The following is a 72089-nucleotide window of genomic DNA, read 5'->3' on the forward strand; positions in this document are numbered from 1 at the left end:
AATAGAAAGAAATGAAAGATGAAGACAAAGTGTAGAGGTACCTCCAAGGGTGAAAAGTACTTGTGAGATGCCTATAATAGTCACTTGCTAAGTAAAAGCTTGAAAGAATGCAACTGTTTGATGCACTAGATGAGCAACAAGTGTTGGTGGGTGCCTGACATGTGTCATTTTGTTCTCATTTTGGTTTGTTTATCACTTATAGTCACTCTAGCAAAGAGGAAACATGCCCAAGCAGAAAATAAATGGTAGCTTAGGGGGTTTTATGATTTCTTGGGCAAGTCAAACTGTATGATTTTTTCTGTTTTTATTAGAAGGTGAAGATATTATGAAGGGATGGACATTTTTTCTAATATGTTTCCACAATTTTTGTAGACATTGAGATAAAATGGAAAGGAAATGGAAGACGATCATGGGCCTTGAGGTGCAAGACCCTAAAGACAAAATCATTTTTTCTAGTTAATATTTGCTATGGTACGAAGTATATAAGACCAACATGAATATTGATCGGATGGCAAAAATTGCTTTCCATATAGTTCCCGAATTTACAAGAGGAGAGGAAATCAATCCATAAGCTCCATGTACCTTCATCCATCGACAAAACAAACCTCGAAGCTCAAGGGCTATTGTTGCTTTGTAATATGAACTGTAAGGATTTTAGAAGTGCATTATTTAGATGTTGGTGTTAATAATGATTTATCACTTGTCATGTGTATTGATATTTCGAAATTTATTACACAATTATGCTTTCTCATATGGCCTAGAGGACAAGGGAGGAGAATGTACAACCAAACGAAAGCCCTCATTTGTGGAAAAGGGGTTGTAAGTGACATTTTTGTAAAAGCCCTGGTGAAAATTCCATGTAATAAAAGTTAATAAAGGAAAAATAATAACCACAGTTGAAGGGACACTTATTCCAAGCCGAATATTGGGCCAAAACATAATGATGGGGATCATTTGTGGTTAATTAATGGCTAAGGAAATTGGCAAAGGCAATGACAAAGGCTTTGGAAAGGCAAAGTGACATTTATTGGCATTTATTTATGAAAATAATGGAAATTAGGAGAAAAGGGAGGTGAAAGGTCATAGGTTACATGTGAGGAGGAAATTGAAGGAAAATAATGGAAAATGAAGAAAATAGAGGCCTCATTAATAAAAAGGATTATGAGGACCAGTTCATAGAATTTTGTCAGTTCAATCTTGGAGCTCTCTCTATATTCTCTCTCTCTCACACTCTTGGACATGTAGAGTTTTCTTGGAGCACTCTTGGAGGAGTGTGGCACACTTGGAGTTTTGGAGCAAGAAGGCAAAGGAAGAGAAGGAAAGCGCAAGAGGACATCGACATCAACAACTACAATGGGTTTTCCTTGTAGGTACCGAGTTGCATGTATGTTTTCCTCACTAGTTTTGGCATGCATGGCATTTGCGTGTTAGAAAATTATATATTACAAAGAAATGGAACACATAAAATATTGCAGAAACACAAACATAGAAAACACATAAAACAAGAGAGACATAGATATACATAATTCACCCAATTTGGGCTACATCCACAGAGAAACAACCAGTCCTTCCTCTTATATTATCTAGCAAAATGAAGAGATAAAACCTACAAAATATCCGCTATAATTTCCTCTTCACTCTCACACAATCTCGTCTCTCTTTCTTGCTTAGAATACACATATCCGCAACCACAACACAATCCCCTCATATATAGCAAGGGGTTTCCTTCTAGGGAAAAAAAACCTAAATTAAACATAACTTCTACCTTCAGATTGTCCGCCTAAAGAATGGCCTAGATTGACTATGAAATTACAATATTTTACAAGGCATTTTTACATCTATTTTTAGCTTCGGGGACTTTTCCCTCAAACCTCTGCCAGGGAAGGGGGGGTGTTGCTCATAAAAAGTTGTCACCCCCCCTTGGACCTCCATGACGATGATTAAACGATGGGTGGCGTGTCCATCCCATTATGAACTGGGGTCCAACACGACGATACCTATGAATAAAGAAGATAACCAGGCTCCACACCCAACAATCTTCCACTTGGAAACTGATGATAGAAAATCCACTGCTGCTTCATTTGCTAGACAATAACTCCACTTTGTACTTGGCTATTTCTCATCTTCATCATCATACTTGAAGACTAATTGAAACTGAGCAGAATCTCAGTTTCTGCGGGATTCTGGCTAATGTGTATCTTTTCCAACTTCAACTGTCCATCTTCCAACACCGACCGTATGAAATGGTACTTGAGTTGTATATGTTTATTCTTGGAATGAAATGTTGAGTTCTTTGCAATATGAATTGCACTTTGGCTGTTACTGTATAACCTATCCAACTCCTACTTCTTACCCAATTCATCCAAAAACATTTGAAACCAAATCATTTCTTTACTAGCCTTTGTAGTACCAACATACCCTGTTTCTGTCATTGAGAGTGCAACAACACTCTACAATTTTGAAACCCAACTGGGAGTTGTTCCACATACAGTAAACACATACCCTATGGTGCTCCTCCTGTTATCTCTATCACCTGCCATATCTGCATCAATATATCCCCGTAGACCAATGTTTGAACCAACAAAGCATAATGCTTGATTTGTGTTACCTCTAAAAAACCTGAGAATCCACTTCATTGCCATCCAATGTTATTTTCCTAGATTGTTCATGTACCTATTTACAACTCCCACTTCATGTTCAATATCGGGCCTTGCGCAAACCATTGCATACATTAAGTTTCCAATTACTGATGCATATGGAACTTTAGACATATAATCCATCTCTTCCTGAGTCTTTAGACACATATCCTTCCTTAGTTTGAAATGGCTATCCAAAGGTGTAGTAACTGGTTTTGCATTCTGCATATTAAATCTTTCCAACACCTTTTGTATGTACTCACTCTGAGACAATGTTAATTTGTGATTTTTCCCATCTCTAGTTATTCTCATACCAAGGATTTGTTTTGCAACACCCAAATCCTTCATTGCAAATGAATTTGCCAATTTTATTTTGAGCACATTTATTTCCTGCATATTAGACCCTACAACAAGCATGTCATCTACATACAATAACAATATAATATAACTACCATAATTTTGTCTTTTGAGATAAACACAATGATCAAAGTGACGTCTACTATAACCTTGTTCAGACATAAACCTGTCAAATTTTAGATACCACTGCCTTGGAGCCTGTTTTAAGCCATACAAGCTCTTCTTCAACCTACACACTAGTTTCTCCTTCCCTTTGACCTCATATCCTTGTGGTTGTTGCATATAGATCTCTTCCTCCAAATCCCCATGGAGAAAGGAAATCTTTACATTTAACTGCTCAAGATGAAAATCTTCTGCTGCTACTAGACTTAAAATAGTTTGATTGAAGTCATTTTAACAACAGACAAAATATCTCATTGAAGTCTATACCTTTTTTCTGTGGAAACCCCTTCACCACAAGTCTAGCTTTATACCTTTTCCTACCTCCATCTTCTTCCTTCAACTTGTAAACCCATTTATTCTGCAATGTTGTTTTACCTGCAGGCAACTTGGCTAAGTCCCAAGTCTAGTTATGTACCAAGGAGTCCGTCTCTTCTTTCATGGCCAGCTCCCACTTCTTCCTGGTTTACCTGCATTGCTTCTTCATAACATTCTGGTTCACCAGAATCAATAAACAATACATAATATAATGAAGGAGAGTATCATTCAGGGGGTCTACTTATGTCGGTATATCTTCTAACACCACTTTTAGGTGTTTGAGGTGCCTGTTGCTGTTGTGATTGTTGTTGTTGTTGATCATTATGATTTTCAGGCACCTTTAATTTTTCTATGATCTCATCAAGCATCGTGTATTATCTATTTTCCTTTTTCTGTTTCTTTTCCTACATCTAATCCTTATACAATAACCTTTCACTAAATATGGCATCTCTACTCCTAATGATTTTGTGATTTTCATAATCATAAAAGTGATAACCAAAATCATTAACACCATATCCAATAAAGGTAAATTTCTTTGATTTTGCCTCAAGATTTGTTCTATTTTCTTTATTAATGTGGACAAAGGCTTCACAACCAAAAGTCTTTAAAAATGAGTAGTTTACCTTTTTACCTGTCCATGCCTCCTTTGGAATAACACCATCCAAGTAACTTGAAGACCATTTGTTTATTAGATAAACAACAATATCTACAACATCTGCCCAAAATTGTAAAGGCAATCCTGCATGCAATCTCATGCACCTTACATGCTCCATGATTGTCCTGTTCATCCTTTCTGACACACTATTTTCTTGTGGTGTTCCTGGAACTGTCTTCTCTTTGCGAATTCCATATTTTGAATAGTACTTATCAAACTCTTTGTTGCAATATTCACCTCCATTGTCTGATCTGAGACTCTTCAACCTTTTTCCTGTCTCATTCTCAACCAAAGCTTTCCATTTCTTGAAAGTATCAATACATCAAATTTATTTCGAAAGCAATAAATCCAGGTTTTCCTGGTTGCATCATAAATAAAAGTAACATAATAGTGAGAGCCATCGAGAGATGATACCTGAGTAGGTCCCCATATATCTGTATGCACAAGCTCTAATTTTTCATTCTTCTTTTCTTTCCCAACTTTGAGAAATTTGACTCTCTTATGTTTTCCATAAACACAATTCTCACAAAATTCCAAATCAACATGCTTCAAACCTGGCAAAAAATTTCTTGAGTGAAGAATATACATCCCCTTCTCACTCATGTGCCCAAGCCTATAATGCCACGATGTTGTATATGCTCCTGTAGAGGTTAAAGCATTAACAAAATTAGAAATTACATTGCATAAATACAATGTACCGACCTTTTCTCCTTTTTCTATTACCAGGGCTCCTTTAGTGACCTTCCAGGTTTTATATGTAAAAGTAGTTACACAGACTTCACCTCCAAACCACCCTGTTGAAATTAGATTTTTCTTCAGATCTAGAACATGCCTTACCTCCTTCAATAGTTAGTGGTTTCCATTCTGCTATTTTATGAAAACTTTACCCATTCCAATGATTTTATAGGGTTTATCATCACCCAAACAAACCTGTCCAAAATCTCCATGAACGTAATCATGAAAATGTTTCCTAACAGGTGTGGCATGGAATGAGGCCCCTGAATCTACCACCCAGGCATCAATAATATTTTCTAATGAAATAATCAAAGCGTCTTGCAACACATCACTTGTCACATTCGCTTCATGATTGTTTTCTTGTTGTGCGTCTCCTTCTTTTCCCTTCCGAGACTTACAGTCTTTCTTCAGGTGTCCTTTCTTCTCACATTTCTAGCACACTATCCCCAATCTAGACTTGGATCTACCTTTCTTTGACTTACTGCGGTATCCTGGGCTCTTTCCTCTTTCCATTTTATTCCCCTAGCCTTTGTAGTCAAAGCATTACCTGATGTCTCACCGGAGCTTTTCCATCGCATTTCCTCGCTAAGGATTGCACCGACAACATCATCAAAATTTAAAGTACTAGATCCAAAGACAAAGTTACTAATGGCCATAACTAAACCATTCCAACTTTCTAGAAATGAGCACAAAAATAAAAGAGCCCTAACTTCATCATCAAAATTTACCCCTACAAAACATAACTGACTGGTAACAATATTAAATTCATTTAAATGATTAGCAATAGATACACCTTCTGACATCTTAATATTAAATAAACACTTCAGAAGAAATACGTTATTTGAGGCCGAGGGTTTTTCATATAATTTGGCCAATGTCGACATTAAACCCTGTGTTGTCATTTCCTTTGAAGTATTAAAGGCTATCGACGTTGATAGGCACAATTGTATTGTTCCAAGTGCCTTTATGTCGAAAAATTTCCCATTTCGTGTCTGACATACTCCTGGGCGTCTTTTTTTTTCCTCTCAATGGTAGGTATAGATCTTTCTGATACAGATAATCTCCCATCTGCATCTTCCACAACTTGTAGTTTTGGCCGTTAAATTTTCCGACCCTAAACCTACCATCTTCCGCCATTTATCCCACTCGAACGAGGAACCCTTCTCTCATATGAGTTTATCAACCAAATAGACATTAGACTTTGATACCAGTTGTTAGAAAATTATATATTACAAAGCAATGGAACACACAAAATATTGTAGAAACACAAACATAGATAACACATAAAACAAGAGAGACAGATATACATGGTTCACCCAATTCGAGCTAGGTCCACGGAGAAACAACTAGTCCTTCCTTTTATATTATCCAAGAAAATCTGTAGACAAGTTCAATTCACAATCATAAGAAACATCCATATCAACAGGTGAATTAGAGTCATCTACATCACCTTCATTTTGTCGGTTTGAATTTCTAGTTCCTGTTTTTCCAATTTCATCAGGATGAACACTTTCAAGTGTCTTCATCAGCCACTTTGGGGGACCTTTCTGAGATGGTCCAGGCTGCTCTGTTGATTGAGTTGGGACTGAATCAAGATTGAGTCTCCTAATTCTAACAATTACATCACTTAAAGCATCATCCGTTGTTCGAGTTTCATGAGGGGGAGAGTGTTCTTCAGAAGAAGATTCCACATGTTGATCTAGTATAGGAATCCCCCCTTCAAGATGTGGAATTTGATTATCAAATTCTTGAAATGATTTTGTTTTTGCGAATCTATCCAAGCAATCAAGTTGCCGCTCAACAACATTGTCAGTTTTGGATGATAAGAAAAATTACATCTCTAGATACAACAAAATTTTTATTTACTTCATCATAGAGGCGGTATGCTTTGGAGGTGTTTGAATACCCCAGGAAGATACACTTACAACTTCTAGCACCAAGTTTGTTTCTATGTACCTTTGGTATCAAAGCATAACAGGTGGAACCAAAGACCCTGAGATGTTTTATCGAAGGAACATGTCCATACCACAATTCATAAGGAGTCTTGTTTCTTATAGCATTAGATGGACATATATTCTTTATATATGCAGCACGTAGAACAACATCAGCCCAAAACATTATCTTTACATTTTTGAAGAAGAGCATGGATCGTACCATATTTAAGATTGTCCTATTCATTCTTTTAGCTACACCATTCTGTTGGGGATTATAAGGCACAGTTGTTTGATGTTTGATCCCATGTTGGCGAAGATAGTTTTCAAATTCATTTGATGTGTATTCTTTTCCATTATCAGTGCGAATAGACCCAATATGAGATTGTGCATCATTTTCAATCCATTTATGAAAATTCTGGTGTAGTCATCAATAAATGTCATGATATATTTATTTCCATTTGCAGAAGTAACAGGCATTGGACCACATAAATCTGAATGAATGAGTTCAAGCTTCCTATGTGCTATTGAATGTGAATCATGAAAAGACTATTTGCTATGCTTTCCTAGAATGCAAGCATCACATTGCTTAAGTTTCCTAGGAATTGTAGGCAAACCAGCAACACCATTTTTCTTCAATAAGTGGGGACTGTCATAGTTTAAATGTCCAAATCTAGCATGCCATAATAAACTTGATGGAAGTGTACTTTCTTCATGATGAGAAATATATGAGAAATGTTGTGCATGAGCAGATGTTCCTTGCAGTTTGAGAAGCCTTTCTTCTTCTATTCCCCTCATGACAAGTGAGTGGTTAGATGCTTTTCTTACCTCAAGCTTGCCATCAAACATATGAATGGAGTGACCTTGCTGGCAGATGTGGACCAAGGACAACAAGTTTCTCTTGAGTTGTGGGAGATATAGAACATGATCCAGAAGAAAGTCTGGAAGACTAGGCAGTTTAAGCCTGATTGTGCCAAGCCCTGATGGCTTGATTTTTGATTGATCTGCAAAGTATACTGCTCCATCAACATTGTCAGTAAAATCTTCAAAAAAATCTTTTCTATGAGTCATGTGACAGGTTGCTCCTGAATCAAGCAACCAATCATTTTTCCAAGAAGCAAGTGAAGCATTAAACAAATCTTCATTTACTCCAATGTTACATTGTGCCTCAACATAGTGAGCGGATTCAGGTGCTTTACCTTTTTCTGTATCATCAGTTTTACCTTTCTGTTGATTTCTTTTCTGCTCAATTTTGTCCCATGGTAGCTTGCATGTAGAGGCATCATGTGATCCATTTCTTTTGCAGCGAATGCAGTGAAAATCTGCCTTTTCTCCTTGAGAATGTCTGCCCCCCCGCCTCTGAAATATCTTCCTCTTCCTCTTCGTCCACCTCTTCCTCTTGTAGAATCTTGAGCAGGATGCTTTTCTTTATGAGCAAGGCACACAGTCTCTTCAGAAGATTTAGGGGCTGTCTTCTTTCCAAAAGCTTTCTCTCTTTCAGCAAACTTTTTCACAAGAGAGTCAAAGGTTATATCTTTGAGATTTCCATTTGCTTGCAAAGACTCAAGATAATTGGAGTAAGTAGGATAAAGTGCCTTGAGAAAAGCAATAAGAGGGATATCTAGCTCAACCTTAGTGGAATTGATATCATGCATTATAGACTTTACTTCAGATGCAAGAGCAAGAGGATCATTATTTTGCAGTTCAAGAGTGAAGAGTTTAATCATGAGTTGAACAACTTCAAGTGCAGAATGTGAGTCATAGAGTTCTTTCAGCTTTTGTAAGGCTTCAAAGGCAGTTGAATATGACGAAATATGGCGACTCATCTCTTCATTTACAGATGCTACGATTAATGCATAGGCTTTGCTGTTCTTGTTTTTCCAAATGACGAGCTCTTTGTCTGAGGTTGGTTGTACTAGGTCATTGTCTCCTTCTCCGACACACACTCCTTTCCACAACTCATTGAAGATGAGGGTGTGTTTTATCATCCGAGACCATTCAGGATAGTTCTCCTTGCCAGTGAGAACTATTCCTACCATGGATATGATTGAATGCATTCTGTAAAAAAAACTTTTGCTGATAGAAAAGAATACTTCTGCCAATATACAGTAAAAATGTACTCAAAAATTTCTGTGGGAAACGATTTTGGTTGTTTAATTCATATCACAGTCAATAATCAATCATTCACCGCGAGCTCTACAAAGTTGGAGTAGCAACGACATCAACCGTGAGCTCTACAAAGTTGGAGCAGCAACGACATCACAATTTCAAGCTCTGATGGCAGACATCTCATGTAATCTGAGAATGTTTTAAACAAAACATTAAACATCTATATTCTAGAGTTGTTGCTTACAATTTGCGGCAACATAATAGTAGAACTAATGAAATCCGCAAAGCTCACTGAAAAGACAAAAAAATCACCATAAATCCCTTTGATTCTCTAGACCTTGAAGCCACGACTGTTTCTCTTACCACGAGCCATCTCAAATTTCCTACCCTATGATCGAACATATGGTTTAGTGTGCCTGTGTGGAACACCTGGTGCTCTTCCAAAGTGCCTGACAGCCTCACGATGGCTCTTGGGGCCACGCAACAAGACTTCCTTCCAAAGTGCTTGACAGCGTTAAAACATATGGCAGCGTTAAAAAATATGGGACAACGTTAAAACATATGGGACAACGTTAAAAAATATGGGACAACGTTAAAACATATGGGACAGTGTTAAAACCAGGAGACACATGCTTGAAGCACCGACATTGGCAGGTAGATGGAGCTTACGGTTTCTGCTGAGGGTCAGAGGCAAAATTCCGCTCAGATTAGTATACAACAGGACAACGATCAATATATGCTGCGTTCTGGTGGCTATGATTCCATGAGAGGGCAGCGATAAAATATATGCTGCATTCTGGTGGCTATGATTTCATGAGAGGGCAGCTATAAAATATATGCTGTGCAATATTTACGAGGATATTGACGTGAGTCAAGAAACGGAGAGACAGTGAGCTGAAGAAAAAAACTTAAGAGCAAGAATACTAAAGGTGTCGCATATTTGATAGCCACTAGTATTTCGACTGCTTGAAACAGAGGGCATTCACTTAAAAATGCATATGACAGAGGGCGCAGATAATGTCAGACTGTGGAGAGGGCAGTGGACAGACTCCACACAGGGCAGTGGACAGATTGTAAGACAAGATGAAGAAAGGAGTTACAAGACTATGCCAAAAATGGAGCTGGCTCTGATACCATGTCAGGCCAGGCAGTAACTCCACAAAACAAAAAACTGATTCGTATATTATTCCATAGGTAGGTCTTTCTTATATACAATAGGGAGTGACTGCTCAGTTCATCTCCCGATGACTGTTCACATTCCTAATTTAATTATTTACATAAAATTCACCCAATCACAAGGATTAAGTGTCAACAACTTCCATGAGAAATCATCTAAGAACATAACATAATACCTGTGCTTAGAAGTGGAGGCTATCGAGAAAGGTCCACATACATCAGAATGGATCCTTTCAAGGACTACATGTGTCTTGCTGTCCCGATCATTGAAGGTGGATTTTGTGTACTTCCCCAATGTACACCATTTGGATGTATCCGGTTACTCTAGTGATCCTTTGGGGAGGCCTGTAGAAATCTTCGGAAATGATCTTCAAAGCGCCATGATGCAAATGGCCAAGTCATCTATTCCATAATTCACTGACATCTCAACTTTGCACCTTCTCTGCTTTTCTTCTCAATGCTACACAATCTTCCACATCTAATTTGTAGAGGTTCTTCACTCAAACCTTGATATTCTTCACTTGTCCCATGGCGATGTATCTTAGGAAATCCTTCCCTTTGCTGAATATCACATAATAGCCATAGTATTCCAACACAACTACAAAAATTAGATTCTTCTTCAGACCCTGTACAAACATCACATCCTTGAGTCTGAGAGGGGAGCTAGACTCCCTTTGAAAAGTAATTGTATGAATACCAGTGGAAATATTTTTTTCATCATCTCCCATCTTTATGTGCATTTGGATATCCTTCTCCTCCAAGCCACTGAAAAATTCTTTGTTCCCCATGATGTGGAATGACACACCACTATATAGATACCATGCACTACCCATCACTATGCTTTCCATGCATGAAATGATGGTAAAATCAAGTTCGATCTGTGAATCCAAGGCTTCACCCACTACTCCTCCTATAGTCTTCTTGTTTTCCTTATTGTGAGGACACTTCATTGCATAATGCTCGAATTCATGATAGTGAAAGCACTTGATTCAGGGCAAGTATTTCTTCTTGCCCCCTTGACTTGAATCTACTTTGGATTGGGATTTATTCCCTTTCCCTTTATTTTCCTTTCTATCCAAGGTACAATTCTCCTCATCCTCACCCTTGGATGAGGTCTCGTATTTGGTGTTCCTCCTTATCTCCTCCTGTACAAAATTAGACCAAAGGCTTTCCCAATTTCGTAGCTTCTCCCTCTCATTTACTGAATCTTGGTAGTTGCACCAACTCTTGGGAAGGCCTAGAAAGGCTAGGCTCACCAAATCATCCTCTGCTACAACAACACTAACTTGATCAAGTTAATCACGAGATTGTGTGAATCTAATGAGGTACTATGGAATGGTCTCATTCCTTTGCATCTTGATATTTCAAAGCTTATCCTTGAGTGCCAATTTCCTGTAGTCACTACTATTCTAGAACAAATCTATTAGTGCTTGCCACATTGCATACAATGCCTCTTTCCCATTGATATTAGATACAATATGGTCTCTTACTCCCTCCAATATGATCCTCCTTGCCTTAGCAACACACTTCTTCCATTCTGCTAGATTCTGAGCATCAATTGTTACTAGTTTCATAATATCATTATCAATAAATTCCTTCAACCAATTATCCTCCAGTACATCCTCCATGCGGTCCTTCCATGCAACATAATTTGAGATTCCCCCAAGGGCATACTTGAGCCTTAGTCTATTGAAAGCCATCTTCTCAGTCCTGAATAAAACCTACAACTTGATCTACAACCTCTAGCCTCCTGCAATGGAAACTTCAAAATATATGCTATATAGTGATTCCAACTCTGATACCATGTAGAAATTAATGTGTAGATTTAATACTGCTCATGAAATTTTCTAAATCACAAGAATTTAAGCTACTCTACTGATCTGCGGAAGAAAATTCATCATCTAGAACAAGAATCATAGACATGCAAAAGGACACATCACACATGCACGAAGATTTTTCTAGGGGAAAGAAACTACTCAACACCCCTTACTATCTATATTTCATTAATTAAAGAATAGAGAAGAAATACAATGCTTTCTCAAGCCTGAGCACACCATGCAAGTGTATAGTCTATACCTTTTCTTGATTGACTGAACTTGGCCCAACACTTAGCTAATTTCAAGCTCTCCCAAGCTCCTATTTCCTTGTGCGTTCCCTTGGGAAATTGCCCCTATTTTTTAGGATTTTCACACCAAGGAATTGCGCAATAGCCTTATGTCAATCTCTGACTGCATGCACCACTTGTACACGTGGGAATATGCTACAACTAATAGTACATTGCCTTCGAATCTCCATCTCAACTGGGTAACTCGAATTATTTGCATGCAACAATTTTTTTGGGTTTACTAATGAGTTAACTGGTTTATCACTGAGTGTGGTCGAAGTTCCACTTCCTTAACTCGACCTCCACTAGTTCTTCTGACAGTTATAACTAGTTAAACTGATAATAACTCAAATTAACTTAAATATATTGATACAAATTAGCAATCAATCATGTAGAACTAAACTCAAGCTTCTCTAACTCGAATTTACTGAGTTAACTGAGTGACAAGAGCCATGTCACCTAAATTAACTACCTCCAAGTATTATGCCAAAATAGAAATTCAAATTTTAATCTATTTTGACCAAGGCAAAGTCAAAACTAGATTTTCATGTTTCATTTTAAACAAGTCTAATAGCCCGCGAATGTAGCCTCAAGGGTTCTTCTTGTTGAAAATTTCTCTCACTATAGCTTTTCTATAGAGATTCCTTTTAGGCCATTAGTCCCACATAACATCTCAGACTAGAGAGATTTTGATGACGATGACCAAATTTAAAAATTTCTATGGAAGATACATTCAAAGACTCAATAATTGATGAATATCAACATGATATATAAATGAACCTGAATTGTCTAGACATATAAACTATATCAAAAAAATATAAAATGGAAGTCAATAGTTTGTTTAGATATAATTTTTTATCTTAAACAAAGTTTGAAAGGGAGTACAAATTTCAAAACAAATAGTTCCTACATGTAATATGATGTAATTAATTTAAGAACTCATACAAAATACCAAAATATCAATTTAGGGGTTAATTTAACTTCCTATGAAGGCACGAGATTCATTAAAATTTTTAAAGAGTATAAACACGTTTTTTTGGTTATAATTACAATGATTTGAAAGTTTATGACATTTTCAATGAGTTAATCCAATAAAAACAGGCACTAAACATGTAGAATAGAAGTTGAGGGAAACTCATCCTTATCTTGAAACTCAAATCAAAGAAGAATTAGACAAAATTTTGAAAGCTAATATTATTTTTCAAGTTAGACCTTCCCAATGGGTATCAAACTTCGTCCCAGTTTGGAAAAATAATCGGGATATCAAAATTTGTATAGATTTTCAAAATTTAAACAAAGCTTTCCAAAAAGATAATTACCGTGTTCTTCCTATGGAACAAATCTTAGAATCGGTTGCTGAGTCAAATATGTTTTCTCTACCAAATATTTCTCTGGTTGTAATCAGTGTTTGGTTTCACCCACATACCAGATCAAAATTACATCTCAAACTAAATGCATTTTGGTTTGATAAATGCAGAGAAAATTTTGAAGGAGCAATGGATATTTCTTTAAAAGGTATAATAAAAAATTTCATGGCTATATATCTTCATGGTATTATAGAATATTCAAAAAAGAGAGAATATCAGGTTGAACATTTAAGAAAAAAATTTAACAAATGCATAAAATATGCCATATCTTTGAATCTTAAGAGAACAATTTTTATTCTAACTGAAGGAAAACTATAGGGATTTGTAGTATCAAAATATAGGCCCACTTATGATTAATACAAAGTTAAATCAATATTAAAAATATACCTTCCCCACAATAAAATCTGGTCCTGATGATGAACCACACTTGTGGTTCGAAACGCTTAGGCCAAAACAAATTATCTTATGTGATTTCTACTGAAAGACTTTGCTTAATTCATTATGGATCATAGAAGCTTGAATACAGAAATAAAAAATCAATGCAATCATTTTTAGGAAAAAAATGTTTTGTAAGAAGATTTGTACCTGAGTTTGCTAAGATTGTGAGACCAATGCACGATATGATAAAGAAAGATCATATATTTAAATGGGATAGTAAAAAGAAAGAATATTTACTAAATATAAAGGAGGCAATTGCTATTGCACATGCTTTAATTAGTCCAAAATTTGAAAGATAGTTTATTTTATATACTTTTTTCATCTGACTTTATTTTAAATGGGATAGTAAAAAGAAAGAATATTTACTAAATATAAAGGAGGCAATTGCTATTGCACCTGCTTTAATTAGTCCAAAATATGAAAGATAGTTTATTTTATATACTTTTTTCATCTGACTTGTCTTATGTAACTGTTCTAACTCAGAAAAATCCAGATGATATAGGGATATTGAAATATTTCATGAGTTCTAGTTTTCAAGGAGTAGAACTAAATTATCTTGACATTGATAAAAAATATTGTGTAGTCTTTAAATATGTTAAACATTTTCTTCCTTTTGCTTTTAAATTCTCATCCCAAAGTAATTGTACCTAAGCCTACTATCTGCAATATTCTGTGCAAAAAGGTTTAGGATAAAAGAAAGCAAATTGGATGACTACACTCCACGAGTATGACCTTGAAATTAAACCATTGAAAATCATAATAGCACAAGGTCTTTGCAAACTATCAGTAGAGTATGAAGGATCACAAGATGATAATGAGGAAGGTATAACAAGTTTGAGGTAAGTCAAAAGGAAATTTTCTATATTCCTGTACCAACTAACACATAGTGTTACAAGATTATATATTTTCTTCTGAATGGTGTTATACCTGAATATTTAGCACCTAATAAAATAATACGTCTTAAATTAAAATTATATATATATTAATTAATTGATGGAATGTTTTCTAGAAGAAATTATGACAATGTTTTATTCATATGCTTGGAGAAGGTTGATATGGAGAAGGTCTTGACTCAACTACATGTTGGACCAACTAGAGGAAATTTTGGTGGGGGTCCAACTGCGCAAAATATCCTTCATGCTTGTTACAACTAGCCTACTTTATTCAAGCACTCATACTCTTATGCAAGAAAGTGAAAACTTTGTCAAACAACTTCATGAAGAGAGAAAAGCCCTGCTCTGCCTTTTTAAGTTGTGGAAGTAAAAGGCCCATTTTAACAATGAGATCTGGATGTAATTGGTGAGACCAATCCTAATTATTCACAATTTTATAAATAAATTATGACTAAATGTCCTAAGGATGAGCCACACTTGCAAGCTCGAAATGTCAACTAAAAAGCCTTAAAGTGATGGATCCAGAAACATCAGATCAAAAGTACTACAAACTACTTTACTAGGTGGATAGAGGCAATTCCACTTAAGAAAATCAATGATGATCAGGTGATCTCTTTCCTTGAACATAATATAATTGCTAGGTTGAGTGTTCCTTCATCTTTCGTATTTGATAATGGGTCATACTTTTTTATCTTTGAAAATAACTAAATATTGTAGGGATAAGGGAATCATAGTTTAATATTCTTCCAATTATTATCCTTAGGGAAATGGATTGATGGAATCAACTAACAAAAGCCGTATTCAAATTCTTAACAAAATTGTGCAAGATCATTAGAGGAATTGGCATAAGTAGCTCCCTAATGCATTATGGGTTGATAGAGTCACACCTAAAAATAAATTAAGGAACTCTCCATATTTGATTGTTTATGGAAAGGAAATTATTCTTCCTCCAAACAATTATTTACCTTTCATGCAATTAGCTCAAGATGGTAATAAAATTCAATCAAAGACATGGATGTTACAATTTACAAAACATTAGAATTGGAGGTAGAAAGACATAAAACTAAAGCTAAATTCAATGAAAATCAACAAATAATCAAGCACTAGTTTGATAAACATTCAGTTACTGACAATGATTTTTAAGTCAGAGACTTAGTATTGAAATGAGACAAAATCCATGAATAAAAAGAGAGACATTCCAAATTTCAACATCTTTGGCTAGGAGTACTTCAAATTTCTGCAAAACTTGGCCCTTCAACTTATATTATACAATCATTAGAAGGGGAGATTCAAAACCTTCCTGCTAATGGAATTTTTTTGAAGAAATAGTTTTCCTAAAATTTCTTGAAACCACTTGTAAATATTTCCACCATTTACTAAACAAAGTTGGTTTCCTTAATTTTTCTTTTCTTTTATAAAAAGTAGTTTTTCTTTTTGTTTAAAATAAAATAAATACGCATAGTATCTGGTCAAAAATCATTTGTTCAAAATTGTTTTAGCCTTGGATACCCAAATTCCCGAATTTCGATATTTTCATAATAAAAAAATTAAAAGGAAATAATAATAAAATATATCCTATATAAAATATAGGATATAGGATATATCCTATATCTGGCTGCAAACGATTGATCATATTTACAAATCATTCCTCACACTCCATATACTTGGATCATCTTGATTTCTATCTTGCAAAGACCATTAATTCATATGTGATGACCATTAATGATTTTACTCAAGCACCAAAACTATCTTTTTTAGTGATTTTTTTGGGATTTTCTACGTGACATTGAAGAAACTCGTGGAAAATCTGGCACACCCTGGAAAATTCGATATTTACAGAATTTGGTATTTATATAATTTACTATGCTTCTTATGTTTAAAATAGTTGAGTTTCATTCAAATAAAAATAAATTATGTTCAGCGAAGGATATCATCTTTTTTGGTAAGTATCGGTAATAGTTGAAGTTTTATTTTACTCTTAAATTAATATATGCGTTTTTTTAAAGAATTGTGTTGTCTTTTACATGGAAAAAATTGTTTGCAAAGGAATATCTATAGCCACTAAGCATACACTTCAAAATATCAAAACGAAGCTAAAAATAATGGAGCCAAAAGATAAATCATATAAAGAGAAGAATCCTAATTCATCTTTCTTCTTTGGTTTCAACATTTCAGGATTCAATTTATAGGAACCATGTTATAGTAGGAGAAACATGTTTTTTTGGAAATGGATTAGAAGAGGACTCATTCTCTAATTAAGATAATTTCAAAGTGATTTAGAATACCGAGATATATAATATTACCATCATACCAACCATGATTCCTTATTATGATGTGGTAAGTTGGATAATATCTCATGCTCATGTTCAAACATGTTCAGTAGTGAATTATGTAAATAAATTTATAGCTTCGTGGAAGCTTGAAGTGTTATAGTCCATGTACAAGTTAAGTCCTCATGAAGTTGATCTCAATAAGGAATACATAATCAGTTTTGAAAAGAATGTGTTAAAGGAACACAAAATTGATATAGTTGGGTGCATAAAGGAATGGGTAGGTGACTGTAACTTTTAATATTATGTCAATTAAACTCTACCCAATTGGACAATTCAAGAGCCCCTACACATTTCTAGTAAAAATGCTATCCAAACTATATATATAATTAGATTTAGAGCATTTTAAGCTAGAATATGTTCCCCTAGTCTATGACGTTATGAATTGTTCTAAAACTTCCAATTGGGAATATATTATGTCACTGAAGCTATCAAATGCCATAAAGTTATGACAATCATCCCACTAGGGTTTGGTCCAGGCTTTTACATGTCGAACCTTTATAATGGAAATTGCGTTAGCTTCATTTCCCTTTCTATTAGTGGATTGGAACTAGTGTTTTAGTGAACAAACCCATTCATCAATTTTGTTTTATACTGTGGTAAAGTCAATGCAAAAATCATTTCTATGATATTTTTGACAATGTCATGATGTATTTTTATCAATATCCTCTTGGGAAATCTCCACCTAGAATCGACAAAGAATTTCAATCAGAGTTACAAGATATTAGATACTGGTTTGCGAAGGAAAACATTTCTTATTTAGGAATTTATGGATGTGAAGTTGGCCCTCATGTTCTTCCAAAATTTATTTGTAAGAGTCTTGCATGAAGGGAAATAGCTAATCCAATAGTCATCCATTGAATCACTAAGTTATTAAATAGGAATTCAAAGAAGTGTTTTGACCCAATTTTCCTGTCAAACTTGGTCAATTGACTCTTAAAGATAGAGGACATGCAGTGGTTGAAGCAAATGATCTTCACGAAGTTTGGTAAATTCCCTCCCTTTTAAAAAACATGATCCACATGATATTGTTAATTTTCATATGAATTATGTTATGTATTCAAATACATATATTCATTACGAACCAATGTTTGATTTTTTTTGGAGATGAGTTCTCTTTTGATCAGGTTGTTTGTAGAGTGTCTTTTCAAATGAATCTAGAGAAAATAATTTTTTCAAGATTTTAGAAAAATAACTCATCTCTGTTATCTACAATAAAGGAGTAAAATATATGGTATTCCTTTAGACAAGTTCCAAATTACAAAAAGTATAAGCATATCTTTTACAAATAACACTAATGAACCTACATGAATTTGGGATTTTCAGATTCAACAATCTAATCAAGAGGAGGGCATTCAATAGCTAGATCAAATAGAATTTGTTTAGTGAGAACATCATAAAGAGAAACAATAGGAACTAGAAGAAGACAGACAATAATCAAAGCTTATAGAATAGGAAAAAAACATGTTGAATGTTCTTTTTAAAAAGAATAACTATAGGCATAAGGCATCATTCTAAAAAATAAATAACAACGGACGTTGAAGATTGTTGATAAAAAAACTACTGATGCCATAAAAAGAGGATCAACCAAATATTCATCAAAAGGAACCAACCTAGGAAATTTCCCAAATCCTAGTCTCCTCTACATAGATAACTGAGGCAATTTCTCCAAGAGTTTTCATGACTCCTTTCACAAAAAATACTCCATATTTTTCCTCTCTTTTCAAGCACATTAATTAAATAGAACCAATAAAAGCGATAATAGTGTCTCTTCGAGATTTATTTTATAGTTCACAATCTAAATTAATTGTCAAAAGATCAAGGAAAAGAAAACTTGATTCATCTATGATTGGAACTTCATCAACAATGGTGTGAAAAGTAACAAGTGACCCTAAAGGAAGAGCCATGGAAATAGCCTTAGAGTTTAGGGTTTTTTCTTTAGCTAACTAGGGTTTAGCACAAAAAGTATTTGATGAATTAGATAAGAGTCAGAGCAAGATCAAATAATTGCAAACTGAATTAGCAAACAACAAAATTTCCCATGAGAAAGGTTGGAAATCCCATGCCACTTTATTATGAGAAGGTTTTTCTATGGCCATGACACAGATTGGCGAGATGCATTGAAATGAAAAATATGAAGTAGAAGAACAATATAAGAAAAAAATTGTTGAAATTGAAATTAGACATGCTTGAAAGATGGAATATTTGAGATAAGTTTAAGATAGAGAAATCAAGATATAAAAATAGGAGTTTGATATCAATGCTCAAACAATTTCTATAGGTTTTGAAGCTCATATTGACTCTTTAAAGGAATAGATAAACCAATTAAAGAAATAACCTATATAAGTGAAGGTATTCAAAAGTCAATTTGTTATTATTAATAATCAGTCAAGTAAGGTGAGTTAAAATTCTTCATTAGGTTGAATTAAATTTATAATCTTCATCATGATTTAATAACCTTCATAGATCAAGTTGATGTTCAGATGGTGGATGAAAATGTGTCACTAGATCAATTTGATAAAATAGTCATGTGGGAGAATAAGGAAAAAAATTGAAGTTTTGGGTAAATTCTGTATGGAAAAAAATAAATTAATGCAAAAATTGTTAGATCAAAGGACATCCAACTACCTCATCATTAAGGAATGGATCAAGGAATCTTTTGACTAGCGGGATTACGTTGGGAACAACACACTAGATATTATTAAATAATTCAATATGCCTCATCCATGAGGAATTAGTAAAGTATTACCTTTGACCATATGCGTTAAGATGATTATCGATAATAAAGAGTTTAATAATAGTGAAATCCAAAAAATTACTAACTAGATTTTTTTTTGCAATTTCCCTATGATTTTATGAAGTTGATTTCCAAACTCTCTTCTAACTACAAGCACAAGAAAAGGTTCATATTCAAACATATTGGTTAATGCAAGATCAATTTGAAGAATGTTGATCATGTGTATTTACCTCAAATATTTGAGAAATACAACTAGTGGTCCATATACATCAAAGCGAACGAAAGGGAAATAGATCACCCTCAATTAAAAAAAGATATAGGTTAGTTATCACATATTATGGAGGAAGACTAGAAATAGTCACAACAAGAAGATCATGCAAATATAGATCAATGAGATAGATTTGTTTCCTTCTTTTGTGCAATAAAATCCTCTCAAAAGATACAATTATTTTTCTATATTTAGGAAAAAAATATTATATCTTATTTTATTTTGATATTTATATAGATCTCTTTTTAGGAGAAAGGGTTGGAAATAATTTGAGCTACAATCAAAGTGGTATTTTTAATTATAAATGGAATTAAATTTTTGAAGATCTGGTAATTGATTGGTGAATATCTCTGTGCATGGAGCACTGTATATTTTTATAATTTTCTTATATGCATTTATGCTTTCCATTTTCTCAGTCTTTTACTCATTAAATCACTTCTTGAAACAAAGCATTAGAATTATTTTCTTTTGAAACAAAATACACGATTATTTTTTGAGGTATTTGGAGAATCTATATTGATTTTGCATCTTTAAATGTATCAATTTTTCACTTTGTGATATTCAAATGATTGATTCAATACTTGCTATAATTTTTGAGATAACTTAATTTTTTCTCTAAAAGTAAAATAGACATTGCATGCAAATAAAATTCTAAAAAATAAATAAATATATAATCTATGAAAATCTCTCTTAACAAGAGCATAAATTTCTCAAGTGGCTAACTAAGCCCACAAATTAGTTAGAAAGGATACTACCCAAAACTACTGTAGAACTCTTAAAATAATTCACTTAAGTAATCTTTCCATTACCCTTGTTGATTGGATTACTGCCTATCTAAAATTACAATAGTTTGTATTGATTAAATAATTTTTTCTAGTAAATATTTTCCCTAGTTTAGATTAGTTTTTACCATTTCTTTAGGTTATATTAGTATAGGAAACCAATACTATATTCTAGTGACTATCACCAAATCAATTGAAAAGGGGTCTAATTGGGACCTTAATCAAGTTATATCTTCCCTATTGTAGGATGGATTATTCCACATGTCAACACATGGCAAGACACTTTTTGGATACAAAATGAATTTTGTCAACATTAAGGCTCTACCCTATAAAAGGTAGTGAAAAAATTCTCATTGGTAGGAAATCAGGAAGCCTACATGGAGGTAGTTCACAACCATCAAATCTTATTTTTATAAAATCCCTATAAAGATAAGGATGATAGCCAATATTGACCATGTCCAACATTAAGGAAATTGCTCGATTAGGGTCCCAATTAGACCCTTTTCCATTTGATGTGGTGATTTCGACCGATTATGGGCTCAGTTTCCTCTACTTAAAACTACCCTAAATTAAATATCTAATCCAATCCAAAACTAATAAAAATGCATAAAATATATTTGAATCTAACTTTTACCCGCTGATGTATAATAATACTAGTTGGTAACAACAAGAAAAAGGAAATACTTAACTATTTGTAGCTGCTTGAAGAAGGAGTTATTTTGAATTGGCTAAAATGAGGGCTCATCTATGCCACCTATGAGCTTGCTCCCATGTCAATTGAATTTTGTTTAAACTAAATTAAAACTAAATCTAAGTGCAATCCTAGGTAATTGATTCAAGGTCTTTTCTTTGGTGATGTTTTCAGATTTGCATAAAAGAGCATGTAAAACCATAAAGGAAAAACTCAAAGAAGTAGCAACATAAAAGATACCATAAAGACAATGCACACAAAGTGTGATAACATACTTCATCCAATGTGGAATATGCCTCTGAGTTCTACATCAGTAGTAGGGAGGCCTATTCAGTCATCTCAACAAAAATGAAAATGAGTATGTGGAAAAATACATCATTATACATCCAATCTGAGGAGTGACCTAAAAATGCACTGCTTAAAACACAACAATAACAACACCAACCGATCTGTATCACCCTTTTGAGACTTTTGATTATAAACATGACCAACTTCTGAAAGGTGCATTTTTGTCTTAAACTTCATGTTCAACAATTAATGAGACATGTGGCCTTTTGTCATGAGCCTTGAGAACCACTACTCATATCCCAAATTTGACTGCAACAGTGAAATATTTGTGAAATTTTGAGTAAATGCGTATAAAATCATTTATATTATGCCATCGTAACCTCTAGAGCCCCCAGAGAATCTTCAGATTCCACAATAGATTCCTTACAAATATTTTGGAGAATATTCCCTAGGAATATTCTTGATCAAAAATCATGTCCACATCTGGTTCCAAACACATAAAGTTTTGCCCTGTCTTGGTTCCCACACTTCTCTTGTTTCCACGACCCATTAAACTTGTGAGTCACTCATGGATCCGTTAAATGAAATGAGTCGGGTATATAACATGTAGCACTGGTGGATAAACAAATTTTTACTGGCTGACAGACTGGTTGGCATGACTATGGATCGTGCATTGTGGTCTGGCAGGGTCAGGGGTTCAAACCAAATGAACATTATTTTATATATATAATTAAACCAACATTTAATTTAAAATTTAAAATTTTGTTATAACTGTTAACTATTTGGATAACAAACTGTCATTATACTTTTTTAAATTCTTTAAAACTACTAAGTTGGTTGCTATCCAGGTTGGTTTGGGGCCAATTCGACCACCATCTAGGTGCCACACAACACCATCTAATTAGGTCGTGTGGCCCCATTCTATTGGCCATCAAACCACCACCAAATTTAGCAGATGCTGCCCGATTTGGTGGTTCAACCAAATTTAACCATAGTTAAAACAATTACTAAATTTATCGAACCTCCACTAAATTTTACCAATGATTTGGATAGACTGTCGAATTTGGTGATGGCACAAATTTATCAGGCGTCAAATAAATCTTGTCCTTTTTCCAAGTTTGACCACAAATTTGATTGAGAAAAAATTTTGCATACGAACTCGGATTGAGACGCCATTTATGTCGTTAGATTCCTTGTGATGATATCTTTGATCTGGTCCTATTTTCATTGAGATTTGAGGACTTTGATTTTTGGGCTATTAGGGATCTTCCTAGATCACTCCTCCACATAATTCGTTGAAGGAATTTTCATCCTCCAAAAGTATAAACGTACTGCAATCTTGATTTTCACAACAAATGTCTCTTATAGGCCACCTTTCCTTTCCTTCACCTTCATACTTTAGAACCAGAAATGATGAATTTGACACCTGTATCCATATGAAAATATATAGCTGCCAATAGATGTCCAACTTGCAAAATTACAAACAATACCATACTTGCCAAAAGTTTATGAAACACTCATGGTCAAGCTTTATAACAAAAGCCATACCCTTTGTTATGCAACTAATTAAAGGCCAAAATATCACTATGTTGCATATTCAAGTGATGTTATACACATAATTACTTTTACATGTTTTTTCCCATCTATGGGTCTTTAAAAAGAGACATGTGATTTACAATGGTGGCCATACTCAACTTCTTAAAAAGGTTACCCATCTCTTACCGAATCAAACTAATGATATTTCTTCCTATAGTTGGTTTCCTTGTTGAACTGCTTCATCAGTCATTTCCTTTACAGGTGCTTCCATATGCTCCCTATCTTTCTTTATGCATAACTCTGGATGGACCTTCCAACATGTTGATTTATGATGTCCACCCTTGTTGCAATGACTGCAATGGTTTTTCTTCCTCCATATTTTCTTGACCTTCTTTTATGTCTCCTTCCTCGGTGACATATCCTTCCTTGAACAATTTTCTTTGGTGCAATTATGGTGAGATGAAATTGACTTAGTTATTCCTTTGAAATTCTCACTATCACTAGAAGGTTTTGATTTTCTCTCAGCATCTTGCACTAAATCAGATGTGTTGGTTGAATACTCTTTTGTCTCCATGGGTTTGAAGTGTATTTCTTAAGCTTCCTCTCTAACATAGCACGATCCTGCATATCGAGGTAGTTCCACCACTTGGATGGGATTCACAATTACCTGCCCATTAACTCCTAGGCCCTTTCCTTCATATCCCATTTTCTTCATTAGCTTCCAACCAATGCCCTTAGTGTACCTCCCAAATTCACCAAAGTGAGCCATCATAACTAGAACATGAAATTGAATAATCATTGGAACTGTTTACCTTGGTTTTCATTCTATAGTGGGTGATGATGGCTTCACTAAGTATTCATTGCATTTCACATTTTCCAAGGCCTCTTTTGTGGCTTTTAATTGAAGCTACAATCCATTCTTCTCATTTTCTACTTCTTGTAGTAGTCTTGTCAGTTCAACATTCTCTGCTTGAATGCTCTGGTTGATCTCCTCAAGTTATTGGAGCCATTAATGACGAGAAGAGGACGAAGAAGAAGAACATTCACTTGAAGATGGAGATGGAGGTTTAGGAGGTTCTCCTCCTTTTCCCTAGTTTATTGATGCATTTTCCTCTATTTTCTCTTTCTTCTTCTTTTTCTTCTTTAACAATTTCTTCTCATAATATACAAACAATTTATCTACCTTATTTGCGATGTTCTAGAAAGCATTATGAAAATATTGCACATTCTTAGTACATGCATCATCATATTTATTTTCCTTCTTCATGTTGCATGTCCAATCTTTGGGTCAAAAGACTTATGTTTTCCTTCATCCTTTTTGAGTTTGGCCCCTATAATCATCCACACTCACAATTCACATCAACAAGAAGACCACTTTGATACCAACATGATATGGGATCTTTTCTTTGATGATGTTTTCAGAGTTGCATAAAAGAGCATGTAAAACCATAAATGAATTTTTTTAAAGAAGAAGCAACATAAAAAATACCATAAAGGAAATGCACACAAAGTTTGATAACAAAGTTTGTTTGATGTTGACTACGTCTCTGGGCCCTACTTCAATAGTGGGGGTGCCTCTTCATTCATCTCAAAAAAAATGAAAATGTGTACGTGGAAAATACATCATTATACCTCTAACCTTTGGAGTGACCTAAAAATACACTACTCAAAACATAGCAATCATAGCACTAGTAGGTCCGTCTCATCCTTCTAAGACTTTTGACTGTAAATATGACTTGTTTTTGAAAGGTGTATTACTGTCTCAAATTTTGTGTCCAGAAATTAATGAAACATGCAAGATTCTACCTTGAGCCCTGATATCTGCTACTTTGATCCCAAATCTAATTCCACCAGTGAAATCCTTGTCAAATTCTGAGTAAAATGAATATAAACTCATCTATATTCCACCACCATCAACTCTGGACCACCTAGAGAATCTTCATACTCCTTAGTAGATTCCTTAGGAATATTTTCAATAATATTCCATGGAAATATTATTTTTCAAAACTCATGCATGTGCCTGGTTCCAGATGCACATAGTTTTTCCCTATCCTATTTCCCATATTAGCCTCAGTTCCACTGTTTGTTAGCCCTGCTAGTTGCTCATGACTTCTCTGAATGAAATGAGTAGGGCTTATGACTTTTAGTGCTGGTGGATAAAGCAAAGTTCCACTTGTTGGCATACTAGTTGGGATGATTGTGTATAGTGCATTGTGGTTTGGTTGGGTTTGAACCCCTAACCCAGCCATACCACAATGCACTATTCACAATCATCCCAACTATTCTCCCAGTTTGTTAGCAACGAATGGGGCTAACAAACTGTGGAATTGAGACCCTATATATATATATATATATATATAATTAAAGAAATGTTTAATTTTAAAATTAAAAATAGTTATAACCATTAATCGTTTGGATAACAAACCATTGTTATTTTAAAAATTATACTTTAAACCGTTGAGTTGGCTACTAGCTATGTTGGTTGGGGGGGCAATGTTTCCCCCATATAGGTGCCACGTGGCACCATTTGATTGAGCCACATGACCCCATTCTATTGGGCCTTCAAAACTGCCACCAAAGTTAGTGGAAGCCACCAGATTTGGAGGTTCTACCAAATTTAATCACATTTAAAACCACCACTAAATATATTGAACCTCTGCCAAATTTGATGGAAATTTTTTATGCACTGCAAAATTTGGTGATGCTCCAAATTTAAGTGGAACCAACTAAATCCTATCCTTTTGCCAAGTTTGACCATAACATTGACCGAGCATAACTTCTGCATACGAACTCAGATTGAGGCATCATTCACATTGTTGGATTCCTTGTGATGCAATCTTTGATTTGGTTTTGGTTTCCCTAAGATTTGAGGAATTTGTTTTTTAGGTCATTAGGGATCCTCTTGGATCACTAATAATGTAGAAAATAAATAAAATTGTTCTAACTTAGCAAATGAAAAGTAGTTTCTATTATACCACATGCAATGATTTTAAATGGGGATTGAACACAATATTTGTGATTAATATCAAGTTACAAAAGTAGTTATGATACCTGATATTATTTGACCTCATTTATGGTGGTTTGAAGAATTATTTTAGACTAAAAATTGATTAAGAATAAGTCTCTATAGCATGGAAATAGTTCTCATGCTTAAGTGACTCTTAAAACCAATGTATATTAATAAATCTCTGAATAAGTAGTTATCAAAAATTAATTTTCATACATAATCACATTCAAGAACACTTGGACAAATTTATTCTATCATACAGACATATAACTATTTATATAGAAGACACCTTCATAATTTGTATTAATGCAATAATATACAAGTTATGGAATAATTTTGTCAAATATAAAAGTATATTATTGCATTCAAATTGAATAAAAATACTCAAATTTAAATACATTACATAAACCATAATGTCTTCTTAAAGATAGAAAATTCTTCAAAAATGTCTTCCTAGGCTCTACAACTCTGTGATCAAAGATGGATCTACAATAGTGCATAATTTCTATCCTTTGATATCAAGAAATAAATGTTCAAAAAGCATCCACAGAACTCAGATTTGAGTTTCAATCTAATTATACAGAAAATGGAGCCGTTTTACAATAATGCAAAGAGTTTTCGCTTTTGCAGAAAATAGAAACACTTTGACATTCACATATTTCTTATTTATAATTACACAATTCAAATTCAAAATAAGAGTTGTTTCAAGGAAGTTGAATGAAGATTTTGGGAACTCTTTTCTTTTTTCCTATCTCTATATCTCCAATCCAAAATTATTGGATTTAATGTTGTGATTTCCATAAATGAATCATACAAAAACATTAACAAAATTATTGTTCAAAATATATTAGAATTGACAGGGAAAAACCCATATCTCAAAACATTAAAAAAACAAACATTCTAATAAAAATATGATTTAATTAAATAACAAAAACAAAATCTGAGCTCTTAATTGCTTCATGTTGTTATATCACTAACAAATTGATAATCTTGGGATGTGGTCCCAACAACCAAATGTTCTAGCTATTAGATTTTTCCTAAAGAATCACTCAACTTTGTTTGTTGCAAAATTAGTAACCCTAATTTCTATTGAATATTAGGAGTATTTAGTGCACACATTTGGTTATATAGTTGTTCCTAGATTTTTATCCTCTATTTTATCTTTCCAATGAGCCCTCTTGGGCCTAATATTGTACCATATATCTTGAGATATGGATTCTTGAAGGTCTTGTAGCAAACTCGGCGCATTATGGCAAGCATTAGTTATGTTTTGGAAAAGGGTTAAATTTTCCACAATGTTAAATTCTACATGCATGAAAAAAGGAGTTAGCAATAGATGATGTTTAAAATGTTTAATGGGGTCAATGTAATTTGAATTAAGATGAGCCCATGATGGAGGGGCCTGAAAGCCATATATTTCTATAAAACCTCCTTCGAAAACCAGATGTGACTTAATTTAAATCTCTCATCCAAGGTGGAGAGGGGAGTAGGTCCCATGTGGACCAATAAAATAACATCAAATTAAGTTATATATTTAATAACCTTCATGCTTCCCCTCTCAAATCTCAACCTCCAAAACATATCATGGGGGATGAGAATTATACTTTTGGAAATTCATTTGAGATCCTGAAGAACCAAGTTCTTGTTGAAGAATGTAACTAGTGTCGGTCTTCATAATTGTATTTGAGTCATGTATTTGTCAATATAAAGATGAATAAAAAATATTTATTAAAAAAAAAATATTGACATATTAAAGAATGGGTTTCATGCTTGGGTCAATGATCAATAGGTCAAAGCACCCACTGAGTGCTCTAGTATTTTTGTTGTAAAGTCAAAGTTATTATGTAAAGAAACCCTTCTTGGGTTCATGATGTCAAAGAAAGAAATTTATTTTATGTATTCTAGTCATAAAAACCCCTCCACCATCAAGTCGTCCTCAAGCACTTAAATTTTACCTCAAATAAGATGTCTAGTTGGCCTCATGAAGGGACACATCCACCTTGTGAATACCACATATATATAAAGGAGCATTCGACCTTGGAACATTGGTCATCAATCAACCAATTTCCAGTTTTGTTGAATATAAGAAGTTCGTTCAAGCAACGAGGATGGGATACCTATGAAAATGATAAAAATAAGAAGACCAAATCCTATTACAGGATTGGAGTTTCTATGATTACAGGAGCCGAAAACAAAAGTGATAGAAAGGGTCGAAACCCTTGTTTCTGAAGAAATATTTTGGAAGAAGACTAATCCAACTGAAAGGATGACCTGATGGATGGAGAGAGGTTTAGGTCAACGGTCTAGGATGGTCTCAATCTAATTTTGATTCTATTAAGGAAGAGTTTGATTGGGTTTTCCCCTCCTTAAGAGTTTTTCCCTAGCTGAGTGCATACATCTTGCATTCTCTTGTTGTCTTTGAAGTTTTGGCAGTTGTCTTGATGACAAACATATAATAACTACAAACAAGAAATAAGAACTAACCACAAGAAATTGTCAAGTAGAGAAATCAATTTGTCTGGAGATCACATCATCTTGGTCTTGTAGTATCAGATGTTAAGTGGTTCCCACAGTGGATGAGGGCCTGAGAACCCAAGATGAAAAGTCGATCAATGAAATTACTATTTTAACCTCTTAGAGATTGTCATTCTATGTAACAAGAGGAGTATATGTGAAATGCAATTTTTTGGAGTTTTATTGTTATATGTAGAACACTTTATATATGGTTATTTCATGAGTTTAGTTATGTATATGTATGTGTGTGCATGTGTGTAATGTGCATGTGGTTATTAATATGTGTTGTGTTATGTTTATGCAAGGCAAGCTCTCTCTTCATGTGTTTTATAACATTTTTTGGTTAATATATTTTGTAATATAAAAATATAGTTCTTAAAATATATAAATTATAGCTTATAATATATATATGTAAAGTGTTTTTAATTTTATTAAAGAATAAAGTTATATATATATATATATATATATATATAGATATTAAATAATAAATAGATAATATTAATTGATATGTATTATAAGTTACATAGAGAATTACATAATATTATGTAATTCTAAATGTAAAGTGTTTTAATTTTATTAAACAATAAAGTCATGTGTGTGTGTGTGTGAGAGAGAAACTGTCATGGACTATGAAAATTCCATGTAGAGACGAAGTCGAACCAAGAACGGAAAACTCAAAAGAAGGGGTTCATCAAATCAAGTTACCAAGATGGTGAAAGAAATCCAAGATTTTAAAAAGTTGTAATTTTCAGTTTGGAGGTCGAAATCAAGTAAACTTAATTTTGTTTAAAAGTTGTTGGAGAAGCAGAGGCCATGGGATGATAAAAAATGAAAACCAAGGAAAGCTCAAGTCACTCAAAATAAAGCAAACAAAAAAAATCGAAAGTTGACATTAGCAAAATTCATATGGGGGGGGGGCATTTTATTTCTCAAGGAAATTATGGATAGGTGTTGGGGCCTCAACAATTGGTGACAAATAGGGATGAAGCATTATTTTATGGTATTAATTAATGGGGTTAGATTTACCAAAACTCAAACGATAATTTTCTGAGGGTTCTCGTATATTGTACCACTCCTTTGGGTTCCACATAACATGAATTAAAGTAATATAAGTTTTGAAGATGAAAGTACTTGACATCTACCTAGTATTAAAGTAGTGAATTTGATTTAACAGGAAATTTATTTCTATACTGTCTTTCTACTATTGGATATAAGAGGTAGGGCTAGGAAGTTTTTATATTAGTATACATCTGTTGAATGTAAATTGTTCTATCTTTCCTAACATTGCTTCGATGCCTACGAGCATCCATAGCCCCGATGAAGATGTCTTGGCACCACACAAGAATATCCCTGTTGCTAGCAAGTGTCCATAGCCCCAATGGGTTTACTTGTACTTCCCACATTTATGTGCTTTCAACTATCTTGTGTTTCAACCCTTTTGGTTTCCTTAGTTGGAAAATTACATTTTGGAAATTGGGTGAAGAAAGCAAGGTGCTACAAGAAGTGTTTTTATTTAAGGAAAATAGTTGCCATAATTTTAATTTTGACCCCACAAGCCTTCATCACATATACCAATGTAGAGTATTAATTTAAGATTGGTAGGAAAAAGGAGAGATTCAAGCAAAATACTAGAATTTATTATTTCCTTCAAAAAGATGAACCATATGACTTGAGCCACATCTAAGTGTTGCTGCAAAGTATATGGGCCAATGTAGGGGAAATGAAACTTTATAAGAATGTTATATTGGATAAATGACAACCCATGCTAGCAAGAGAGTATATATTTCTCAAGTCCACAAAATGGTGTTGTATGGAAATATTCCCCATAAATATTTTGGAAATATCACAAAATCCAAATCAAATCCAAGAGCGAAAGAAAAATCAAATCGCTGTATAGGTTTAATAATATTAAACAAACAAAATCCAAAAACAAATGTTCTTGAAAGAAAAGAAAAGTATAGAAAATATTAAGGCCATGGATGAAATAAAGCATCAAACAGACAAGATGAGTGTAGAAAACTTAACATAAAGGATATATGTATTACTAAGGAATTGTCCTGATTAATGTGTCAATTAGTTAAGTTCTTGATTAATATGTCTTGTATATTGATTATTGATAAAGAGTTTATTCGAGAGTAAAATCCTAAAGAATAATTATGACTAAAAGTTTATGTATGAGTGTTTCATCAAGATATATTTCACATATCTTGCTTCATGGTTAAACTAATAAGCCTCAATGATCAATTGTTAAATATAAGACTTACAAGAAATATTTAACAAGAGTAAATGTAGGAAAGATAATAAATAATGAAGAGGGAAAAATTAAAGTGAACTTCCCTGAATGCATCTTGATGATGACTCATTTTTCAACATGAATGTTCTTAGAATTGTTTTTTTGCAAATAGAAAGAAAGTGAATAAAATAAGTAATTTATTAATCTAATCTAATCTACCAGTAAATTCAAATCTCTAAGGAAGCCATTGAAGACCTACCAAAAGATAAACGAAAAATATTAGAAACACAAAGTAATTAAAATGAGAAAAATGGAATTATTATGAAACTATCAGAAGATGAAGATAAACATATGCAAGCATACCTTGGAGGTCTTGACATTCTTAAAAAACTAGTGTTTTAAATATCTAACTTCTTCACGTGCAAGATTTTGCAAAGTGTAAAATAGGCAAGAAGATGTTGAATTCTCCTAAAAAAATTTACATATGCTCATGATCATCTAATTTACTGAATCTATACTAAGAAAAACATTGAGCCAACGAAGAGTACCACCCATAAAATAAATGATTTTACAAAGGTGATTTCATAACAATGGAAATATAGCAGGAATATCCTTGAATACTTGGAATGAATTTTAAAAATTAAAAGAAACGTCATCAAAATCATAAAATTGAAATTTGAGATCTATGGTTATATAAAAAGGATACTAATGAAACAAAATCATGGGAATCCACTGTCTAGATATGAATGTATCTTACCTTACTTCACAAACTATTTGAAAGTTATTAATGACTTCCCGATCTATTTACAAGTCATGTAAAAGATATGAATTTTCAATATGATCAAATGAATAAGAAAGAAGGCATATTACTTTGTGAATCATCATTGTAAATTAGCTAAAAGGAAACTTCATGATTTAGCTAATTTTAAAAGTATTCCTTTTTCAAATTTCAAACTAGTTCTAAATTAACCCTTGAAAAAGAAAGATCATGCCATGTGTAGTAGTTAAATATTGGGCATCATGAGTTAGATATATATTTCTATATAACTTATATATATATATATATATATATATATATTTTGTTGTAAGCTGGGGTGGGACTCTCCGATTTACATGTCCATTATGTACCCCTCTACGGGAGAAGGGTAGCCCAAGATTTGAACCCAAGACTTCCGGTTCGGTGAGACTTCATTTCCACGGCCCTTGCCGCTTGAGCTACCCCATGTGGACTGTATAACTTTTATATTTACAAGAAGCATTATAAGAAATTTGGACAACATTTCAAATGAAAGATTGGATTCTATTAAGCTCTTTTATGAATTTTGAAATACAGAGACAAAACATATGTGGATGAAAACATAAGACTAGTAGATATTCATATAAAATTATGATACCAATATTATGGTACGTTCATAATTGTTTGTTTCATCATGTGATTGATATATGAACTAAAACATCCAATCCGGTGTAAGTGATTAAAAAGTAATTTTACCAAATCTGGTTTAAAGATTCAATTCTTAGGATGAAATTTTGCAAATAAAAACAAATCTAGAGTGAAGCATATGTAAAAATTGATTGTTCGACAATCTATTGATTGTTCAGTATTAATAAAAAAATAACTTATTAAAGATAAAATTCTGATGAGTAAAGTAGTATTTCCTTTAAAGGTTCCATGTATATATTTATTTTGACACTAATGTTTTGAATCATTTTAAATCCTACCCCAAGAGGTGGAGAAAATAACTAAGAATAATCAAGGTGGTCTCTCTGAAGGACTTGTCACATGCTTAATTCATAATTGCATTATTCTAGTAAGAAAAATAAATAATGAAACAAACCAAGCTAAACTAGTCCTATTCCTATCCTACTATACTCTATAGGAACAACCAAGACTAAATAAAGTCACATTTCTAATGGATCCATTCATGTTCTTTTATCCTTGTAGTGATATGAACATCTAAAATTAGTAAAAAAAATTGAATCATAACTAAATTATACGAAGAAAAGTGTAATATATGTACATCTACCTCTAACATAAGCAAGAAAATCCACCTATTATTTACAAGATATTTTGCTCTAAATGTATTCTTCAACCATATTTCAATCATATCATGAAAGTCAAAATGTAGTCATTGAAAGGAAAACAAGGTTGAAGTAGCAATTTGTTGAGTAACATCATAAATCTCACCTTGTAAAGAAACATTAGTAGTATGTATAAGAGGGAGAGCATTAATATTACTATATAATGAAATATTCTTTGAATTTGATTTCTCCAAATGAGTTTCAAATGGATCATCAAAGTTGGGATGGAAATATGTTAAATATTACAAAATAGTTACATATGGGTGAGATACTTGGCAAGATTTGAATGATGTAATCTCAAGTGCTTAAACTTGTGGAAGATTGGAAAAATCAATTGTTTTAAAGGTCAAAATGAGTTGATAAGACAAAAACATCAGTTAAAGTTGAAATACTTTAAAGTCTTGATGCTCATAATCCAAGCTTTGAAAATGATTTTGATATTCTTCCACTAATGCACTTGGTGAGTTTTCAATACTTGAGTACTCAAAATTATAGCAAAAAATATAAAAATATTGAAACATAAAAATTGTATACAAATATGAAAAAACCCATAACAAATGAAGAACATACAACAAAATTACATCATTATTTACATTAATGTTATAAGATACTAGGGATTTATTTGCAAAATGTCCTTTTCACAACTATCATTTGAGATAATGTAATCAAGATTAATAATAACATTTACTTGTGAAAGGTGTTCAAGATCATGACAACAAATAATAACTTGATTAATGACCTCAGTATCATATATGGGAATGGATTCTTCTTCTCAAAAATTGAAAGCATTGTGATGTTTTGAAGATTCAAGATGAATATCTAATGTAGCATCAATAAAATAAGGATAGATTTAATCTTGCAATATAAATTCAACTTGAGGATTGACAATGTGAATATCTAAAATATTCAACAACGAAGAGTTAAACATATTCTTATCATCAATCTCCAAATCATCGTCATAAATGGATTCACTATATTCCCTTTTAAAAGGCAAATCAAAACAAGAAGGATAATCAAATGTACATACATGAAAATTCTTAGAGCCATTGAAGGAATGATAATTTAATAATTTTTTATTCTGATTGAAAATGATAGAGAACTCATTATTCATTTGATTTATGGTAACTCCCTTGTCCTCCAAAAAGGAAGTTGTGTACAAAGGAACTACTAAATGATTATCAAACAAATTATCATTAGTAAAAATATCACGGTATAAAGTGAAATGAATATTTGAACAAATGAAACAAAATGCTTCCCTTCTTTTAAAATGACCATTAAAATTATAGACCAATTCTTGAGTTTCCAATTCTATTTCTTCATTGTTTTCTTCCACACAAACATCAAGTTCACCATAATTTGAAATGCTTTCAGGAGTGTAAATTATTTGATTGAATATAAGTGTTCATTCCTGAAAATGAGTATCAAGGTGCTTCGAGTTGTGTGATTGAACAATATTAATAATGATATTATAGAACTCATTAGACACATATCTAACATCTAATGTAGGAAGCATGTTGTAGACAAGATAGTTTTCAACTTTGTCATCATTACTAATGTTTGCATTTTGAGTCATTGATTCTCTTTGATCCTCTTCATCACAAACAATAAGTTTATTAAAATCTAAAATAGTTTCAAGAGTAGGATTGTTTTCATTAGATTTATTTATATTTTCCTAAGTTTTTTCATTAACGAGTTCTAAATTGTCCTTTGAAGTGGATTAATATAGTTACCAACCAAACGAGAAAATTACCAAGTACCCGTTATTTTAAGGTAGCAAAAAATCCCGATTTTGAAAAGTGGTGATTCAGAATACACTTTTTTTCTTTTCTTGAGCATATTTTTGGCACTTTAAATTTTCTTATGAACATTTTTTTTAAATGTTAGTGATTTTTATGTTGATTTTGAAAAGTGTTGATGCAACATCAACCTCTTTTTTTCTGGAGCATATTTTTAAATTTTTTTATATATCAAGTATGAACATTTTTTTTAAATTGTTAACGATCTTTTCATACTGATTTTGAAAAATGTTGATGCACCATCAACCCCTTTTATTAGAGGGCTTATTTTTGACTCTTTAAATTTTCTAATGTATTGAGCGTGGATAATTTTTTTTAAATGTTTTTGATTTTCATGCAAATTTTGAAATTCATAATTTTTTTTAAGGCATATTTTGTACACTTCAAAATTTCCCATGTCCTTAGTATGCACAAATTTTTATTTTAAATGTTGATTATTTAACAATTGTTAATGTTATCTTATTCCTCTTCTTTTTTTTCAATCTAAGATGTTTATTTTTTCAGGGGATTCCCAAATATGTGTTTTTTGTTTTGTTTCACAATGTTTTCTTATCATGAAATTTTTAAATTAATTTGCAAAAAAAAAAAAAAAAAAAAATAATGACATTAATATTTTGAGGTTAAGATTTTTTATAAATTTATATATAATTAACTAATACTTCCATACACAAAAAATAATGGTTACTAATATATATATATATATAACAAAACAAAAAACAAAAACAATAAAATAAAAAAATTACTCAAAAAAAAAATTCAAAAAAACAATAACTTAAAAAACAAGAATATATATATATATATATATATATATATATATATAAATATATAATTTCATGAATCTTTTTAAAATTATAATTAAAAAAAGATAAATAAAAGTGAATTAGATAATTAAAAAAAGAAACTATTAAAAAAATAAAACTTAAAAAAAAAACGAGTTAACATATTTTGTATCTGGGGTACTTCACTTAATTTCTTATGCGGTTTTAGGTTTTGGTGGTATTTATCATGCACTCATAGGACCCGAAACTTTAGAAGAATCTTTTCCATTCTTTGGCTATGTATGGAAAGATAGAAACAAAATGACCACAATTTTAGGTATTCACCTAATCTTGCTAGGTGTTGGTGCTTTTCTTCCAGTGCTAAAAGCTTTGTATTTTGGAGGTGTATATGATACTTGGGCTCCTGGCGGTGGAGATGTAAGAAAAATTACGAACCCGACACTTAACCCAAGTGCTATATTTGGTTATTTACTGAAATCTCCTTTAAAAAAAGAAAAATAAATTTAAGAAATAATAATAAAGTGATTAAAGAAATAAAAAATAAAAAGCATTGTAAAAACCATATAAAATATAAACGTTATAAAAAAAATAAAACAATTAAAAAATATTAATAAATTAAAAAATAGTAAATAATAAAAAATTTAATAAATTAATATTTATTTTTTCAAATGAATTCAAATATTTAAATTAAATTGTTATTTTTTTATTTTTATTTTTATTTTATTTAAAATTAATTTTTTTTAAATATATCAAATAATTTTTTTTTTTTTTTTAAATAAATAAATTAAAATTTTGTTGTTAACAATTATTTAAAAAAATTATAAAATAAAATTTAAAAGGAAATTATTTAAAAATCTATAAACATTTATATTTTAAAAATTTATAAACATTTATATTTTAAAAATTAAAAATTTTAAAAATTATAATTTAGAATTTGAATTTTTTTATTTTTTATTAAAATTAAAAAAAAAAAATTGGCCCCAGCCCCCACCTTCGCTAGGGTTTAAGGGCTGCCCGAGCCCCCACCTTTGCTAGGGTTTAAGGGCTGCCCTAGGACCAATCAAGTCATTGGGAGGCCAGCTCGGTTGGGCCCTTAGGTCCCCCCTGGCCAAGGCCGATTTCAGGGCTTGAGGTCTCCTCGGAATCGGGCCTCAAGTAGATAGGGGCCTTAGGGCCGATTTGGGGCCTCGTCGAGGGCTGATTCCCAAAATCAGCACTCGTCTAGGCTGAGGCCGAGGCCATTTTGTTCTAATTTTAATAAAAAAATAATTTTTAAATTTTTATGAAAAAATTAAAATTTTTAAAATTTGTTTATTTAAATGAATTTAAAATATTATTTTTTTAATTTTAAATTATATTTATCATTTTTTTAAATAAATTTTTAAAATTTGTTTATTTATTTTATTATTATTATTATTATTATTATTTTTCTAATTTTTATACTTTAAAAAAAATTTAAATATTCTGTTTAATTATTTTATTTTTTATATCGTTTACATTTTATATTTTTTACAATTATTTTTAATTTTTTTTTTTTTAATTTATTTCTTAACTCATTTGCTTTTAAATTTTCGCTTTTTTCATATTTTTTATTTTATTTTGAATATTTTAAAATATTTTTAATAGTTTAGTTTAATTTTTTAATTATCCATTGAACTTTATCTATTTATCTATTTTTTTTAATGGGTTTATTTATTAAATTTTTAAATTTTTTCTTCTTTAATTATATTTTAGTTTGATTTTTTGAATGTTCTTTTTGTTTTTGTTTTTTTTGAATTTTTATCTTTTTGAATTAATTTGTAATAATATTTTTAAATAATTTTTATTTTTTTTATTTGTTAATTTTATATTTGGTTTAAATTTTATTTTTTTTACAATATTTATATTTTTTAATCGTTTTATTTAAAATTTGAATTTTATTTTTAATTTTTAATTTTTTTTCAATGGTTTTTTTTTTTTTTTTAATTTTTTAATTTATTTATTTTTAACTTTATGATTTAAATATTTTTTTAATTTAATTTTTTTAGTTTATATTAATTTTTTATTTGATTTTACTTTATTTTTTTTATTGTCGAATTCATTTTTATTTATATTCTTTTTTTATTAAAATTTTAAAAAAATTTCTTAACTTTTTCCCTTTTATTTTATAGATAGATAGATTGATTTTATTTTATTTTATTTTTATTTATTTATTGAGGGATTTAATATTGTTTTTTAAGTTAGTTATATATATATATATATATTGTTTTTGTCCTGATGATGAATCATAGTAAGTAGTTTGAAGCATGCTTCTCTGAAAACTACTTTATGATTTCTCTGAAAGATATTTTATATTTATTTTTTTAAGTTTGATTTTGTTTGGCCATTTTTTAGGTTTTAATTTTTTTTTAATATATTGTTTTAGTTATTAGTTGTTATTTTTTAAAACTTTTTTTTTTTGTTTTACTTTTAATTTTTTTCAATATTTTAATTTTTTCTTTGTTTGTATTTTTCCTTTTTATTTATTTATCTACTAACTTATTTTTGTTTTTTGTTTTTTAGGGTTCGTGTCGATCATCATTTAGAAACCCGACTTCATTATGTGTCAATTTGATAGTTGATTTTAAATTTATCATTATAATGGATAAGTCTGCCCCACAACATCTCAATTTCATGGTCAATTTTTAAGATTTCATTGCAATAGGTCAATTTCACCTACACCACATGTCAATTTGATGGTTGATTTTTAAATTTTTGTTGCAATGTGTCAAGTTGTCTTAGACTAAGATTTTAAAATAGCTATACTTTTATCATTTAAAAGAGAAATTACTCTTGGTATAATAACTCTTTTATTGAGGTGTTCATTTTTAAAGATTTTTTAGTCATATAATTTTTCGATAATGCCATGGTTGAAATATATTGAAAACTTAAGGTTTATTGTAGTGATGATATTTGGTCTTAATTCCATGGTTGAATAATTGCAAAAATTTAAAGGTTTTTCTAAGTCACGATATTTTATCTTTAATGCTAGGGTCGAAAACAAGTATAAGTATTTTATCTTTAACGTCATGATTGAAAATTGTTTGAATTTTAAGGCTTTTGAGAGACATGATAGTTTATCTTTAATGCCATGCTTAATTGTTGCAATTTTAAGGATTTTCGAAGTCTTGATATTTTATCTTTAATGCCATTGCTAAAAAATGTTGAAAATTTACCCTGATAAAAAAAAAATCCAACATCAATACTTTTCAATATCAAGGTGTTTTTTGCACCAAATAAAATGGATTTTATTGTTTTTTACTATTACTTTTAAAAAATATTGATAATTTACTCCGAAAAGAAAGTGGTGATGCAGAATCAACACTTTTTATTTTTGGGCAGTTTTTTCATGTTTTTTACCTAGAGTTATCATTTTGAGTTAATAGTTCTCGTTTGATCAGTAACTATGTTTATTTTGAATATCACTAGTAAAATCAAAAGAATCATTGATAATAACATGTGCACTTAGACAGGAGAAATCTTCAGGTTCATCATAACTATTTGGAATACAAGGAAGAGAAAAAATATGACTAAACCATTCCATTAATTCTATATCAGTGGGTCTATCTTGAAATTGAAATTTTAAACAAATCAATTTGCATATAATGATAAAGTCCATTATAAATTCACCTTCAATTCTATGTAATTCTCATGTTTGAGGCATACCTTATCATAGTCATAACCTTGGATTGTGTAAAGGAACTTTGTTATAAAATCATCCCATGTGTGTATAGAAGCAAATGAAAGTGATTAACACCATTTTTTCCCTTGGCCTTGTTATCACCACAAGAAACTCACCTAGGTTGTATATCAGTGATGCTCAGGAACATTGCAAATTCAACAGAATGTTGGATAAATGTGTTGGCATTATGATACAAGTGTTGTCCTTGATGGCAACTCACTCAGAGGCAGGTACAGGTGATGGCAACTTAATCAGAGTGTTAGTGTCAGTCTTTCCAGCCTTCCTACAGTGATCAAATGTGCTCTTACAAAGTGATTTTGAAGTGTCAAGGTCAAATTTTGTCATTTCAGTGAGTCTTCAAGCAAAATTTGGTCACTAGGCATTAGGTCTAGGGTTTGCTCTCACTGTTTTCAAAGTTGTCCAAATGGTGGTCCATGTCATTATTCAGCTGAGTCTATCATCATTCAGAGGGTTTTCATTGTCATGTCAGTGTCTAATGAGTCATTTCACACCTTGTTCATGCTTCAGTTGTGCCTAGGCAAGCTCATTTCCCTCTCCTAGGGTTTTGAAGCCAATTTCTCTTGGATGGTCAAATCACCGGAAAAACTTGTTTTCTGATGTTCATACACCTTCCCCTATCCTTAAAGTACCTTATCAAACACTTCCCATCCCTTAGATCCGCCAAATTCCTCATTTTTGCACAAACCCTAGTTTCTAGCTACAAGCTGGCAATTTTCTAGGTTTGGCCTGTGTTTTGTCCTTTTCGACCCCTTCCCCTCACTCAATCTCTGAGATTCCACTTTCCCCTACTTCCTAACATCCCTCCCCACTCCCAAAAATTTCCCCAAGAATTTAGAAGCCCTCTATCCCCTTCATTTCGCTCCATTTCGACAAAATCCCTTGTTTCACACATCGGGACAAGTGGCACTCAAAAGATGTTTCTGAGCAATCAAAGATGAATTTTTCAAAACTGAGAGAGGTTTTTGTCCACAACATGCCAAGGAAGAAAAACCTCCTTCACTTTTTACACAGGTGTCATGGTTTGAGAAAAATGTCAAAAATACCGGCGAGAACGAAGGTGCTCCAAGGACGGTTGGCCAAAGCACAAAAACGAAGGAAAACGCCCGATCCACTCCAAATTTTCGCCAAAGCCTCTTTGACTGAGCATGGTACTTGATTGGGGACTCCCAGCCCAAATTTCAAGAAATTTGGAGAAAATTTTGTCATTTGTGAATTTTTTGTGCAATTTACAGGTTTTTCCCAAGAACTGGTCTCACCCCGGGTGAGACCAGTTTGAAGGGCTGCTCGGAATTTTGCAAACTTGGCATTTTTGGAAAGGGCATTCAAAAATAAAAATTACCAATACTTGGGAGAAGCCTGATTTTGAGTTTTGAGCCTCCAAAAGCTCAAAATACACCTAAAAAATGACTTTCTGCCCACTTTTTGAGTTGCAGAAAGTGACCTTGGGAGAAATGGTTTTTGAGGGGTCAAATCAACACCAAATTCAGAAATTCCACTTGGGATGGAAAGTAGACAGGCCAAGCTTTCCAATGAGCCATCTTGCACCTGATTTGGACTAGTGGAACCCACTCAAAAACAGCTGTGAAGGGGCGCGACCAGAACTTCCAGGGGCGCGACTAGAACTTCCAGATTTGCCAGAATTCACATTTTTGGTCAAAAAACACTGTTTTGACTATGGTTGACTATTTTTACTTGTAGATGATGGATAAATGTAATATTTTCATGGCACTTTGGTAGATTTTATCTTTCTTTACCCTTCTAGAAGCTTCCATGATGTAAAAAGTGAAAAATTAATGCATGGATGAGTTAGCTAAGTAATAGAGGCAAGTTGTTTGGCTGCCTATTTTCTAGTTCTTAGTTTAGAATTAGTTCAAACTGCTCCTAGGAAGATGAGCTCGACCCCTAGAGGTGGGGAAAGGAGTTAGATGGTCTATATTATGCCTTCTCTTACTCATTTTTCAAGGTTGGAGGTTGGACTCTTGTGGGAGAAAGCATTATTGTGTATTGTACATCTACTTCTGCAATTTAAGGAAAAGAAGGCCAGGGTTTTGCAGACTTCATTGTGGATTCTTGTGGATCATTGTGTTGATGGTGTGTCTTCTAATTGTTACTGTAAGTTTGTTTATGTGTTACATCTCTCTTTCTTTGCTGCTGATTGAACATGATGAAGTGATAAAGTTTGAATTCATGCATGCCATGCTCAGCTTTTAATTCTGTTCAATATCTATGTTTTCCACTGTTTAAAGAGGATTCAAAGTCCTTGTTTGCCCTCTTTAACCTCCTCTATTTCTTCCCTGATCACTCATCCAAGTCAAAGGCATCAGCACAAGTTCCTACCTTGCCCCAAAGAACCCCCTGCAAAAACTGTGCTCCATCCCCGCACCTTAAATTGCACTCCCTCTAATTGCCACCAAAAACCCAAAAATCTTTAAATCAACCCCCCCTATCAATTTACTAGCCTAAAATCTTTATTCTTAATTGGTCAGCCTAATCCTATTGAAAGATCTATCAAATCTGACCCGAGAGAGCCTTCTCATACCTCGTAGGGCTAGCTACGAGGTGAAATGGTTTGATGTAGCCTTGAGAGTTTGTCTATCTCAGCCTAGGTGAATTCCAAGCGCTAACATATTGGCGACCATACTGGGGAGAACATATTAATCGTTTGCTCATTGTCGTGTTATTTCATAAGTCTTAGACGGAGCCTGAAGTTACGCCAGAAGCCTTCGAAAACGCTCTTGTTTTACATCAGCGCAAGTAGATAAACGCTGCTTCAGTCTATCTCCGTGGGATTTGTGAACATAGCGCTTCATTGACACTTTACCCCAGTACATGTATCAAGTTCAGATCTGATTGTTGATGGTGAACAACGATCAGACACTTGAAAGGCTGAAATCATTCACTGGCGACTCCTTCACTGAAAACTCCAGAGATCGATGTTTCATGGTGACATCACTGCAGATAGATCAGTGGCTTTGAGATTTTCAAGATGGATCAGATTGCAAGAAGATATGCTCCATTGAGCCGAGATCACATTCCAGGTTTTCCGAATAAAATTCCGAAGGTAGATTGGTCAAGGAATTTGCCTACATTTAAAGATGATGGTCGGAAGGACGCTGCTCTACATCTGGTCAGATTTCACATGCATATTCGCAAATTCAAGATCAATTTTCCTGAAGATTGCTTGATGAAGATATTCTTGGCCACTTTGGAAGGTGAAGCCCAATCATGGTATGAAAGTTTGCCGCCTGCTTGTATTTATTGTTTAAAGGATTTTCATGTTATGTTCATTGAGCGATATAAGGACTCTTATCCATCATTAAATTTGGTTCATGACTGTTGCAAGCATGCTTATAGTTTTATTGAAAGCCTTGAAAGGTTTTATGAAGATGATAATTTCATGGATGAAGAGATCATGGAAGCCTTGTATGAAAATCCGTTTCAGCAGCACACAGAAATCTTAGATACTTGTCAAGATCAGCAGGTTGAAAATGGCCATATGGCTGAAAATGATGAAAGAGAAGAGCTTGTTTCAGATCTGCTCACGGAAGAGGACAACATGCATATTGGAGAATGTGGGACAGCTACTTCAGTTCTGGATTCAGATTGTGATAACCAAGCATACCTTGTGTTGAATCCGGAAAGTTTTGTTGTTGAGGTCATCCGGAATAAAGAAGACAAAGCTATTGACCAAAGCCTTTGTGAGGAGGTAATTCAGCCAGCTCATGAACATCAAGATGAGATCTTTGTTCAAGTAAGTGAAAACTCTTCTTTCAATCATAATTTGGATAGTTTGAATGCCTTGTCATATGAAGATAATTATTGTTTAAGCAAAAGAAACCAAAAGGCATTGTCTCCTTTGTCTGAAGAGGAGATAGATCAGCTTTTGAAAGGTCTTGTTACAGCCCAAGCTACAGCAGATTTGCAATGCACACATAGTCAGGAAAGTGTTGGGGAAACTTCTTCCTTTGTTGAAAAAGATGATTGTCTTGTAGATCAGCAAATAGATAATGTTTTCTTTCACAAAGATGATAATCCGGCTGTCATATCATTTGAAGATGACCTACCATACTGTCAAACTACCGCAGATCATAGCATTCAGGATTCCATTTCAGATTCTTCCTCATATGTTTCATGTGCTGAAATGTTTTTCCAAGAAGAGATCTGCTCATCCGTTTGTTCAGAGATTTTTGAAGCCCATGAGCATACTTTTACTGAAGCACATGATGAAGACAGATCAGAGTTTGAAACAAAGGATACCTTGTTCTTTCAGCAGGAGGTGGCAGTGGCAAATCTTCATGTTTTTCACGATCCTCTAGTAGGTTTGTTGCAGCCAGCAGTGATGGTGTTTATTGCAGTATTCAGTGATGAAGGAGATCATGGTCAGCTATGCTTTTGGATGCCCAGTTACCACTATCTATTGTTGATCATGAGATCTAATCAGGAGAATCAATCAAGAAGGCATCTGCTTGATTGGTTGCATTGGCATTTTGATATAGTTTGATGTATATTGTCTTGTAAGAAATACAGGTGGTTGTCATCATGATTTCACATCTTGATGGACTGCTGCCCTTCTCTTGTTTTAGTTAAGTCAGTCATGAGTCATTTGTGTTTGGTCTATTCAGTGAGTTTTTTTCAAGTTATTTCAGTTTGCCATCGAGTCGGTTTGAGTCAAGCATCAGTTAAGTTTCAGTCAATTGTCTAAGTCAAATAAAGTTGTTTTTGAGTTGGTCACATCTGTACAAATTGACTCCATTGCCCAATGAATAAGGCACTGGTTTGCTCTCCCAGAGGTCTAAGGTTCTTGGCACCTCCAAGGAGCTACCATCCCCATTGGAGCCAATGTTAGTGTCAGTCTTTCCAGCCTTCCTACAGTGATCAAATGTGCTCTTACAAAGTGATTTTGAAGTGTCAAGGTCAAATTTTGTCATTTCAGTGAGTCTTCAAGCAAAATTTGGTCACTAGGCATTAGGTCTAGGGTTTGCTCTCACTGTTTTCAAAGTTGTCCAAATGGTGGTCCATGTCATTATTCAGCTGAGTCTATCATCATTCATAGGGTTTTCATTATCATCTCAGTGTCTAATGAGTCATTTCACACCTTGTTCATGCTTCAGTTGTGCCTAGGCAAGCTCATTTCCCTCTCCTAGGGTTTTGAAGCCAATTTCTCTTGGATGGTCAAATCACCGGCAAAACTTGTTTCCTGATGTTCATACACCTTCCCCTATCCTTAAAGTACCTTATCAAACACTTCCCATCCCTTAGATCCGCCAAATTCCTCATTTTTGCACAAACCCTAGTTTCTAGCTACAAGCTGGCAATTTTCTAGGTTTGGCCTGTGTTTTGTCCTTTCCGACCCCTTCCCCTCACTCAATCTCTGAGATTCCACTTTCTCCTACTTCCTAACATCCCTCCCCACTCCCAAAAATTTCCCTAAGAATTTAGAAGCCCTCTATCCCCTTCATTTCGCTCCATTTCGACAAAATCCCTTGTTTCACACATCGGGACAAGTGGCACTCAAAAGATGTTTCTGAGCAATCAAAGATGAATTTTTCAAAACTGAGAGAGGTTTTTGTCCACAACATGCCAAGGAAGAAAAACCTCCTTCACTTTTTACACAGGTGTCATGGTTTGAGAAAAATGTCAAAAATACCGGCGAGAACGAAGGTGCTCCAAGGACGGTTGGCCAAAGCACAAAAACGAAGGAAAACGCCCGGTCCACTCCAAATTTTCGCCAAAGCCTCTTTGACTGAGCATGGTACTTGATTGGGGACTCCCAGCCCAAATTTCAAGAAATTTGGAGAAAATTTTGTCATTTGTGAATTTTTTGTGCAATTTACAGGTTTTTCCCAAGAACTGGTCTCACCCCGGGTGAGACCAGTTTGAAGGGCTGCTCGGAATTTTGCAAACTTGGCATTTTTGGAAAGGGCATTCAAAAAGAAAAATTACCAATACTTGGGAGAAGCCTGATTTTGAGTTTTGAGCCTCCAAAAGCTCAAAATACACCTAAAAAATGACTTTCTGCCCACTTTTTGAGTTGCAGAAAGTGACCTTGGGAGAAATGGATTTTGAGGGGTCAAATCAACACCAAATTCAGAAATTCCACTTGGGATGGAAAGTAGACAGGCCAAGCTTTCCAATGAGCCATCTTGCACCTGATTTGGACTAGTGGAACCCACTCAAAAACAGCTGTGAAGGGGCGCGACCAGAACTTCCAGGGGCGCGACCAGAACTTCCAGATTTGCCAGAATTCACATTTTTGGTCAAAAAACACTGTTTTGACTATGGTTGACTATTTTTACTTGTAGATGATGGATAAATGTAATATTTTCATGGCACTTTGGTAGATTTTATCTTTCTTTACCCTTCTAGAAGCTTCCATGATGTAAAAAGTGAAAAATTAATGCATGGATGAGTTAGCTAAGTAATAGAGGCAAGTTGTTTGGCTGCCTATTTTCTAGTTCTTAGTTTAGAATTAGTTCAAACTGCTCCTAGGAAGCTGAGCTCGACCCCTAGAGGTGGGGAAAGGAGTTAGATGGTCTATATTATGCCTTCTCTTACTCATTTTTCAAGGTTGGAGGTTGGACTCTTGTGGGAGAAAGCATTATTGTGTATTGTACATCTACTTCTGCAATTTAAGGAAAGGAAGGCCATGGTTTTGCAGACTTCATTGTGGATTCTTGTGGATCATTGTGTTGATGGTGTGTCTTCTAATTGTTACTGTAAGTTTGTTTATGTGTTACATCTCTCTTTCTTTGCTGTTGATTGAACATGATGAAGTGATAAAGTTTGAATTCATGCATGCCATGCTCAGCTTTTAATTCTGTTCAATATCTATGTTTTCCACTGTTTAAAGAGGATTCAAAGTCCTTGTTTGCCCTCTTTAACCTCCTCTATTTCTTCCCTGAACACTCATCCAAGTCAAAGGCATCAGCACAAGTTCCTACCTTGCCCTAAAGAACCCCCTGCAAAAACTGTGCTCCATCCCCGCACCCTAAATTGCACTCCCTCTAATTGCCACCAAAAACCCAAAAATCTTTAAATCAACCCCCCCTATCAATTTACTAGCCTAAAATCTTTATTCTTAATTGGTCAGCCTAATCCTGTTGAAAGATCTATCAAATCTGACCCGAGAGAGCCTTCTCATACCTCGTAGGGCTAGCTACGAGGTGAAATGGTTTGATGTAGCCTTGAGAGTTTGTCTATCTCAGCCTAGGTGAATTCCAAGCGCTAACACAGAGGACAGATCTTAGTACAACAGGACAAGAAAGAGATATACGTAGGTTCATTAAGGAGAATCAGCGTGTACAGGCAGGTTGGCTTCAGTAAAAGCACGTACATGTGGAAAACTTATCTTTGGTCCGTGGCGGTTAGTCCTTGGAAGTTGTGCTTATGGTTTTGGACCATGGTGTCTCGACGGACATGTTGATCCCTAGTTTTGAAGTTGATGGTATTGTGTTACTATGGTTTTGGACCGTGGTATTGTGAAGGGCCTAAGCCTATATAAGGAGAAGATCATTAGGCCAGATGAAGTAGTGAGTGTGTGTGAGTGATGAAAATCTGAGGAAGTGTGAGATCCAAATGCTGGTTATGGGTTGGTGATCTGAACCAAGGTTTCACTCATGTGGAGGATGATGGAACGAGATCTCAAGGCTTGGAATGATTATCTTCATATGGTTTGACTGTGGATAGACTAGATCTATTGATGCATGTTTATTATTATGATCTGGGTATGTTTTGATGTCTAATATAGCTACGGAGTTTTAAGCTTGAATTTGCAGATCTGTACGCAGGTTGGTTTTGGTAAAAGGGCATATACACGCAGGTTGGGTTCATCCAAGTAGCGTATACAATGTGAAGTATGATATTTGAAGATGGAGTTGGATCTGGTGGTTGTTATGATGTTGTTGACAGGGTTTCAGTGATTCAGTATTGGGTGTTTAAGTGATTGATGATGCAGGTTGTACTACAATGGTGATTGTCTTATGGATCCAGTATGAAAATGTATGAAACGTGGTCCCGGGAAGATCGTAGGCCGGCACCTACGTACTGGTAAACATATCAGCCAGTACAAGAGCCAGGGGGTTGTAGCTCCCTTCTAGGAGCAGCTGGAAAACGAGTGAAGGTTGTAGCCTTCTGTAGGGTTGGTACCTACGTACTAGTAAATGGATCGGCTAGTACAAGAGCTATGAGGGTTGTAGCCCTCTGCAGGTTGTAGCCTGCGTGTTGGTAAAGGACTGCACCAGTACATTGTAAAAGAAGTTTCTTATTAAAGAAGAAAGAGACGAATTGCAGCAGGTGGTTTTCACCCACATAGGGTTTCCACCTTATATCATGGTGTTCATGTGTGTGGCTTTTGTGTGATGATCTGTTCTGTTATACTGCACCTGTTTACTGTTAATATGGTTAATAATGTTCTGATGCATTTACTGAAGATAAGCTAACTGAATCATAAGATTTCTGGATATACGCTAGTTGCTTTAGACACAGTAGCGTGTACACGCGGGTTCACTTAACTGAAGTAGCGTATATGTTTCTGAGTATGAAATTTGTAAAGGTTTTACTGATCTGATAATACTGATTCACCCCCCCCCCCTCTCAGTATTATTTCCAACAATTGGTATCAGAGCAGGTCCTTCAGAGAAGCTTGATCGCTTGAAGGAGATTCGTAGAACAATGGGGAAGAAAGCACGTCAGAAGAAGAAGACAGCTCAAAGGAACAATGACAACCTGCCGTTGAGTGGAAGCAAGAATTCAGATCCTGAATCACCTCAGATTGAAGATGGACAAGCAAATGAAGCATCAGATCAAATCATAGATCAGCAAGATCTACCTAGCAAAAGGGAGAATGCCCTCAAAGAAGAAATCATCAGATTAAAAGATCAGGTGGAATATGCCTCCAGAATTCGACAAATGCTTCTAGCGCTGAATAAAGAGCAAGAAAACGAGATCCTCAAACTAAGGCATCAGTTGGATGAAGGAAGGAAAGCTGAAGAGACCTTGAAGAAGCAATGTCTGGAAAAAGAAGAACAACATCAAGTTGAGGTAAATATCTTGAAAAGTAAATTAGAAGAAAAGGATAAACTATTACGATTTCAAGATAGTACTAAGATCTTGGATGATATTCTTAGTAGTCAAAGGTCCCCTGCTATCAAAACTGGTCTTGGTTTTCATGAGTCTATTGAAGGTGAATATGGTTCACAAAGTAAGACAAGAAACTCTAATGCAAAATCTGAAAGGCTCTACAAGGAGATGAAAGGACAACCCCATCAACAACCAAGGAAAGAGACTCCTCAAGGAAAATCTTTTACTCCTCCCATGAATAATGTTGAATGCCATGTATGTCATAATCTTGGACATGTTGCAGCCACATGTAGAAGAAGAAGGTTTCAAGACCATCATGCAGAAAGATCATCACATTCAAGGTACTTTAATGGATATTGTTTTTCTTGCAATATGTTTGGCCACAAAGCTGCTGATTGCTATAAGAGGAATATGAAACATGTAAGATGCTATGCATGTAACAAGTTTGGTCATAAAGCAAGAAATTACAGGAACAAAGCTCATGATAAGAAGAAATCATCAACATACTTGAAGATATGGAAGAAGAAGGAAGTTCAGTCAGAAAGATGTGGCACAACATAGGGTACTCAGCACAGCACAGACATAACAGACTCAGGGGGAGCTGAAGGTGTAAAACTTCAGTGTTCTAATTCTCATACGCAAGTTTAATGAAGGAAAGCCGCGTATATACGCGAGTTTTGCACTGCAAAGTCACGTATATGTCAGTTTGTGGAAAAGCAGTGGGGACAGACTCAGAAAAGGGGTCCGATATGATTCAGTCCAGTATCTGCTCTATTGGTCAACAGTTACAGTCTTCTGAGGATATGGCACAGGCTCAAGGGGAGCATATACTTCAAATAACGCATTGTTCGAATTATGGTTAGAAGTTGTTAATAAAGTCTATGAAGCTAAATGATACATCTTGCTGTTTGATCAAAGGAATGGTATTGCAAGCTGATGCTTATGGTACAGATCATAGATGATGAATGATAGTCATGAATGAATGGCTGGTCTTAGAACCTGCATCTACTCAGGGGGAGCATGGATGGATTGATACACTTTGGCATATACAAAGGGGGAGCACATTTGGAGATTTCAGCAGGTACTCAGGGGGAGTATGGACAGCAGAAGGTATACCAAAGAAGAGAATATCTTGGTCCGCCCTTTGCCCTTGATGTCAAAGGGGGAGAGTGACTTGGTGTGGTTGCCATCAAGTCCAAAGGGGGAGATTGTTGGCATTATGATACAAGTGTTGTCCTTGATGGCAACTCACTCAGAGGCAGGTACAGGTGATGGCAACTTAATCAGAGGACAGATCTTAGTACAGCAGGACAAGAAAGAGATATACGCAGGTTCATTAAGGAGAATCAGCGTGTACACGCAGGTTGGCTTCAGTAAAAGCGCGTACATGTGGAAAACTTATCTTTGGTCCGTGGCGGTTAGTCCTTGGAAGTTGTGCCTATGGTTTTGGACCATGGTGTCTCGACGGACGTGTTGATCCCTAGTTTTGAAGTTGATGGTATTGTGTTACTATGGTTTTGGACCGTGGTATTGTGAAGGGCCTAAGCCTATATAAGGAGAAGATCATTAGGCCAGATGAAGTAGTGAGTGTGTGTGAGTGATGAAAATCTGAGGAAGTGTGAGATCCAAATGCTGGTTATGGGTTGGTGATCTGAACCAAGGTTTCACTCATGTGGAGGATGATGGAACGAGATCTCAAGGCTTGGAATGATTATCTTCATATGGTTTGACTGTGGATAGACTAGATCTACTGACGCATGTTTATTATTATGATCTGGGTATGTTTTGATGTCTGATATAGTTGCGGAGTTTTAAGCTTGAATTTGCAGATCTGTACGCAGGTTGGTTTTGGTAAAAGGGCGTATACATGCAGGTTGGGTTCATCCAAGTAGCGTATACAATGTGAAGTATGATATTTGAAGATGGAGTTGGATCTGGTGGTTGTTATGATGTTGTTGACAGGGTTTCAGTGATTCAGTATTGGGTGTTTCAGTGATTGATGATGCAGGTTGTACTACAATGGTGATTGTCTTATGGATCCAGTATGAAAATGTATGAAACGTGGTCCCGGGAAGATCGTAGGCCGGCACCTACGTACTGGTAAACATATCAGCCAGTACAAGAGCCAGGGGTTGTATCTCCCTTCCAGGAGTAGCTGGAAAACGAGTGAAGGTTGTAGCCTTCTGTAGGGTTGGCACCTACATACTAGTAAATGGATCGGCTAGTACAAGAGCTATGAGGGTTGTAGCCCTCTGCAGGTTGTAGCCTGCGTGCTGGTAAAGGACTGCACCAATACATTGTAAAAGAAGTTTCTTATTAAAGAAGAAAGAGACGAATTGCAGCAAGTGGTTTTCACCCACATTGGGTTTCCACCTTATATCATGGTGTTCATGTGTGTGGCTTTTGTGTGATGATCTGTTCTGTTATACTGCACCTGCTTACTGTTAATATGGTTAATAATGTTCTGATGCATTTACTGAAGATAAGCTAACTGAATCATAAGATTTCTGGATATACGCTAGTTGCTTTAGACACAGTAGCGTGTACACGCAGGTTCACTTAACTGAAGTAGCGTATATGTTTCTGAGTATGAAATTTGTAAAGGTTTTACTGATATGATAATACTGATTCACCCCCCCCTCTCAGTATTATTTCCAACAAAATGGTGGATGAATGAAAGAAATGCTTCATATTCAAGCCAGATAACCACTTCTACTATGATTTACCCTAGACATGGGTGAACACCCCCAGACTACAAGGCTTTTAACCACCAATTACTCACAGTTTAAACAAAATGTGATGATGGAGAAGACTGACTACACCAGCAGATACACAGGACCCTGTGATGGCCAGCTGCAACCAGTAAGGAGGTCTGTAAATCTATTATCTAATACACAGACAGGATGACAACTCTCTGGTATTAAAGCAACAAAAACCTGTAAGCAAATTCAATGATACAAGCTAAATTCTAACACAGAGGTGGGATGACAGCTCCTTTGAAGCTAAACATTCACAGCACATGAATAATTGCAAAACAGGCACAGCCTGGAACATAGAAGAAATGAAAAGTGAGCAAATGACAACAAAAGAAGCTTGTATTAGTTGGAAATGAAGACCAGACGCTGCAGGTCTCACAGTAGTTACAGTCTCCAGAAGTTGAAGCTTACAACAGAGTAACACTTATCTGACACTCATCAAACCATTACATCATTTTTCTCAGTATATATAGAGTTTGTTTACAAAATATCTCAATCAGGCTGTGCGTTGAGGCATCTTAATGGATCACCAACTACATTGACAATTAGATATGGGTCTTCTACTACAATCTGAACTATTTAATGAACAAAATGACTCCTTCTGTATTCTGGTGTACTTTCTGAACAGTTGAAATATTATCTTTATAATTTTCAATCACTGCTGCTGACATTCCACTGCTCGAGGGGCATTTTCCTTGTCCTTGGCCGTGCTGTGTTGAATGTAGGTAGCTGAGAATTTAACGCATAGAGTACAGGGAGTTGATGGCTTGCTTTCTCCTTTGCGTGTGTAGAGCAGGCCTGAAAAAAACACTTTGAAATCAAACAGGGGCCGAGATGAAACACTGGTCGTCGAATGGATTGCATGGACAATCAAGCTATGCTGATGGAGGGCAATGGGAAGGCACAATTTGAATATGAGCCGCTAGATTAGAGAAATGGACGGCGGAGATCATGCTAGAGTGAACTATCGGGAGGCGGATGAACAATGTGAATGAGGGCCGTCAGATCGCGGTCAGGCAGATCCGACGACGATCGGGTGGCAAAAGAAGGTGATGGTTAATTGGCGGGGGATATGGTACGATGGCGGAAAGTGGTTTTCCCGCATCACCTTTGTGCTACGGTGGTTTACGTACAAGGGAAACGTGATGCAATGCAAATGCACTGCGTGGCTGCTACGGTGGGTGATAAACCACTTTCTCGGGAGCTAACAGGCGTGTAGGTAATGGGAGAGGGACGAGCGACTGCCATCGGATGATGAAGCGGGATGATAGAAAAGCACAAAATAAATGCACGAGTTTATTGTTGACACAACGGGTGATGTGACAAGTAAAACTGCAGGCCCGAGCTCTATCAAAACTGAGGGTTATAAATTATATTATATGCACGATGTTTTAACAAAAACATAAGTTAATACGATTTATAAAGGGCTATCGGGGTTTTAACGTTAAACATAAAAATGCCTGGGGATTAAAGGGAAAAGAGGTAAACGGGGTTGTGAAGGGATTAAGCGGGAAAAATGAAAAGGGGAAGGGTAAAATAAATCTACCATGAGCTCCTTAGCCACCAAAACCCATTTTCCAACCAGATTTTAATCCTTACACACTAAATTTGTAGCATAGCTAACACTGGCTCCTTCTGGGGATGAGATCCTCCCTGTGAGGTCTTAAGAACCTGCAGAGCACTGCCTTTCCAGCTGAAGACACATTAAGCAAAATTCCTAGTGTTCCATTGGGCATGGAGTCCAGTTGCCTACACAAAACTGATAAAAACAAGATATCTACAAACTTTACGGCCAAAGACCTTAAACTACATAAACTTTCAGAAAATGCCCATTGACTGGGCCATCAAAAACTGTCTCTCCTCCCATACTTTTCAGTATGAAGGTGTTGTTCCCTTGAACCTGTGAAATGATGAAAGGCCCTATCCAGAAAGCATCAAATTTCCCATGATTTCCTTTCTTCTCCTTCAGTGCATCCCATTTCAACACCAAGTCACCGACCCAAAAATTATTTGCTTTTGCCTTCTTGCCAAAGGCTTCCTTGATCTTTCTTTGATGTGCTGCAGCCTTTTCAACCAGCTATTCCCTAATTTGATGCAAATCTGTCAAATCAATAATTCTTCTTGCCATGTATTCTTCTTCATCCTGCTCTTCTTGAAGGAATTTTTCCACAGGGAGAGTTAACTGAATTAGGAACACAGCTTCAGTACCATACACCAGCTTGAATGGAGAATTGCCTGTGGATTTTTTAATGGTCACTCTATCAGCCCACAGTGCATACTTGAGCTTTGAATCTTAATTCTTTTTATTATCCTCTAATATCTTTTTAATTATCATGATCAAACTTTTATTAGAGGATTCTGCTAGACCATTTCCTTGAGGATAATTTGAGGTGGAATGAACAAGTTTAATCTCCATTAAATCACACATTTTCACTAGCTCTTTTGCCCTGAAGGCTGTTGCATTATCTGTTACTAGTTTATGTGGACAACCAAATCTGCTGAAGATATTCTCTATCAAAAACTTTATGACCACATTATGATCAACCTTCCTTGTAGGGACTGCTTCAATCCACTTTGTGAAATAATTAGTGGCAACTAATATCCACCTGTGTTGGCCACTGGAATGTGGATTGATTTCTCCAATGAAATCCAAACCCACTGTTGAAAAGGTCCTTTTGCCTGAATTGGTTTTAGGGGCAGGGACTTCAACTGCTGCTTTCCTTCAAATTTTTGGCACCTGTCACAACATTTAACAAAAAAAAAAACAAATACATCAGAAAATAAAGTGGGCCAATAGTACCCAGCTCTGACAATTTTATGGGTTGTAGTTTTCCAGTAATGGTGCCCTCCACAGATGTTGTTATGAAACTATTGCATAACTTCCTTTGACTGTTCTTTGTCCAGACACATTAAAAATATTCCAGATGGATCCCTCCAGTAAAGCAGATTTTCCATAATGCAATGCTTTGCTACTCTGAGTTTTAAAGTTTTGGCCTGGCTGTGAGTAAATCTTGTAGGGATATCTAGCTTTAGCAAGAAATTAATTATTTCAACATACCGGTTACATGAAGCTAGATTTTCAACCACTAATTGATTTTTCTTTGTTTCAGCTGTGTTTTCCTCTTCTGCCTGACTATTTTCTACATTTTCATATAGGAAATCAATGTCCAAAGACCTGCAATTTTCTTCAGCCAATAGCTTGGCAAGACCCTGACCTCTGACCAGCTTCGTGGGCTTCAACTCTATATTAAATTCTATCATTTTAGCAATCCACTTTGCCCTTCTTCCATCAACATCAGATTGAGTTAGGACATCTTTTATTGCAGCAGAAGGCACATATGCAATTATTTTTGAATGCAAGATATAAACTCTGAAAGCCTTAAGGGACTTAATAAGAGCATATGCTTGTTTTTTTATAATATCATACCTCAGTTTAGCATCCCTCAAGTTCTTGCTGAAAAATGCCACCGGATGCTCTGAACCTTCCTCATCCTGCTGCAATAAAACAACTGCAATGGTGTCTTTAGAGGTAAATGAAAACACATGAAACTCCTTGCTGTAGTCAGGACTGATTAATGTAGGAGCTTCCATTATAGCCTTCTTGATGGAATCAAATGATTTTCTTGCTGTATCAGTCCATCTTACCTCTGATCCTTTCTTCAACATGGAGGTGACATGCTTCACCAGTTCTGCAAAATTTGGAATAAACCTCCTGACAAAATTAATTTTGCCCTGAATTGCTTTGACTCTTTCTGGGTCGATTTGAACACCTGCAGCAGACACAACATGTCCTAACAGCTTGTCTTCATTCAAGGCAAATTGAGATTTTTTGGGATTGTCTGATATTCCAAACCTCCTGCACTTCAAGAACATTTTTTTTAAATGCTACAAATGACTTTGATGGCTGTTGGAGTAAACTGTTATATCATCAAGATAGATAAGCACAAATTTGTCCTTCTCTCCCACAAAAGCTATATCCATAGCTCTCTGAAAAGTGGCTCCAGCATTCATCAATCCAAATGGCATTTTGGCATACATAAACGTGCCCCAAGGAGTGGTAAATGCAGTCTTTTCTTGATCATCTGGGTGCACAACAATCTAATTAAGGCCTGAAAATCCATCTAAAAATGACATCACTTTAGCTCCTGAGACCTTTTGCAGCAAATGATCCGTCTTCGGCAGAGGATAGTTGTCTTTCTTGGAGCATTTGTTTAAATTTCGGAAATCAACACACAATCTGATTTCTCCGCTATTCTTCCTCACCACCACTAGATTGGCTACCCATTTTGAATATCTAAGAGGGATAATGATCTTGGCAGCCAGCAATTTTTTAATTTCTTTTTCAATCAGCGGAAGAAGCATTGGATTTATTGGTCTCAGCTTCTGTTTGAAAGGAACAATGTCTTTTTCCAAAAGGATTTTGTGCTGAATTACATTCCTATCATATGTTTTCAGATCAGTGTACTCCCAGGCAAACACATCTGCAAATTGCCTCTTTAAATTGCAGTATTTAGCAGTTTGATCAGCTGACAAATGAGTGGACAAATTCACATACTTAGGCTGACCTAGACTTCCTATATCATGCTTACAAACTGTAGATTGGTCTTCTTTCTGGGCAGCTTTGTAAGGCACATCATTCTGGTCAAACAGTCTTTCAAGGGGAATTAGGCCCTTAGGAATATGGTTGCTGGGAAGCTGGACAATGTTGTCTTTACCAATTTTATTTCTAATCCGGGATTGGAGTTTTTCTAAGAAAGCTTCATTTTCTTGGTCAATTTGCATCTCTGAAAATTCATCAACGACTTGAAGGAACCTATTCAACTCATTATCATCTTCAAAAACTTTCCAATGGTGGACATTGTCAGGCATGGATGGTCTATATTTCACTTGGACTTCATACACTAGTCTGGGAGGCCTAGGAGGAATAAATAGACTAGCAGAGATAGCAAGGGAATCAGCAAGCTGATTTTGGGCTCTAGGAATGTATGAAATATAGAAAAAATCAAAAGAGTTTCTTATTCTCCATACCTCATCTCTTTATGCTTTTAGCCTTGGGTGGTTTGCCTGAAATGTTTTATTCACTTGCTGGATAATCAAATCAACATCTCCAAATACCTTTAGATTCTTGATTTCTCTGTCTTTGGCTACATTAAGGCCCAACAATAATGCTTGATATTCTGCTATGTTATTTGTCACTTGAAAAACCAGCTTAAAAGATAGCTGAATGCTTTCTTGTTGTGGAGATATTAGCACCACCCCTGCTCCTACAGTCTCCCTGGAACACGCTCCATCAAATAACATCTCCCAAATCTGAATTCCTTTCTCTTTCTCGGCCTGAACTGTTGGTTTCCTGAGCTGCATTTCGACCTTCTGAGATTCTTCTATTTGGAGAATGCATGCTCCAAAATTGGTGTCCACTGCATATATAGGATGATTTGTAGGGTTCTTCTCATCACTGATGATATATGCCAACTGTGCTTCTCTATATAACCTCCTGCTCTCTCCTCCAAAAACTGGGACAGTTGCATAAGATAGATCATTCTGGAGTGTCCCACCTAGTCTCTTAATCCACCCTCTGGACAACAGCATGCCAAACTTGGGAGGCACATTTTCCACCATAATATCCATCATCATGCTCTTCATGGGTAGCTAAGTTAAGGTAATGGCTAGATCTTTAATCAATCCCAGACATTTAACCTTACTTGAATCAAAAGAAAATAAATCGTGATAGGGTCTAGTGATATCAAGGCCTAACTGTTCCATGACAGCTTTAGGCATCAAATTGTGGCTGGCCCCTGTGTCTAGCAGGTAATTGTGGAGGATTTTATCATGAATGGTCAAAGAAATATAAAAATAAGGAGAATTATTATCAGTAGGCTCAACCATGGGACTGAGCACAATGGCAGGCTTGTCATCTTGCAAATTGACAGAGTCAGTGGAGGTTTGTTTGATTTCTAGCTCATTGGCTTGAAGGATAGACTTTCTAAATAATTCACTCTTCACCAACTCAACCAAAGGCATAGATATTTTCAATTTTTGGACCTCTGACTCAAGGCTGAAAGAAGAAGATGACTTATTAGCGCTTTTTACCTCTTGAACTGGAGCTTTAAAGATGGTTGGATCAGCTGCTTGTCTTTTTTGCTTGACATTCTAAGATTCTGTTTGAACAACAGCTCTTTGTGCATCATTTTCCTTGGCATTCTTTGCATTGGATCTCAGATTACATCTCTACTGGTCACCGGTTTGTAGAACAGCTCCTCTGTCCCACTCCTGACTGTTTTGTTATTGCAGCAATGATTCTTCATATTCAGCCAATGTCAAAAATGCAGCACTGCCTTTATCTTCCATGCAATGAATTTATCCTCATCCTCTTCCAATTATTCCTCCTCCATGACTACATTCTCAAAAGGAGCCTTAACTTTCTGATCTTCTTTTGAATCTTCACCCCTCTGCATTATTTGTAACTGCTCATTTGCTCTTCTGAACGGATTTGGGTTTCTTGGAGCAAATGTATTTTGCTGCCTTGTTTTCCCTGAGTTTTACTCAACCTTTAGCTTAGAAATTTCAGCAGCCAATGACTCTATCATCTTAGTCATTTTATCTAATTTAGGCTTTGAAGATGATGCAGAAGAAGTAGATGCCTGATTTCTCTGTCTTCTTTTGTCAGCTTGACTCTTTAGTTTCTTTGCGGCCATAATATTGGATTCTACTTCCAGGGCTATATCCTGCATGTCTGCCAGCATAGCACATCTCATTTCTCTCAATAACAGGCAAAAATATGAGTCAAAAGCATTGGCATAAGTGAGTTTGGCAGAGGTAGGAGTAGGCTTTACCTCAACTGGAATCTTACTATACATTCGATTGAATCTTTTATTAAAATCAGGTGTTGTTTCCCCATTGTCCCTCTTTAGATTACCAAACTCTGTGTGATAATATAGAAAGTCCTTTTTATCTCCCCATTGCTTCAAAAATACATCATCTAATGCTTCAATATCAGTTATAGATCTCTGGGGTAGTTCTCTAAACCACTCTCTAGCCTCTCCATCGAGGCTCTGGACAAAAACTCTCATCCATACATCATTTTCACTTATATCCAAATTATCATCATAACTGTAGAAAGCTCCAAGGTGTTCTTCTGCTGTTACTCCCTCTGTGCCAGTGAATTTAGGCATATATTTCTGATATTCCCCCATAGGCATAGGATTTAGAGGCACAGGCAACACCAATGGTCCATATCTGGCAGCTACAATTCTTTCTATTCTTGTAGGTGCTTGCTGTCCTGCCATGATTGGAATATTTGGAAAAATAGTAGCAGATTGAGCAATAAGGGGTAATGTGATGGATGGCAGAGATAAAGGGATGCTTTGGACTGAATGGGAAGCTTTCTTTGGACTAAGCTTCAAAGGGAAACTAACTGCACAAGGGGCTGAACTGATATCTGAAGGTTTTTCTTTATTAACAGAGCTGTTTTCTAGATCCTCAATCTATTTATCTTCAGCAAGAACTATATCTTTTAGAGATGAATGAGTTTTCTTAGGCTTACCTGATCCTGATGCCCCTTTCTGTGTAGATTTCTTCAACTTACCAGTCTTCTCAAGTTCAGCCACTAGTTCAGCTGGAGCTTTCTGAGGATTTCTTCGTGTGTGTCTCACAAACTGAGCCAGAACATCAATGTGGAGTCACCAAAGGATGATCTTCCACTAGTGGAGTCACCAGAAGATGATTACAACCAATAACTGTGTTCAAACCTTATCTGTCATCAAATCTTGAAGCTGTGTTGTTCTCCCAGGGAAGCTGAACTTCAATTCTCCGATCCTCGGCAACAGCGCCAATTAATGTTATCACCCCAAGAAACTCACCTAGGTTTTATATCAGTGATGCTCAGGAACATTACAAATTCAATAGAATGTTGGATAAATGGTGGACAAATGAAAGAAATGCTACATATTCAAGCCAGATAACCACTTCTACTATGATTGACCCCAGACATGGGTGAACACCCCGAGACTACAAGGCTTTTAACCACCAATTACTCACAGTTTAAACAAAATGTGATGATGGAGAACATTGACTACACCAACAGATACACATGACCCTGTGATGGCCAGCTGCAACCAATAAGGAGGTCTATAAATCTATTATCTAATACACAGACATGATGACAGCTCTCTAGTATTAAAGCAACAGAAACCTGTGGTGAGCTCCAGTATTGTAGCAATAATGCTACAACTCCTGGGGCTTCCTGTCTCTTAATTTTATCAACCCGGTAGTTCGTACAAACTTGGAAGCGACGGTGCTGTATGCACAAGTACTAGCTCTTGTCGCAGCTGTCACTTGGTCAGCTGGCACAAGTCCGCTAGGGCTCAAGCCAACTTCTATAGGCTCACAGAAGAAGCTTTATCAATGATGGACGAAAGCTAACTCAAAGGAGACTAATCTACTTGGCAAAAATGAACTGAAAGCAAATCAAAACATGGAAACCCTCGGAAACCCTAATTTAACTAGTCTAACCTCTATAATGCAAAGAATGTAAATGCAACTTCTACCAATGCTGTCATTACCCCTAACAAGTGTAAATGCATGGGTCTAAGCTACTTGCATCATGAGAAATGTATTTTTGTGTTTTTCCTTTAGGTGTGTGGAATGAGTGTGAACTTGGCCTAATTAGGGTTTGATTGTGCAGGTGGGATGTAGAAGGAAGGAAAGTGTGGGACAGGTTGGGGAGGCTAGGAAAGGTCCCTAGGGATCCTTAGCACCCATCCACAGAGGTCCCTCACATTCAGAAGCTCGGCAACGAAGTGAGTGGCCTCCTACAGGGAGGCTGCGGGGGATCCTACAGGATACTCTGTTTTCTACAGGATGGCTGTGCACATCTACAGGATGATTGGCCGTGGAGGTTTTTAGGAGTTGATGGAGTGTTGGAGTGGTGTGGGAGGCTAAGGGAGATGGAGATGGACCTGATGATGTCTTAGGGAATGGAAAGTCAGACGAAGGAAGGGTGCATGCAATGGGTTGATGTTTTGGAAAGGTGGAATCAACGAGAGTGAAGGAGATGGAGCTGTACGTGAAATGAGAGAGTTGGAGGGCAAGTGAGTGAGATAGAAGGTGAATAGAACTTGCAGGTGGATGGAGAAAACGACGAAGGAAGTGGCTTGAGAAAGAGCAGTGTAAATGAAACAAATGACCTGTGCATCAAAACAAGAAATTCATTAACCTATTATGCCATGAAACCTATAAATCCGAAATGGAAAACAAGAAATGAAACTAATGCGTGAGAGTGCAGTATGGATCAATGTCGAGAATGTATGAGTGGATCTTCAATACAAACATTCATGTGGCAGCTTGCGTGGAGATGAAACGACTGCTGTTCTTTTTGGTGGCTGATCATGGTCTACACCCCAATCCCAAACAGTGAGATGGCAGTGAACCTTTACAACCTGTTTTTGTTGGAGCTCCAAGAGATTTATTCTACCAACCTATCAAACTTGAATACTGAAAGCAAAGCATCATACCAGTCCTATCTATGCTAATGAAAACAATTAAACTAACAAGCTAGAAATCCGAATTGCATAGGAAACTAAACAAACTCAAGTGCTGGAACTAATGGTAAATGCATTACAACACTGAGGAGGTCTATGGCTCTCAGGTTGGGCCCTAACCTAAGAGCTATAGCTCCTTGAGAAAACTCAGAACTAACTCAAAAGTGGCCTTCTTTATTCATAATCTGATAACATGCCAAACTGGCTTACAAAAGAGAACGAAACTTGAGCTGTGCTCCAAAATTACAATAGTAATACGAGAGTTTCAACAACCTAACCAAGGCTAAGGCCTCTATACTTATACAAAACGATGCTCCAACAAGTATCCATGATTCTAGGAGCTCGGCTGTTCAATCTATAGTTTAACTGCTGATCCTGTAGGATGATCATAAATGCTGTTTCCTGTAGAGCAGTTTTGAACTGCTGTTCCTGTAGAACAGCTGGCCGTGTATTAAGCTCGGAGGGAGGATGGAGTGGGGCTCGGAGTTCTTGGTGAGGATCACGAGGAATGTCCCCCAAGACCGTGGACAACCTCTCCTTACGTCAGCAATGCCAACTCGTTGTCTCCTTGCCACCTTTTCGTTGTCTTTTGCTCCCTTTTAATGCCAAAACCTGGAATCACAATGCATTAGCTACGTAGATAAAGTGCCTATCCTTTCTCCTACAAACAACATGAATAAACTAAGAAGTGTATGCATAAACAATAAAAATGAATGGTTTGAGCAAGCAAAATAGGCCAAAAATGAGCCCAAATTGTACCAAAATTGGGGCTCATCAACCTGTAAGCAAATTCAATGATACATGCTAAATTATAACATAGAGGTGGGATGACAGCCCCTCTGATGCTAAACATTCACAACATATGAATAATTGCAAAACAGGCACAACCTGGAACATAGAAGAAATGAAAAGTGAGCAAATGACAACAAAAGAAGCTTGTATTAGTTGGAAATGAAGACCAGACGCTGCAGGTCTCACAGTAGTTACAGTCTCCAGAAGTTGAAGCTTACAACAGAGTAACACTGATCTGACACTCATCAAACCATTACATCATTTTTCTCAGTATATATAGAGTTTGTTTACAAAATATCTCAATCAGGCTGTGCGTTGAGGCGTCTTAATGGATCACCAACCGCATTGAAAATTAGATATGGGTCTTCTGCTACAATCTGAACAATTTAATGAACAAAATGACTCCTTCTGTATTCTGGTGTACTTCCTGAATAGTTGAAATATTATCTTTATAATTTTCAATCACTGCTTCTGACATTCCACTGCTCAAGGGGCATTTTCCTCATCCTTGGTCATGCTGTGTTGAATGCAGGTAGCTGAGAATTTAACGCACAGAGTACAGGGAGTTGATGGCTTGCTTTCTCCTTTGCGCGCGCAGAACAGGCCCGAAAAAACACTGAAGAATACACTAAAAACACTTTGAAATCGAACAAGGACCGAGATGAAACATTGGCTGTCGGATGGATTGCATGGACAATCAAGATATGCTGACGGAGGGCAATGGGAAGGCACAAAGGCACAATTTGAATATGAGCTGCTAGATTAGAGAAATGGACGGCGGAGATCATGCTAGAGTGAACTATCGGGAGGCAGATGAACAGGGTGAATGAGGGCCATCGGATCGCAGTCGGGCAGATCCGACGGTGATCGGGTGGCAAAAGAAGGCAATGGTTAACGGGTAGGGGAAACGGTACGATGGCAGGAAGTGGTTTTCCCGCATCACCTTTGTGCTACGACGGTTTACGTATAAGGGAAACGTGATGCAATGCAAATGCACCGCGTGGCTGCTACGATGGGTGATAAACCAATATCCCGAGAGCTAACAGGCGTGTAGGTAATGGGAGAGGGACGAGCGACTACCATCAGATGATGAATCGGGATGCTCGGATGGCACAAAATAAATGCATGGGTTTATTGTTGACACGACGGGTGATGTAACAAGTAAAACTGCAGGCCTGGGCTCTATCAAAACTGAGGGTTATAAATTATATTATATGCACGACGTTTTAACAAAAACATAAGTTAATACAATTTATAAAGGGCTATCGGGGTTTTAACGTTAAACATAAAAATTCCTGGGGATTAAAGGGAAAAGAGGTAAATGGGGTTGTGAGGGGATTAAGCGGGAAAAATGAAAAGGGGAAGGGTAAAATAAATCTGCCATGAGCTCCTTAGCCACCAAAACCCATTTTCCAACCAGATTTTAATCCTTACACACTGAATTTGTAGCATAGCTAACAGGCCTATGAAAGTAAGAGTAAAAATCACGCACATTACACCTTCATCAATATCATAAAATGTATAGTTCATAAAGTTTTGAATATAATGAAAAGCATGTTCATATGTAGACTATACCCTTACCATCAAATTTCTTTGACGTGAGTTTTACTACCTTTATTAGAGAGTTTGAATATGCTCACCTAGAGATACAACTCCAAATTGAAATTTTAGAAGCAACCATTGAAAATAAATAAAATAATTAAAAAAGATTCTTCAAAGTGACAAATTTTAAGTGGCCCTGCTTCTAGCACCAATCATGTTGATGGCTAAATTTTACCATAGCCAACATTAAGGAAATCACATGGTCAAGTTCCCAATTAAACCATTTTCTGTTTGGTGTGGTGATTTCGATTGGTTATGGGTCTAGTTGCCTCTACCTAAGAATATCCTAAACTAAATGTATAATCTAATCTAAAATTAATCTAAATGCATAAACTATCTCTAAATCTAGCTTTTACTTGCTAATGTATAATAATAATAGTTGGTATTAACAAGAAAACAGACAAACTTTCCTACTTGCAGCTATTTGAAGAAGGCATTATTTTGAATTGGCTGAAATGTGGGCTTAGCCAAGCCACCAAGAAGCTTGCTCTTGCATAAGGAGACTTGTTTAAAATAAATTTAAACTAACTCTAAGCATAGTCCTAGCTAGTAGTGCAGAAAACAAATAAAACTATCCTAACTTGGTAAATAAAAAGTAGTTTCTATTATACTAGGTGCAATGATTTTAAATGGGGATTAAACATGAGATTTGTGATTAATATTGAGTTACAAAAGTAATTATGATAACTGATATTATTTAACCTTGTCTATGCTCTGTTTGAAGAATTATCTCAGACTGAAAAAATGATCAAGAATAAGTCTTTATAGCATGGAAATAATTCTCATGCTTAAGTTGTTATCACCAAAAAATGATCACCTAGCCATTTTTAACTAGGTGGATCGAAATACACCATGTAGGATTAATTTTACCATAGTAAAATCACTTTCACTGTGGAAAATCATTTAGTAAACCATTTTTGTTAAAATATTTTCTGATTTAAATAAAAATCCATGAGAATAATTAGATAAATAATTATTTGATTAATTTTCTCTAGGAATAATTATTAAATCATTGTTTAAATAATTATTTCTTGTCACATTTGACTAAATCCCCTAGGAATAATTAAATAAATCATTATTTATTTATTAGTCCTTATTTCCATTATTGGAATAATTGTTAAATCACTGTTTAATAATTATTTCAATTCCACACCATTCTTAATCCTTACGAAATAATTAACAAATCATTTTATTTGTTAATTATTTCTAAATAAAGATATTTAACCATTTTAAATATCTTTTCCCTCTCCAATAAATATAGTAAAGTATTCCTAGTAGTTATATCTTGATTTGGTCAATATTATATTATTATTCTCTATTTTTTAGATTAATTCAATACTTTGTTATAAATGGAAGGGTTTTCCATTCATTCTTCACCATGATCATTATCATCATCACCATTATTGTCTGTTTTCTTTTGAGCTCCCATTTGAGTTCTTCACATTATTTGGGTTTTTGACATATTAAGAGAGAAGATCAATTACTGAAGCATCAAGGACATCAAATGACCCATCCCACGGAGGGGGATTTGCAGACACTTTTGTAGATCTCCTTCACCAGGGGTTTTCAATAAAGAATTTATTCAATTAAAGTCTTTCCATTTGGGTTATTGCATTGGATATATTTACTGTTGTTTTCTATTCTAGATTGTATGAGTTTTTATTGCAATTTTTTTCATTTTCATTGCAGATCTGAATCGTGAGCAGCCATCAAATTGTTGTTAGGGTCACTTGTCACATAGTGACTTAAGTGAAGTGTTTTTGGTACATCTTCCAAGAATTTTCACACTAACATAAGTGACTATTAAAACCAATGTGTATTGATAAATATATGAATAATTAGTTATCACACATTCCTATACATATATAATACCATTCAAGGACTACTGACAAATTTATTGGGTTGAGAGGCGCTCTATAGCCGAGTATGGTGTAGATGTGTAGGTGTTATATGTTAAATGTTAGATGTGTAGGTGTTAGATGTGTAAGCGTTAGATGTGACATGTTTAGGAGCTAAGTATATGAATATATCTGAAATGTCGGTCTCATAACTATACATATGTTATGTAACATTTTTACTTTCTCAAATTACATATTAAAAAATAATAAATTAATAATTAATAATTAAAATAGTGAGATAAATAGTAAATTTATGGATGGAGGTTTTTGGGCTCCATGTTTTCAAAACCAATAGTTTTACCCATGGTAGTCTTCTCTAATGGTCAAATTACATTAAAAAATAAAAAATAAAAAGAGAATAAGATAAGAAATTAATAGTTAATAAATAAAATAAAATTGAGATAAAATAGTAAATTTAGAGATGGGGGATTTTGGGCTCTAGTTTTTATCAACCCATGGATTTCCATGGCATTCTTCTCTAATGTAGGCAATTTAAAGGTATTCTTTGCTAATGTGAGACATTCACGACAATAAAAGATTTTAGCAAGATCAAAATAAATCTTAATTTCCACAACAAATATCATGACCGTGAGCAATTTCCATATCCACTTTGGCAAAGGAAACCACTCAATAAAGGCACACTATACAAAGAATTTATATCTTTAAGGATGAATGTCTTCTAGGTAAAACTTGGGAAAAACAACCTTTCTCACTTTGTTACTTAACCTTCAAAGAATATATTTTTCTAGGTTGTTCTATATGTTAATCATTTTATTTTATATGTTTTAAATTTGACTCTTTAAGTGTGAAGATAAAAGCAAGCATGGGAAAATAAAATATGCTACATATAGTCCTACATTTTGTTTACGTACTTTTTCCATATTAAAATTTATTGGAGTTACTCAGTTTAGACAATGTCATCCATTAATTTTAACATCCTCATGATAATCACTGCAATATGTCTCTCAGATATTCATAACAACTTAGTTTGGATACAATTGTTATTGAGTTTAATTTAGGAGATAAAATGATAACATAAAAAATAAAATCGAACGAAGGATAGTTAATATCCTCACACGTGCAAATACAAAGGTATATGTTTTTATTGGCTTTTATGGTATAGTAGAGGAGCTTATTAGGTTTTACGGTTCCCATATCAAAGAGATAAGGTAACTCAACCCAATATTGTACTTTGAGCCTCAGCAAACAAATTTAATAAAATACCTACATTACCTTACCCTTAACAAGAAAGAAACTTCAAGTTCCTTCCTCACCCTTTGTTGTCAAGTGAGCCATACTCAAACCGTATTCTTCCTTTTCTATGTTATGAAGGACCTAGTAATACCAGTTCATTTCTATCTACCAGGAGAAAAACACATATAGTGCATAGGAACTTCAATAAGAGAAACTGGTACAGGGTATAAGTATTCTTAATCATCTGGACCTGTTTAACAATAAAGCTTCAAGTAGACTATATTAACTATGGATCTTATATATATATATATATATATATATATATATCAAATTGTTGTAGTGGCTACAATCACCACCCACCAAAATTTTCCTTCGCTTTGTTTTGGAGCCTCCCTCCTCAACATCTTAGCAACTTGTCGTGCACTGCTCAGGTACTTGTGTTTCATTCAAGTTTGCATTTCACTTTGCAGCTTGTGGTTTCTTACTCACTTTGTTGAATAAACACAAGTTGACTTCCCGTGACTTGGTTTGCATCTGGTCCTTATGTTGTCTTGGCATTCTGGGCAGTCCCAGAGGTCAACCGACCTTTCTCTCATGAATTGCACAGAGAAGGCCGACAAATAACCTTGCTCTCCAGAATTGAGTAGAGCAGCTCCAAAGTCAGCCTTTCTCTTCATAATTGCACAAAACTTCCTGATAGTATGAGAGGAAGAGAAAGCCACTCAGCCCAGGAATCGCGCAGAAGCATTCCTTCAGCTGCTATCTGATGCATGTGCTGACAAATTTCCCGGTTCTTCCCAGAACTACACAATATCTCCATGCATGGACGGAAGCCTTTCCCAAAGAACAAAAGAAAAAGCAAAAAGCAAAAAACTATCCCTAAAAATAGGGATATATTTTTAGCACTGGGAGTTACACTCAAGTCAATTTTAGAAACTTCCCGCCACTTGTCGCTTTTTCCTAGATTTTTGGCATGCATGTTGTAAACACTAAATCTACCAAATATATTTAATTGATACCATAGAGCTCATTCTACACATTTGATCTTGGAGCTATGGAATTATCGACACATATAGGAACCTTCAACGCAATCGGTGCAACTTTTCTAGGTAAGTTTTGCTTTTCAAGTCTTTTGCTGTTTTTTCTGTCGCTTTTGTTTTCTTAGCTTGTGCGAGTGATGTTTTGCATGTTTTACTGAAAAAATTCTAGGGTTTTAGTTTTTTTTAACTTGTAGAAGTAATGTTTCAAGTTTTTCATTGTCTTTCTTAAGCGTCACACGCATAACACTATTTTTTGCACTAACGATCATCGTTGTAGCGATTCTCCCCACCAGTTTCTTTGTTAATCTATTTGACTAATTCATACATTGGTTTTGATTGCATGCATGATAATTCACTCTTATCTGCACCATCCTTTGCTCATGAATTCATATCTACTCATTTTCAAGTTGCCTTTGGGAATATCTGGGCTACCTTGGCTCATGTCTAACTTTGCCCGGCATGCACTGTGCATTCCTAGAACTCAAGGCTCTGCCTTGGCTCCAGGAATTACACAAAAGCTCCCTGTCACTGGCCTCTAGTTGTGCTCTGCATAGTTGTGGGAGAGAATGCCTAGTCTTTCCCACTGGGATTGCACAATGCGCAGTCCCAATCAAAAATCAAGCTAGACTGAACTGCACATTGTGCAATTTCAGTCCATAGCCAGCCTCACTGGATTGCGCTCTGCATAGTTCTAGTCAGTAGCACATCTCACTAGAAGATGGGAATGCACAATGCACAAATCCAACTGACAGTCCCTCATCTTTCAGAGTCACTACTACACAATCTTGCCCAACACTCAGCCAGTTTGTTGCATGATTGATCCTTGAAGGTTTGTGTTTTTAAGCTAACATTTTCTTGCCGTGAGCATCTGCTATGTCTCTAGGTACATCATTTGTTGAGGAGTCTCTCAACAGTACATGCATCATGGTTTCCAAGAGAGTTGGATCAAAGGAGACTGTAGAGAGAAACATTAGAGATGTGGTTGAATAGGTGCCAATGAACTTGCCCAACTATATAGACACACAATTGTTCGTAGAGAAGGACATGAAGATCACGTGGCAAGAAATAAAGGATATATTTGCAAGAAATTTTGAGGAAGATCTAGAAGATTGACAAGTCTATGTCAACATTCACAAGTCAGGCTTGTACAGGGTTGCATGTAGGTACCCCATCTTCCTGTGGTGGATATCATTCACTGGGGTGTCTCACATACCGATCCTGAGATGATCACATTGAGAAATACCAGTGGGACACAACTTACCACCTTCAGGTTGGAAAAATACCATCAGATGTATCACTTTTCACAGCCAGTGAACTACATGGATGCACCATTCTTCACTCCAACAATAATGTAAACACTAGAGATATCATGAAGCGTTGGGTGAAAGAGCCATCGAAGTTCAGGACGACACCTGACCAAGTATACAAGACAAGTCACTCAGGAGGGTTACCAACTCTTGGTCATCTTCACATGCTTCTTGTATGGTCAAGAGAGCACAAAGAGTTGGGTTGTTATGTTAGATCAGTTGGAAAACGAAGAAATGCCTTTCAATTGGTCGGACATGATGGCTCTTCAGTTGAAAGTGCATGTGTCTAATGCCCATAATTGATCCGAATTTAAACAAGAATGCAACAAATTACAGATATAACCATAAATACAGAGATGCAGCAGAAATAATACTTCATTTCATTAATGAAAAATACTAATATATGCCTAGTAATAGAAATAGAAATAAGCTATCTCGGGCGATAATAGCTCATCCCTGAGAAGAGATGTGGTGGCTACATGCCTATGAACTGCCTCACAATGAGGTTCAAGGGCCTTTTTATTATTGAACAATAAGAGCAAACCATAAACAACCAAAACCCTAACTCGAGGAGATGTAACACCAAGAGTTTATGGGCCCCATTAGGGTTAGTTGGACAACCAACTTCTCGGGGTCATGACTTGGTCATATTATCTCTATTTGACACACATGATACCTCGTTGGAAAGATCTCTCTGAGGACTACGACAAAAAAGACAATTTTATTAAAAAATCATTGGTCGTAGATTGCCAAAAAAAGGTCGTTGAGGGCCTCGAAACGGCTCCGAAGTTTAGGACCCGAAAAACTGCTAAAAATAGTAAATTGTGCTACAATTAAGGAAACTAAAAATCTAAAAGAAACAATGGTGGGGGTCTATGTTATATACCTAGGGGGGATAATATGGGGTACAAGGGAGGTACCCAAGGTAATAATGTAATAATGGAATGGACCATAGTAATAAATAAGGTGGTTAACCCATATCATGTAAGGGACCACAAATAGTTAGTAATAATGTAATGGGCCCATGGTATTAGTTGATGGTATGAGGGAACCATGGTAATGACCCATGGTATTGTATGTATGAGGCCTATATAGATCAATAATCCTTAAGGGTTAGATCAATAATCCTTAAGGTCTATGTTATATACCTAGGGGGGATAATATGGGGTACCAAGGGAGGTACCCAAGGTAATAATGTAATAATGGGATGGGCCATAGTAATAAATAAGGTGGTTAACCCATGTCATGTAAGGGACCACAAGTAGTTAATAATAATGTAATGGGCCCATGGTATTAGTTTGATGGTATGAGGGAACCATGGTAATGATCCATGGTATTGTATGTATGAGGCCTATATAGAGGCTAGAGACTCCACATGGGAGATAATGAAGGATTATTGTATGAACAGGCATACGGCTTGTGGAGTGTTCTCCTTCCTTAAGGAGTGAATATATGGTGTTTCCCTACCTTAAGGGTTTGATCAATAAAGTGAATCATTTCTATCTATATTCAGATCTTGTTATTTCTTGGGTTTATTTTCATTGTCTTATATTTTCATATCAAATCTACAACAAGCATATGGCTTGTGGAGTGTTCTCCTTCCTTAAGGAGTGAATGTATGGTGTTGCCCTACCTTAAGGGTTTGATCAATAAAGAATCATTTCATATACTTTCTGGGTTTATTTGCATTATCTTATATTTTTATATCTGATCTATAATATTCTTGGGTTAGAGCTATAACAAGTGGTATTTGCATTATCTTACATTTTCATATTAGTTTTATAGTGTTTCCGGGTTAGATCTACAACAAGTGGTATCGGAGCTATAACAAGTGGTATCAGAGCACTTTCCAGGGCTGGTGGGATCTCCAATTCTTAGCAATTTTTTTTTTTCGGCTAGAGACGTGTTCCAGCGTCTTTAAACCACGGGATCCGTTGTTGAGCGCATAAACCTGTGGATTTGGGGAGGCATGCACGTAGGAAATACAAGAGGTGGTCACGTCCGTTGGACTCCCTTGTAACCCCTGTGGGTACCCCTTCGAGTAGTAGCGCATTAGACAGAACCGCGCACGGCCTGTCTTCCACGTACCCTCTGGGTATATCGGAAGCCCCCTAGGCTCCCTTGAAACCTCGCCATAGATAAACCGTCAGTCGTCTTGTGGCTCTAGTACACTGAGAACAACACTCAGAGAGATTACTCGCCTGTACGATAGGGTAGTCGGGTTGTACGGCTAAGGGTACGGTAGATCCTCCTTAGTTAGAGCCCTGAAACATTGGGCCAAGTACTACTGCCAGACCCTTATGTATATTGCGATCTGTAGCACCTGACACTCCTCAAGACCATAGTTCCCTTTTCTATCGGGGGATTGCACGTCATCTATATCTGATTCGCTTGTGTAAAGGAGTGCAGTAGCAGCAACAGACGTCAGTCTCGCAGTCTCGAGTTCGCAGATCAGTCATTCCGCTCTATTAGATCCAGCCGATCCACAGCAGCAGTCTGTTCCACCGCCCAGAGCTATCCGATCCGCCATTCAGATCTCTCAGATCCACCAGATCGGAGTTGTTGTGAAGGGTTCTTATACCGGGGTATAATTTTCGTAGGACTTTTGGCTGCATTGACATTTTGAGGATTTGGCGACTGCAGTATTGATCAGGAAGGAGTAAAAACCCGTTAGGAGTTTTCAGAAAAAAAAAAAGTCTGAGATCTTCCGGGGCGCTTATTGGTGATCTAACCCATCAGAATCAGGACGACGAGCTGAGCACGGTGGTACCATTCAATTATTAGTGAAAATTTTTTAGGCGGTCCCAATTGTTCATCAGGTTGGTGTATGGTAGAAACTAGAGCCCAAGCGATGGCCAATGAAAGGATGGACGAACTTGAAGAATCCATGCAAACCCTCACCAATCAGCTTAACGGACTATGTATACAGGTCCAGCAATTAATCTCGAAGGGTAAGGAGCAAACCCACGAGGAGGTGTATAATGGCAATGAATACAATGAGGGTGAGTCTAGCCACTCTCCTCACGTCTGGCACACCCACCAACAACCGAGTCAGCGATCTCCCAAGTTGGATATGCATAAATTTGATGGTTCTCACCCGTCGGCATGGATAGCACAAATGGAGCAGTATTTCAAACTGAATCACATCTTAGATAATGCGACTCAGCTTATGTTGGGGAGCATGTACTTGGACAATGAAAGGTGGCAATGGTGGGAATGGCATCAACGTTGCAATGGACCT

Source organism: Pinus tabuliformis, chromosome 3_2, assembly GCF_031772625.1.
Source record: "Pinus tabuliformis cultivar Carrire ecotype Pingquan chromosome 3_2, CPIR1, whole genome shotgun sequence".
NCBI lineage: Eukaryota > Viridiplantae > Streptophyta > Pinopsida > Pinales > Pinaceae > Pinus > Pinus tabuliformis.